The sequence below is a fragment of the Trichomycterus rosablanca genome, chromosome 15 (genome assembly GCF_030014385.1).
Source record: "Trichomycterus rosablanca isolate fTriRos1 chromosome 15, fTriRos1.hap1, whole genome shotgun sequence".
Classification (NCBI taxonomy): Eukaryota; Metazoa; Chordata; class Actinopteri; order Siluriformes; family Trichomycteridae; genus Trichomycterus; species Trichomycterus rosablanca.
The window spans coordinates 6,044,758-6,103,991 of NC_086002.1; the positions used below are offsets into that span (position 1 = coordinate 6,044,758).

At 38.7% G+C, this 59,234-nt stretch overlaps 6 protein-coding genes across 6 annotated transcripts in view; 1 reads left to right on the forward strand and 5 right to left on the reverse strand.

The window, feature by feature from the left end:
* Positions 1-5,014: 5,014 nt before the first annotated feature.
* irs2a (insulin receptor substrate 2a) lies at positions 5,015-23,099 on the reverse strand. Its single transcript, XM_063009343.1, has 2 exons — positions 19,798-23,099; positions 5,015-8,971 (listed from the first exon to the last, which is right to left on the reverse strand). Exons 1-2 carry the CDS (start codon positions 22,907-22,909, stop codon positions 8,967-8,969), a joined length of 3,117 nt encoding a protein of 1,038 aa, XP_062865413.1. The 5' UTR covers positions 22,910-23,099; the 3' UTR covers positions 5,015-8,966.
* Positions 23,100-26,247: 3,148 nt separating this feature from the next.
* Positions 26,248-31,993, reverse strand: LOC134329255 (ras-related protein Rab-20-like). Its single transcript, XM_063010462.1, has 2 exons — positions 31,630-31,993; positions 26,248-27,664 (listed from the first exon to the last, which is right to left on the reverse strand). The coding sequence occupies exons 1-2, from the start codon at positions 31,817-31,819 to the stop codon at positions 27,141-27,143; spliced, it is 714 nt and encodes a 237-aa protein (XP_062866532.1). The 5' UTR covers positions 31,820-31,993; the 3' UTR covers positions 26,248-27,140.
* A 1,140-nt stretch (positions 31,994-33,133) lies between these two features.
* Positions 33,134-42,713, reverse strand: cars2 (cysteinyl-tRNA synthetase 2, mitochondrial). The gene is made up of 15 exons (XM_063010520.1): positions 42,314-42,713; positions 42,176-42,226; positions 40,897-41,014; positions 40,727-40,798; positions 40,189-40,294; positions 39,854-39,934; positions 39,417-39,555; positions 38,500-38,633; positions 37,979-38,046; positions 37,630-37,696; positions 37,130-37,268; positions 36,811-36,934; positions 35,851-35,949; positions 34,845-35,069; positions 33,134-33,445 (listed from the first exon to the last, which is right to left on the reverse strand). The coding sequence occupies exons 1-15, from the start codon at positions 42,526-42,528 to the stop codon at positions 33,377-33,379; spliced, it is 1,707 nt and encodes a 568-aa protein (XP_062866590.1). The 5' UTR covers positions 42,529-42,713; the 3' UTR covers positions 33,134-33,376.
* A 3,942-nt stretch (positions 42,714-46,655) lies between these two features.
* Positions 46,656-50,001, forward strand: LOC134329298 (inhibitor of growth protein 1-like). The gene is made up of 2 exons (XM_063010510.1): positions 46,656-46,913; positions 49,246-50,001. The coding sequence occupies exons 1-2, from the start codon at positions 46,778-46,780 to the stop codon at positions 49,956-49,958; spliced, it is 849 nt and encodes a 282-aa protein (XP_062866580.1). The 5' UTR covers positions 46,656-46,777; the 3' UTR covers positions 49,959-50,001.
* Positions 50,002-52,813: 2,812 nt separating this feature from the next.
* LOC134328305 (ubiquitin-conjugating enzyme E2 A-like) lies at positions 52,814-56,597 on the reverse strand. Its single transcript, XM_063009398.1, has 6 exons — positions 56,446-56,597; positions 56,038-56,118; positions 54,702-54,727; positions 54,166-54,255; positions 53,879-53,967; positions 52,814-53,440 (listed from the first exon to the last, which is right to left on the reverse strand). Exons 1-6 carry the CDS (start codon positions 56,487-56,489, stop codon positions 53,312-53,314), a joined length of 459 nt encoding a protein of 152 aa, XP_062865468.1. The 5' UTR covers positions 56,490-56,597; the 3' UTR covers positions 52,814-53,311.
* Positions 56,598-59,039: 2,442 nt separating this feature from the next.
* Positions 59,040-59,234, reverse strand: part of ankrd10a (ankyrin repeat domain 10a) — a 17,026-nt gene continuing 16,831 nt past the window's right edge. The window contains exon 6 of the mRNA XM_063010619.1: positions 59,040-59,234. This exon is cut by the window's right edge and continues 735 nt beyond it. The gene's annotated coding sequence lies outside the window, so the exon portion shown is untranslated.

Genomic DNA, 59,234 nt, shown 5'->3' on the forward strand with positions numbered 1-59,234 from the left:
AGTTCAGTTACACATATGATTATTATGTTTCATTGGGGAGAAAGAAAAACTGTTTCTGGAGCAGTGCCATTGGTACCTTCTATAAAGTGTTTTATCTGCAGTGGGGCACCTACTGGGTTCTGCTGAGACTCCAGGCGGGTCTGGGAAATGCCCGAGCGATTATGTAATGTATACACAGACCACCAAAGAGAAGGGGAGAGGGTTAGAGCATGTAAGCTGGTTACCAAACAAGGTAGAATGATACAGATCCTAAAACACATAGTTAAACATCACATTTTAAACCATCTGAATTTAAATCCAGATGATTTGCTCTTTTTCTCTATAACAGTCACCACTTTAGGAAAGCATTCTACCAGACTGTGGGAATTTGCTGTCATTAAAAGAAATAAGTAAAGTCATTCACTGCTGTAGTTATAGTTAGGTTTGTGTTTGGCTGCTTGGCACCACAAGATCTCTCCAGCAAATGTCCTTTGACACATTTGGCCAGTTTGATGATAAATACAAGCAAATCATTTTTAAAGATTGTATTACTCTAGTCAATATAAGGTGAACTACATCACTAGCTATTGATTTATGTATTAGCTGCCATGTTCTTCTGCAAACTTGTGGAGGTGTAAAAGCCCCTTTGGGGTATGTCTATAACAGGACTAGTAGGAGGAATGTAAACAAGCCGGCCCAGCTCTGTGTTTTTCAGATTCCTCAGATTTATTTCCTGTTTTTGTAACATTGTTGTAATAATTCAAGTAAAGTTACATTTATCTGTACAGCACTTTTTACCATGGACATAACCTCAAATGAACTTCACATATTCCAGAATCAAAAACTTCTAATGAAAGGCGCCCAGGTGGTGCAGCGGGATATTCTGCTAGCACACCAGCAGCGAGTTTCTGAACTCCTCGGTTCGAAACTCTGTGTTGCCACCAGTCGGCTGGGCGCCATCTGCCTGCAGCAGATACTAATTGGCCACCGTGTCTGCAGGGTGGGGGCCGGACTATGTGTGGGTGGGTGGGTCTTCATACACTGTGTAAGGACCCTTATTGGCGGAAGAGACGCCTGTGCAGAATGCAGGGGCGAGAAGAGGAGGGCTGTACAAGTGTCAGAAGAGGCGTGTACACCGACATGCTCTCCTTGAATGCAATCTGCTATCTCTCAGCAGCAGAAGACAAATTGAGTGCGCTAAATTGGGAGGAAAATGGGGAGAAAATGCACTTTAAAAAAACTCCTAAGAAGAAACCTTAGGTGTCCTAAAAGACATTTGCATTAATTCAATTTAGATTAAATAAACAGATAAAATTGAAATGAAATACATTTATCAATGAACAATTTTGCTGCATGTTTTCCATATATTCCACCTTATCTACAAAAACAGTGCATCTTGGCATGGTCATTGTGTTTGAATAGCTTTCACAGAGGTTTAGCCATGTCACACACACACACACAGACTTCCGTGTATTTATATAGGTGGTAATCTACTTATCAGTCTGTACTCTAGAACATCTTATAAATGTCACATTATCAAAACATCATCAGTGGGTGTGTGTCATAGGGTACTGTTAGTCCTGTACGATTGCTTTGCATGTCTGGCCTGTTATGTCACCTTGAAAGCATTAAATGGATCTAAGTCTCACCAGATGCTGCACATACTATTATGGGTCCCCCACTGTACTTAAGTGTCAGACCTTGTGGGTTGAATGCAACATTTGCCTACATTTAAAACCTTAACTTCATCCAGATGTAGCAAATGTGGTACAAATTGAGTCCTCAGACCTTTTTTTTTTTTTTTTTTTTTTTTTCACACTGCTGATGGGTCTGTGTGTGCCAAAATATGCTTTTCATGTGTTGACCTTTGATATGAAAGGTTTCAACATGGCAGCATGCACGCCATGAATTATAACTTTGTAAACCTTATAACATGCAGTTCTTGTTTAGTCTTGGTAACAGTCTGTGCCTTTAAATATGTTACTCTGGTTTTGTAGGCTGGCCACCTTTAGGAAGATTTATAACTGTTCCACGTTTTCTCCATTTGGAAATAATGACTTTAGTGTTCCACGGCCCTAAAATGGCTTTACAACCGTTTCCAGTCGATTATTTTTTTATTGTGCCATTGTGTTCTGTTAGCTGAGACCTTTTAGCCCACTTCACAATGCTGGAAAGATTCTATTTAAGTGATGTTTGGATTCAGAAGGACTGGCAGTAACCATGCATGTGTATGTGTCAGTTAAATTTGGTCAACTTACAAACTGAGTAACTGAGGGCATAAATAACTTTTTGTTTAAAGGATGTTTTTGTTTACCCAGGTTGTCTTCTGTCTTATATTAAGTGGAGTTAAAGATCTGAAACAACTATACAAGTAGAAATATGACAACTATGTAAAAAAGGGCGGGGGAATATTTTTGCATGGTACTGTAAAAGTTCTGCAGGCTTCAGGGGCTGGCAGAAGAATCAGTGTTAAATCTGAAGTTATGCTGCTGTGGATTATTGTATAATAATTGGACAATAATGTTGCTCTTTGGTTGAGTGATCTTGAATCCATGTTAAAATAGTATCAGGGTATTTTTTTACAGTTTATTTGATTGTTTAGGTAGAAATTGCACATTTAAAACCCTCCAGCCACAAAGCAAAAGATTACTATGACTTACTGTTTTTTTCTGTGACATATTTTTGTGTCACACTGCTGCAGAGAACCACAGAAGCCAATGCTAGTACCACATAGCTCTTGCAACCCGGGTTCCTCTGGTTCATCTGTGGGGAGTTAAAACGTTAGCTTTCATGCAGGCACGTTTTGTTTCCACCCACATGCCAAAGACGGTAGGCAAACTGTTCTGTCAAAAATGGACCCTAAGTGTAAATAATGTTTTTGTTGTGTGCTGCAATGGGCTGGTACCATTCACTTCTCTGTTTTCTGATTTCTTCTGTTAGTATTATTTGTCAAACTTAGTAGTTTTATTTTATTAATCAAAAAGTAAAACAACATTAAAGAAAGATTTTTCTTTAAGAATTTATTTTTAATAATAAGTTAAAGTAACTGTCCTCTAATTAAATACCAGGTTGCACTAACTTTAACAGAAACGGCTGCAACTAAACCCATTCTATAATTTGATATGTACATTCCTGTCATGATTCAGATCTCAGCATAAGCAAAAGCACGACAAACATAAACACTGCCACCACCCTGTTTGACTGTTGTCTTACTATGAGTCTTATTATGAGTTTTTTTAATTCTTTTTACATCAGACACAATGTGACCCTTGTTTTCATTTAATTGAGTAGTGTGCTCAGTTTCTCCAGCGTTTGAATCCCCAGAGGTGCTGTTGGTCGGTCGGGCATCTACATATAGATATGATCAGTTATGTCTTGAGGCCCTGTGATGGATTGCTGGCTTGTCAGGAGTGTGTTACTGCATTGCGCCTGGTAATTCCTGGAAAATGGACCCACCGCAAAAAAATTTATTCATTTATTGAGTAACCAATTATTGACAGAGCAATTAATGTAATATTTAAGGTAACGTGAGTTTGTTTACTGTCCCTCCGAATTCCAGTCAAGTACCTTAACCACTAGGCTACAACTACACCCACAACACTAACACCCTGTTACTCAGTTTTCATTGTAGTTGTTTTAGCTGACTCTAAATTCATCAAGGAGCCACATTTAACAATGAGAGCCAGAAGGGCGTCATTTGCACTTTGTTAGCTTCCTGCTGACTTCTTCTCAAAGGGCAGCTGGAGCCCAGGTTGATTTCAGCCAGTCTTCTCAAGCAACATCCTGCTCATTCTCGCTGAGCCTGGAAAACTGTTCCGCTTCTGCTCTTTTTTTTATCTGTCTGTCCTACCGGAAGTAATTAGCTTGTTTTGTTTATGAATGAAATGCATTGTACTTCCTCTATTCCCTCCAGAGCTATAGTCATGGAAATATCCGGTACCGAGTGTTATTTTAGTTGATGTGTTTTTAATGAGCTTTGACAGTACACTGTTTGGCTAAATGATTGATTTGGTAAACTTTTACTTAAATTTATGTGTTTAAGTTTGTTGGACCAGTATACAAGTTAATGAAAACCATTTAAAGACATAACCCAATATTATATATACACCTCAGGTTCAAAACGATGGTACAGCTTGTAAAATGTTAATAAAAATGAAACTAGAACAGTACAAAACATAATGTAGTACTTTATGAACTATTTTTCTTTTACATACATTCCAAAATTTGATGCCTGCAACATATTCCCGAAAAAGTTGGAACAGAAGCATCTTAATGACTGTATTACATTTCCTTAAAAAACACATTAACATAAATCGTTTGGTTACCAAACAAAAATCCAATTGTAAAAAAAAGATTGTGTAGCCATTCTTCAGTCAGGCAAATGTCCAGGGCATGTGTTGTCACATTTTTGCTCTTCATAATGTGGAACACATTTGTCAGGTTTAGACAGCAGTCAAGAAGGTTTGATTAAGTATGTTGCTTTAAAATGTGAATATATTATTAGCATTAATGGTGCCCTCACAGATTTGCAAGTTACTCATGCCTTGAGGGCTAATACACATCTATACCATGGTTTTTAAACCTTACACTAATAACTGTCTTGATGGTCCTTTTCTTCTTTAGCCCTTAACAAAGTCCTTGATTTACGTGAACAATCTGAAGAGTCAGCTCATCAAACCATTGTTCTTCTGTCCATTTCAGGTGAGTTTGAGCCCAGAAAACAAAGCATTTATGGATGTTGCCTGTCAATGTGCACTGTAGTCTTATTTTTGTAATTTGTACCAGCCATGAACATCTAATTCCCATTTTACAAGCAGATGTTTCTCCACATGTGAAAGCTGTTGTTGTTTTTTGTGTTTCACAATAATGACACAGTGTCCATTTTATTGAACTAATCAGTTTTTACTAATCATTTCAGAAATCCTCAATTTCTTATTATTAAATGTGTTTACAGTTCAAAAAGTTTGTCTTACAAAACAATAAGGCCCGTGATAGGTAAAGTAAATGGTTCATAAACAGGACACGATTTTAGGTCTAATTTTAAAAGATAATATTTATTTAATTATTGCATGTGCCTATTCTTTATCAACATAAATAAAATGTTTATTTAACTAAGATCTCTTAATAGCAATAAAGCATCACAATGAACAGCAGACTGAAATGAAATTTGTACAATGGAAGACAGCAGGTTCAGTCTCTCACACACACATATACACTACATGGACAAAGGTATTGGGACAACCGTTCTAATTAATGAATTTATGTGTTTCAGCCAGAACAGTTGCTAACAGGTGTAATAAATCAGTGATATTAAGGAAATGCTATGCTTCCAACATTGCATCAACAGTTTGGGGAAGCCACATTCCTGTTCTAGCATGACTACACAAAACAAGCTCAATTTAAAGAAGCTCCAGTGTCCTGCACAGAGCTCTGACTAAACAGCTTTGGAATGAACTGGAACATCAGTTGAAGCTTTCTTGAACAAAATCAGTGCCCAGCCAAGTTTTGTGAGAAGCTTTTTCAGTAGATTGACTGATGTTATAGCTGAAAAGATCACAAAGAGATCACTTTATTTTAATAGCATTTGTTTTTGAAATGGGATGTCCAACAAGCTCATGGTCAGGTATCCAAATACTTTTGGCCATGTAGTGTACATATGTATGCACTCACCCAGCACATAATTAGGTACACCTATCTGACAAGTACATTCACTGATGGACTTTGTGGGTATTCAGTTATTGACTGTAGCCCATCTGTTGCTCTGTAGTCTTTGTCACACCTGTTTATCACTATTATTATTCAAAAGGGGTACCCATAAGACCCCGATCAACTAAACTTTGGGTGGTGGATCATTCTTAGCGCTGTGATGACATTAGCCTGGTAATAACACGGCATGGCAACCCATCCGTGTCCTGGGATCAGAAAAGAGTAAAGGAAAATTAACACACATCAGTGTATGTGTTCCTAATAAAAAAAAGCTAGTAAGTTTAAACAGTACTTAAAGATCCCAACAACACTGCTGCACCTGATAAACTAATACCAGAACAACTTACATCATCATGTCATTATTATGTTGGTGCCATTGCAGTTTAAAAACGGTCCACCACCCAAAGATTATTTGTTTAGTGAAGGTCTCTATGATGTTCACTTTTGATTGACAAATGGGGTTCAGAGGGTGACAAAGTGAACAGAGAGACAGATGGGCTACAGTCATATGTATTGTATAGCTTAAAAAAAAATCAATGAATGAACAGACATAACAGGTGTGCTGAATAAAGTGGTCAATAAGTGTGTGTGTGTGTGTGTGTATGTTTGATACTATATATTATTTTCCAACACTGTTCAATGTAAGTTCCATTAAGTTGGCAGAAAGAATGTAAAAATATCATAAAATCAATCTCAGTGTAAAATCAACAACAAATACTTTAATAATCTTTACACATTTGGTTTCTCCTTGTAAACTAACTCGTCTCTTGTGTGTAAATATTGCATACAGAGGGTAAATGGATGGTACCTAAAAGCAGGATCGGCCCTCAAATCAAGTAATTAAGTGCCTCTCAGGAATTTTCTTGTATGGTGAGATATTTATGTTAGAAGTTAACTAGAGTATTTGTACTTAAATTTGTGTATTTGCTTAATTGGATAGTGGGGCGTTTGGGTGACGCTGTGGAATGTTATGCTAGCCCACCACAGCTGAGATCTGAATTTGAATCTCAGAGCTGCAACACAGATATAATTGCCATAAGTTATTCCTGCCTTGCTCCCAGGGTAAAACTGGACCCATTACAACCCAGACCAGAATAAAGCGATGAATTTTGCTTTACTATTTAAGGTCCTTATTAATTTCAGATGGAAGTTTCACTGATCAAAATGCTTCACTGATATAGCACAGCTATATGTTTTACAGCTATAATTCTGTTTTAATTGTGGGTTGTTTGTCATACCCTAGGTTGGTTACGAGCTCTACATTCATTTGTGTTACAATCTAGAGTTGCATGCAATTACAGTATCGGCTGTTAATGACTGGCAGCTCGCTGTGAAGCATAAATTCACCATGGGCTTCACTTAAAGGAAAATAGTTACGTTTGGTAATTCCATAGCAGTAAGCTTTAAACAAATGATTAAATTACATTATTTGACTTTGATATATGTTTATGGGAAAAGGCATATTATTTTACATATTAAGCAGTGGACTGTAATTTATCTAGTCGTACTCGTACCATACATCCCGACTGCTTATTCACTGTAAAAACATGCAGCCCCTAGTTTATTGCTTCCTCACCGACACCAACACGAGCGTCAAGTTCTTTCCCTGAACAATACACAGTGACGTCACTGTTGGCACTGACAGCTCTATTTTTTCTCACACATGCGTTTCCTGGTTTAGTAAATAGTATTTTCTGCTACAACACAATCCCCCTAATCCCCCCTAAAGTTTTAAGCCCCAGTCACACCAGAACCTTGCAAAATGGATGAAGTCAGACTGAGAAGGTTAACCACAAATGTTCTGTTACAGAAGCAAAGTTAATAATTAGCTGTGACTTCAGCTAAGGCTAACTGGAATTTTATCGGCTCATTTACAGAGTTAGCAAGCTGAGCTAACTTGAGAGCCTTAAAGCTTTAAAATGAATAAATAAATAAATAAAAAACACAGATGTATCACAGTTACAGCGTCTTATTTAGCGGCTTAAATGACTCATAAACACGTCACTGCATTTACTGACAAAATGTTTAGACAGGTTGGGTGATATTGTGTCTAATACCAAATATTAAACTGCTACGTTTGGGCTTGCTTTGTTTGTTGCAACCTGACACACTGTTTTTTTTTTAGAGGTCAACAAAGGAAAGCAATGAAATTGGTCAGTGATATGAATTTGTTGGTCGGACTCCAACAATGTTAAACTCTACACAAATTCTTCTGTTAGTTCGTACAGTGGAAACACTGATCGCTGCGATTCGTACAAAAAGCTGGTGTGACTGCAGCTTAAATCAAACCAAACAGCCGTTTTTACCACAACTGATATCACTAGTGAAGACATGATCAAGAAAAAAAGAAGTGGAGGTATTCAGTGTGGTGGCTGTTCCACTGTGAACATTTAGAGTAAAATCCCTTTACCGCGCTACTTGTGAACAGTATAAGACAACATATATAACTATAAATATATAATTGGTCATAAAAATAATACTCATGTTTTAATCTGCAGGGGTAAGCATTCGTCATTATGTGCATTAACCATGTGGTTAGACTTGCATATTTTCATATTACACATCGAGTGGCCTCTCATATAGAAACTCATTAGTAAAGGGTAAATTATGTATTCGTTAAAAAAATAGAATATATAATAATTTCAGTTTTTTAGGATTTCTTAGGTCCAAATTAGTGTTTCAGTAAATTCTCAGTAAAACAGTAAGGCTTTGGACTGGTAATGCAGGGACACTACATTATGTCGGAATTTCGTACACCTACATATGACTCTTCCTGAGGTAGGACATGTAGTGGGTTCTTGGGTTATTTTTATTCAGGAAAATATCATTAATGTGCATTGTAAATATTTTACTAGGCATAAATAAATAAATCATTAAATATATACCTTTGCCGAGGTTTGTGTCTGTTGTAAATATATATATATTACACATTCTGAACATAGGGTGATAAGGGGTGACTATTCCATTCACTAGGCCAAGGCCAACCAAGAATAATTCATTTATGTGTTACCAACAATAAAAATATTCTATACAATATACACAACACAACTTTGTGACCGTTGTCACCTAGCAGCAAAGTGCAGTTCCTGAAGAACAGAGCAGAACATGGAATCCCTGTTTGTCCATATTTGCCCAAATGTCCAGAATTAAAGTGTCCAGCTTAGACAGGATCACCCTTAGGAACATCGGGTGAGGTTTATAAAGTTCGACAGCAGCATAGATCAGCTGTGGCCGTGGTTGCAGCCTCTTCTGATCTGAGTTTCCATGAATATCTGTGATGCTTAATCTGAGAAGAAAAGAAAAACACAGTTAAATGTTGTATCTTAGTCTTTCACAAACCATAACATAAACCAAGTCTTTACCTAATAATATTTAACATCAGGGTATGCTCAACATGACAGGCTAAAGCAGCATGTTTTGGGAATCATTGTGGTTAAGTCTTATGCAAAAGGTTGGACACTACTGGTCAAATTAAAAATAAAAAAAGAATAAGGTGGAGCCGCGGTAAATTACTCTAACCCACTACAGTAGATTTAGTGGTGGATTTACATCCTGTCTTGCATTGTGCCCAGTGATTCTGAGGAAGCTGGGCCTGCCACGATCCTGACCAGTATAATGCAGTGGTAAATCATAAAAATGAAATGAAATGTGGCATGTGCAAAATACAGTACTCTTCACTTCCTACTTTATGGGGGCAAATAAATTAAAACCACATAAATTTTTGTTAAAATATGCCACTTATTTACACATCAATGACACATTGAGTTTAACCTTGTCCAAAGTCTTATCTTCATAGCCACAGCCTTGCCAAGAAGGAGCGAGCTACTAAGCTGTTTGAAGATCTCTTCCTGTTTAAGCAGATAGAAGCCTGGCCTTGCATTTACTTATCTTTGTTGTCTTTGACTTTAAGTCCTATAGAAAGCACTCCTGTGTCTGTGTGGGTTTCCTCCGGGAGCTCCGGTTTCCTCCCACAGTCCAAAAACATGCAGTCAGGTTAATTGGAGACACTGAATTGCCCTATAGGTGAATGGGTGTGTGTATGTATGTGTGTGTGTATGTGTGTCTGCCCTGCGATGGACTGGCGCCTCGTCCAGGGTGTTACTGTGTGCCTTGCGCCCATTGTAAAGCTGGGATAGGCTCCCCCCCCCCCCCCCCCCCCCGCGACCCTGATTGGATAAGCGGTTAAGAAAATGAGAGAGAGTGAGTGAGAGAGAAAGCATTTCTTTCACAGCACTGTAAATGATTTCATATGGATAAAAACATGCTAGTAATTACTTTAAAACCTCTAGTTTAACTCCTATTTCCAGACTCAAACTTCTATTCTAAGGATCTGTATCATAGGATAGCTTTAATTGGAAAATGGGCTAATGTTATTAAAGAGCTATGGGAGTGATCTCAGGTGCTACAGGTCTGACTATCTGTACGCTAGTGTTTGTTTTTGCCCACTTCGGGCCTCAGGCTGCTAACCTCAAGCGCAAACACTAGCTTCTCTAATGCTAGTTTCTCATATACAGATGGTATAACGAAGATTAACCGTTTATGCACAGTCACGTTTAAAACCCACTGGGATAAAAATGGAGTAGTGAGAGGAGCTCACATCAACCTGGTCTGATAGTGCAAACTACAGACAGAGTAATCCCAGTTATAATCCCTCTGGAATTACAGTCACTGACTGAGAAAATGTCCAACTCTTGCTGAGCCATCAAGGGCCTGAGTAAAGGACAGCAATCATTATCTAATTATATGTAAATATAAGAGTAAATTATTGGCCGGGCATTTAAATTAATTGTTATTCCACTGCCAGGACTTGACTAGAGACGTAATTCTTTAGATGGTTCGCAACAGTGCCCATCTCAAAGGCTGCAAAAATGCATGAATGTACAGTGATATTAGGTATATGTGTTGGTATATAAGTACAAAACGGCGTGACACACCTTCATGCATTGTTGGCCGCAGGCTAAAAAACCCTTCAGCAAAGAAAGGAGAGCAAATTGACTTTAAGGATGCAGCTACATGCAAGCTATGCAAGAAGTATACAACTGAGTTGCAGAGGATAATCCATCATCCCTACCTATGCAATTTGTTCGTAACTTTGCTTTTTTCTATTTTCAGTCTTATTTATGTCTAAGATGTTTAGAACCGTTAGAACCGTTTCTCATCGCACCACTTTTTCATGTTTTCTGCCTCTAATTTGGGCTTCTGCACATCATAAAAAGCTGATCCAGCATATATTAGAGACCATTTCGGTTTATGTGTCCTCAAAGAGTAGCCTAGGCATTAATCCACAGTCCTAGGAGATAAAACACTATTGTAATGCTGTTCATTCTGAAGTGGCTCAATGGCCTTGAAGCTGGCACATGAAGCTGGTTTAAGCCCCATAGGGCACATACTCCTTCAAAAACTGCTGAGGGTTTAGAAGAGAAAAAAACAGGCCAGGAAGGATCCACAAATCTTTAGTTAACCCTCTACTCTGTTACATTATTTCTCAGACTTGTTCAGCTCACTGATAAAACTCAGCAGGAAAATGAACTATCTGAAAACCAGACCCACTGCAACCCTGATCTGGATAAGGAAGTGGTAAAACATGAAAAACGATTGAAATGAGAAAAAAAAAATCACATTTTAATTGAGTTTATATTTAATTTTTTTTGTGTTATAAATAGGGACAAGGGCAACAAGACAAGTGAAAGGAGAAGTGTCACTTATTTTTGGCTGTTCCCAAATTTTATGAGTCTGCATACCTGATCTGGCCCAGTTTTGCGATGGATGCCCTTCCTGACAAAACCCTCGTTTTTTTATCTGGGCTTGGGACCAGAACTGAGAGCACACTGCCACATGCACCTCCAAATGCCGAGGCTGTTTGGCCATCCCCTCCTCAAACATAGCATAATGGCTGTGTATTTACTGATCTATATTACATTTTAATTGGATTTGAATATTTGGAAGCACAAAAAATTAAACTGTTGATTCATTGTGTACAAGCCAAGTGCATCATAAGCTTATAAATCAGAATCTGGTCTAATGCACTGACCTTCCACCACTGAGATTAAAGTATTAAACTCAGCTGTGCTAGTGACCGGTACACATGCCTTAAACATTGCTGCTCACAACTGAAAAAATGGCAGGCCCTCCGTGCTTACTTGCTTGGATTGTATTCTTTTTCAAATGTAGGTCTGTTTGGTTAAAGGTGTCTCATAAATCTACAATCACATCCTGTCGTTAGACAAGTTAGAACCTTACAGAATGAACCAGGTCACTTTTACACAGCATAAAGACACATTATAGACACTTGGAGGGCAAGTTCCTCTGTAATTACCAGGCTTTTTCTAAGCTTCTACTCCTCTTCCCGCAGCCAGCCTACACAGCCACATGTTTATTCTCAATAAAGATTCACCTCTCTCAGGCTATAATTACCCTAAGTACATACAGCGCGTTCCTCCACTGATCACGATACACTGCAAGCCCATGTTCTTTACCTTAGTAAGAGGTTACTTCCATAAAATACTGATATATTTAAAACCGCAGACCAACAGGGATTAGTCAGAGTGTGAACTATTAGACACCAAGCATTCCAGAAATTAGAAATGAAAACTTTGTACTGATATGCCTAGACAATATCTACCATATTGACAGCAAGCAAGCCACATTAAAACATCAAAAGTATTATGATACATTTTATTAGTATTCCATCTGAGGGCAGCACAATAGCTTAATGGGTAGCACTGCCACCTCATAGCGCCAAGAAATAAACCAGTACTGCAAGATCACAACCAACATGGGTGTCCAGAAAACCAAATTTCTTTAGTATATTTTGTTATATTATGTAGTGCAATTTTTGTATTTTGGCTGCTCCTGTATTTAGGGGTCGCCACAGCAGATGTGGTCCACATACCAGGCTTGGCACGTTTTTTACTGCACTGACAAGTGTTCCTCCCCAATAGCTAGACTGTTTTACCCACAAGTAACTCCTGGAGTTTAACAGTAAAGTCCTAAAGGCAAATTTCGTGCATTAGGATTGGATTCAGGATGTATCCAGTGTGCATAACATGCCCCAAAACAATGCATTCTAAATAGTGCAGGTCTGGTAGCTAACACTGTCTTACTAGATTCTGAAAACCAAGACAGCAATTAGGAGATGTATTGCTTGTCCAAGTGTTTGCTTGTCGATAGTTATTACTGTCGCCTCACAGTAAGAAGGTCCTGGGTTTGATTCCCAGGTGGAGTAGTCCGGGTCCTCCCAGTGTGGATTTTCCATTAAATCATGTGTAACCTGTAAATACCTGTCATGTCATGAATGTAACCAAAGTGTAAAACAAGACGTTTAAATCCTAATAAATAAATAAACATTCAGTCTGATCTTTAACATTAAGAAATAAATAATACATTTAAAGTAGCACTAGCAGGAAAAGATTATGCAGTTATGCAGTGAGCATCTGCACAGCATAACCACTGCAACTGCCACGTATCTGCTCATTTAAGCCTTTCTGGGTAGCAATGTTATAAAACTACTAGCTGGAGAGTGCAGGGTCACCCGGCTCAGTCAGACATCATAACATGCCATGGGCTTAATAAAGAGTCTAAATGTCTAAAGTCTGCTTTATGTTAGCAACAAGCTTCAAAGATGTTAGATCCACTTGAGGACAGGTTTGTTGTAGACCTGCAGGAGCTTCAGTGGGTATGTGTGTAAACACCTCTTATCCGCCTCACAGCAAGCTGCTGAACAATGTCTAATCCCTCTGCCTCCTTTGAGCGTAATCCCCTTCTCCTGTCCCAAGCTAAATGTGGGTAATGTTGACGCTGTAGCCGTTTTCTTAGGCGGGAACATCCCGGCTTAGTTTATTCAAGGAAGGGGAAATCTGAATGGCCACTGACTTTTTAAGGATATTTAAATACGGCTAATAACAGGATTTAGTGTTACACTACTGGATGTTTAGGGTAATGTTTTTAGGTTTCAGGTTGGGAGACTAATAGGGAAATCGTTGCTACCACGAAAGCCTGTTTACGCAGTAAGAACACATACTAAACAGGGATTTTCTTTTAAAATCAAACCTGCATCAATGCACAGACATTTTAGCGACTGAACTGAATATTTGAAGGTAGTGATTGTTTGTTTGTTTATTAGGATTTTAACATCATGTTTAACAATTCACCTCACTTGCATGTCTTTGGACTGTGGGAGGAAACCGGAGCACCCAGAGGAAACCCTCGTGGACACGGGGAGAACATGCAAACTCCACACAGAAAGGACCTGGACCGCCCCACTTGGGGATCAAACCCAGGACGTTCTTGCTGTGAGACGACAGTGCTACCCACTTAGCCACTGTTTGAATGTAGTGACGTGTTTGGTGGAAATATTTTAAAAACCTACAAAACAACATTTCTGAACGTGCCCCAACCCCTCTCACTCATGCTGATTATTCTCAGGGCTGCACACCAATCCATACGCCACACTCGACATAGTCATCAAAATGAAAATAATGATGATAAGTTTTAATTATGCAAAAATATAAATGATAATCTAGAAAAGACACGAAACAGTCTTCCAGGAAGTGGACATAAATAACTGTCTCTAATATCAGTATTACAGAGTTACTAAAAGAGAAACTTGTGCACATCAGCATTAACTGATAAGCTGTTTAAAAAAAATCACCAGCATCATCAGTGCTGGCACAGAGTCAAAAGAAAAGGGGTTTTTAGACACCCCAATTCCCTGCAGCCTGACAATTAACTCTAACACAGCTAAGCTAGCCCTCCCTCCCTGTATCCCGTTCAGTGCAGTCAGTCAGTCCACAGACAAACAGCACTAATGGAAATGAATGGCATTAGGAAGCCAACGGGGGCGGAAGTACACGTGGGAGGAAAGAAAGTGAGTGAGAGCAGAGCAGCAAAACAACAGGTCAAAATGGGTTTAGCACTTTAGCAAGGGAGGGTATTATACGTGTTTTCCAGAAACTGGAAAAAAATAAGCAAATGTGTACTACAGAAAGGATGATACTACTACACTGAGCATGCTCGTAGGTCCTGCAGGCTCCTCACCTCACAGCAGGGGTGAGTTAGTGCTACGCGTAAAGATGACCACTTTTATCGAAACAGACCCAGTGCCTACGTAGGTGCTTATGTTGATATATATGTTGCCCTGCACCTGCAAGAATTAAAAATAAACCCAATACACAGGATGCTCAGGCAAGGTAGAACAACACTGTGGCTAAAAAGCCACAAACAGGATTAAGGAAAAATACAAGTGGTGGCCACAATAACAGAAATCAACAAAATAACAAATAAAAGACAAAAACATCTGCAGCCCGCAATAGAGAAAGTGAATAGAAAAGGAATAGCGATGATAACTGGATGTCACAATATGGCAAGCTGCTCAGATCACCAGTGAGAACCCAGTTCTTAGAATGAGTAAAGAAAGGAAACCCAGACCAAGTCATGGACTGCAATGAATGAGCAGGACCACCGCTACAACAACCAGCACCGTTCACGCCCAGCATTGTTATAATCTGTCATGCTGCCTCTGGGACAGTTTACTTATCCAGGGCTATTTGCTTGTGACAGCAAAAGGTGCAATGACACCAGCTAAGTTTTTGGTTTACTGTTTATGGTTTCAGTTATTCAACCTAACAGTGTTGTCTTTTAAGATTTAATTAATGTAAATGCATAAACTGTTCTCTGCTTGAGTTATGGGGATACATATTTATACAGAATATTATTTAATTATTTAATACATTAGGGTTATGGTAAAGGCAGATATTGAACTGGCACATGTGCAATACCCCACCGCCTACCCTCTCCTTATCTTAATAGTTTTCTCTCTGGCTTTTCAATCTCCCTAATTCTTCCACCGATTATTATTCCCTTTCTCCTAAGCCCTCCGGGTCTCTCTTTCTAAGGGACGAGCACTACTGGCCCCTGTCCTGGGGCCGAAGCAGATGGTGTGCTGTCATTAGTGCATTGTCTGTGCCGCTGCCATGTCTAATATTGGACCCACAGTGAGTGGAGCAGCAGGTGCACTCACGCGCACAATCCGTCCTGCCTGGCCATCTGCCATACACACATACAGACACAACCTCAAGGAGGCCTAAGATCCCTCAAAGACACAAAAACAGAGAAAATTAGAGGGCGAAAGACTTTGACTTCCTTTTCACCTCGCTGAATCTGATAAAGCTTATATCTAGAGATCTGTTTCACCTCTCAGCCGTAAACAAGGCTCCGACTTTACTGATTCACGTGGCAGTAGCATGCATATCACACAGAGCCAGATGAAGGGTGAAAGGCTGTTCACTTCATTTCAAGTGACCTCTGTGCTGTTTGGGCTGAAGGGAAGCGCAAACAAGTTTGGCAACCCATACAAATGCACAGCACTAGTCACTTAACGATAACAAACTGGCCGTATCTAATTCATTACACATAGTTAATCAATTATTTCATTCTGATTAACTCTCATTCTGAACGGGTGCTGATTAGTTTATTACTTCCTCTCTAATATCTAGCATTTGTTTACAGACAGTTCTTTGTAATTTCACATAATAATGTAGTCAGACAGACAATAAATCTAAACTGTTTAGGCTTCTTCCAAAATAAAACTTTGTCTTTTAAAACTGTGTCCTCTACACCCTTCAAAATATCTCTCTAGCCCCCTTATCTGCATCAGAGGCTTATTAGAAAACCCTTACAAGCACTAGAGTTAAACAGTAAGCACTTTGATCTGAGGAAAATGCTGGGCCACCATCAGTTTGTTGTTCAGCTGGGACCTGTGCAGCCGCTGGCATTTTGCCCTTTCTTTTCTTTCCCTGTGTACTTTTTACCCTTGGTATAAACTGGAGTAAACAAGCCAGCATGTCTGAAACTAGAAATCTATTCTATCCATTTTAATGCTTGTCAGTAGCACACTGTTTGTGTGGGTGCAGGAGCGCAGGAGATTTTGCCAGTGAAAGGTGTATAAATAAAATATGGGGAAAAAGAAAAATAAGTGGAGTATGATTACACGTACAAACCCAAATCAGAAAAAGTTGGGACAGTATGCAAAATGCAAATAAAAATAAAAAGTGTTTCTTACATTGACTTTTATTTAATTACAGGCAGTATTACCTTACTATATTTCATGTTTTGTCTGATCAACTTTTATTTTATTTGTTAATATATATCCATTCATGCATTTCAGGCCTGAAACACATTCCAAAAAAGCTGGATGATAAAGCATTTACCACTTTGCAATGGTGCCATCCCATCTCACAACACTTGAAGTGTTTCAGGTGTTATTTTGTCCCATTCTTCCTGCAAACACATCTTAAGGTTAAGTATGGGGCTGTTGTTGTTGCATTTTATTGTTTCTGAATTCTCCAGGTATGCCAGTCCAGTACCTGTACCCTCTTTGTAACGTGTACTGTCCTTACATGCTATTAATGACATGTGGTTTGGGATGCAGTCTAACTTTTATCCACTTCGGTTATTTTTAGGACGACCACACTTAAAGAAAAAGTAGACATGCACTTAATACCTTAGTTACCCAAATATATTTTTAGAAATACAATATTCACTTTACTTCAGTAGAATGTCTGAAGGTTATGTATAAATGACCATTAAAAGAATAAAATACCTGATAAAATCTGAAAAGGACTACATTAGTGTGAATGTATGTAAAAATACTAAAACCAACCATTTCTTGTTCTTCAAACACCCGTCTACATTGAGAATTCCAAATGTAAACCCTCAAAGCACTGACCAACAAAGACTCACACTTGATTTCACCCCTTTGCCCCCTCTCTTGGAAAACGGCTTTCTCAGCATTACCTGCATTCCTAACCCCAGTGAAAAACACACTAAAACTTACTCAGCTAACAAACCCTCACTTTCATTGGCCACTGCTCAACCAACATTGGACATTTGGACCCAAGGGAGGATGGAAACAATTTGAAGTACGTGCCACAGCGCATACAACACAGTGCTGAGCCACATGTGAAAACAGCGTTTATGGTGAAATGCCTCAGGCACAGAGATTAGCCATTACAGCATGTTTTTAACATGCAGTAGAGCGGTGCATTGCACACACCCAGCGATAAAAAGGCAAATGACTGAGGATGTCAGAGAAGTCTCGGCATAAAAGACATACCGGTTACTATTAAATAGTAAAAGTGAAAGTGAGCTACATGTAAACATGTTTTGTACAGCGGCTTCATTAATCCAACCACATCAGACAATGGAAATAAGATGAGAGAGAATGCATGAACATTGTTGACCAGGCACAGCTGACCACCAATTTTGATCAATTTCAAGATCACAAGAAAAAAATATCCAAGCAATTCATAAACCACAGGCACTAATCTACAGTAAGGCAAAATATATGTACGGGTGCTAACATTAAATAATTAACTATGTATCAGTACTGGAGCTGATACCAATGCAAAATGCCAGTATTGACACAAAATAGGATCTGACAATAGTTTCTAATATGATGTTTTATTCTAATAAACTGTATTAAAGCTGTGAAAATTTAGAAACAGTACTGAATGATATTCAGGAGTTTTAAAATCAGATTTGTAGTAAAAGAGAAGCACTTTTTTAAACAGCTTGACCAGTCAGTCCACCTCAGAGAACCAAAACAATGAGTAAATGGAGCCTCAAAACAAACCCTGGGTTCCCTCGTCATCTAAAAATAGTGCTTATTGATAGTTTACCAACCATTTACTTCTACAAGCATTAAGCCCACAAACTGGGATTGTAATTGTTTGGTACATTTTATAAAAGCTGTAAAAGTAGAATACGCGCATGCGCGCTCACACACACACACACACACACGTACACGTGCACACGAACACAGGCGCTCTGCACGTTCCGCACGTTTCAGATTCCTCTGAACCCCTCAAAATAAAAAAACACAAACAGCGTCCTGACCCGCACCGAGCAAGTAAACACACCCGACACAGGTTATTCTGCATGTATAAAGCATTGCATAACGCAGATTAATCGCTTTTAGGTGCAGGCTATTAGTTTGCACGTCTCAGACTATCACTGTCGTCAATAATGTGTGCACAAAATAAATGCAAAAGATGCATGTGACCACATTGTTAACTACATTGTTTAACTTTTTTTACTGACAGCTGGTACAAAGATGCAATTAAGCAACTGATATAATTTGTAATTTGTTTTTATAATAATTCACAATAATATCTATTACAAATATAAAATTAAAATATAAATAAGATATCAATAAGATAGCCTTTATTTGTCATATATACATATACAGGTGTACAGTACAACAAAATAATTTCTTCGCATATCCCAGCTTGTTTGGAAGCTGGGGTCAGAGTGCAGGGTCAGCCATCGTACGGCGCCCCTGGAGCAGACAGGGTTAAGGGCCTTGCTCAAGGACCCAACAGTGGCTGCATAGCAGAGCCTGGATCTGAACCACCAATCTTCCGGTTGATAGCCCAAAGCTCTACCTACTAGGCTACCACTGTCCCTATAATTGCACACAATTGTTTAATTGCCTTTTCTCTTCAATTTATGGCAGTCAAAATAATAGATACAAATGGTAAAACAGATATATTTGAGATTTAACCCAATGTAGGCATTAAGTTATTGTTAAATAGCTATGAAAACAATATGCATTTAAATTACATAATTTTTACACCTACAAAGTGCTATGTGATGTTTTGAGAAAAAAATAAAAAAACACTTCATTTTAAGTCTTAAAAGCATATTTGTTGATGATTATTTATCAGTATTTATTAAGTTGGGTACCGAATTTACATGAAGGGGTGAATTGCACATGCTGATGTTTACAATGTTTTCTATGTTTACAGGTATGAATGTGTGTGTTAAGGAGAGAGTGAGCTGTGTGAATAAGATTCCTTGTATGTGTGAGCATACTTGGCCAATAAAGCCTGATTCTGATTCTGCATAATTTTGAAGGCAAACTAGAAGGAATGTAAATATAACAATACAGATTCCCTAGCTCAAATCAGTCTTTGCAGTTTAAATATATTTCATAGTATAAATAAAGTAAATCTACTATTTAATGTTTAAGATGTATACTTCAGGCCAGTACAACATGCTGCAGCTGCACTGCCAGTAGCATTAACCATAGCAAAACACATCAACAGAACTCACCTTTTACAGTGGTTGCTGTCTCCTTGAAGCCCAAGGAAACATAGGGGCTGTCATGAAATCCATTCATTCCCCCTTTGCAGCTGCTCTTGAAGCCCATCATAGTCTCACAGTTTGCCAATTCTTGATTTAAGGCAATAAAATTCAGACCGTGCTGGAATCCCGCGGAGGTCTCTTTACACATGGGGCTGCCGTATTCCTCATCAGAACACTCACTGCTCCGCACTGAAACATTTTCAACAGAAGCAGAGCTTTGCAGCTTGGACTTGGGGGCGAATGATGGAAACACAGGCATAACAGTGGTGGTGGATGAGAATGTTTCAGAACTGTGACGTCTTCGGCCGTGCAGATCGGCTCGGATCACCTTCGCCCCTCCATCAGGGTTAAATTTGGTGCTTGGTAACAGGAATGCCTCCATCCCAGGCATGCCCTTGTCACCTAGAGTAAGTCTTTGCATCACGGTAGATGGGCAAATCGTACCACTTTTAACATTCTCTGGAATACATTTGGGTGAGATGTGTGTGTCTTCAAACTTTCCCTCAGCATAATCATCTTTATCTGTGCGAGGTGGGCATGGAGAGCCCAGCTGCTCACCTGGGTAATACGTTGCCTCCTCAGATGAGCAGTTGGTAGGTTCAGGGATGACATGTAGAAGACTAGTAAGGGTGTCTCCAGATTTGGGGGAATGCAAATTCAGATCAAGGTTCATGTAGTCACTGAGAGGAGATCTTCTCCTGTTGTCAAGGCTGGAAGATGTACCTTGGCTCTCCAGGGGCAATGAGTACCGTGCAGTGTCACCAAAGTCTATGTTAATGTACTCCCCTGGGCTTTTAGGCTCACAAGAAAAGGGATGTTCATTCATTTTAGGAAGCATTCTCAGCGTGTCCAGAGATAATCTGTTAGGTCTGTTGATTCGTGTCCTGTGCAGTAGGGCATCAGTGCGACTGTGCCTGAGGGGGGGTATGGTAGCGTGAGTAGGATTTAATGTAGACATTGCACAGTAGTTTGACTCCTCTGCTAGTTTATAACTTTGTGAAGACATTAAAACATACTGGTCCTCCTCTCTTCTAGGACATTCAATCTTGTTTGATTGTGAGCTTAGAGAGGGAGAAGGATGCTGTGCTGGCTCACACCCTCCAGGGAAGTCATCTGGCGGAGTTGCTGAGATGTATGGATCAACAGGTGACATGTTTACATATTCGCCATTTGTCACTCTACCATCTGTGCTCTCTAGTGAGGACTTGGAGCCAGACCACATCCTCATGTAGCCACTGTCCTCCAATGAACCAATGCTGGGAGAGTTGGTGGTGCCTCGCCTTACTGTACCCTGAGAGGGGGACCTGGAGTTTAGAATTTGTTTGGGAGCTGAAACACACTTTGGGCTCATGGGCACATAAGGATCATTTTTGCTGCCTTGTGGTGCGACACCTTGTGTCATGGTCATGTAGCCTTCACTGTCTCGGTTGCCGTTTGAGCTCCTACTGGAGCCAATTTCAATGTCCCCATAATCTTCAGGGTATGAAACCTTTGGAGAAGCAGAGTGTCCATTAGCATACACTGCCCTCATCAGCATATATTCATCAAGTGAAGCAGACGAGTGCTGTGAAAGTGCCCTTGGTTGCTGAGGTGTTGTAAGAGAATATGTTCTCTTCCTGTATGATTTATCTTGGTCCAGTCTCTCCCTGCTGGATACCTTTAAGGAGTGGCTGGATGGATTGTCCATCATCATGTACCCATGGAGGTCAGTGCTGTCACGGGAAGGAGGCGTTCCAGAAAAGGATGATGGAGTATTGCTTCGGTTAAATGGGTTAAACTTTGCATCCCCTGGACTAGATCCGTAGTCATCACACAACAGGAAACCAGTGTCACTGGGTGACCCTGAGACAGAACCATTGCAACTGGAAGGTTTGTGTACAGTTGAAGTGGTGATGGATCCATTCATGCTAGTTGAAGAGAGGCTCAGTGGGCTTACAGCAGAGTGAGGTGATTGAGACACAGGCACGGACATAGATCTGCTGTGATTCAGGAGCAATGGCTCAAATGTTCGGCATCCTAATGAAACAGTGTTGGACCTGCTCATGTGGCTCCAAGCAATAGGGCTTCCGTTTTCCGATACTGCCTGAGCCATGGTCCCTTCGCCCTCACTGGCTGTTCGCATCCGACAGGAAGAAAACTTGTTGATGGGTGACGAGGCTGCCATGCTGTCTGTCCTTGACCTCCTCACCAACCCTGTCTGACTGGGTGGCAAGTTGTTCAAGTTTCGTCGAGTGGGCACAGATATGGGGTTGGACCCCGAGGACTGGCTTTTGCTGCGGAGTCTGCTGCAGGGTCTGAACTCAGACAGCTCTTTCATCGCTTTCATAGCCTCTAAAATCGTCTCGTGGATACTCTGTGCCACCACGGAGTCGTCCGCCTGCATCCAGAGCTCACCTGGACCTGTAGATGCAGATCTGCCCACTTCGATAAAGAAGAAGCTGTCGGAATGGCCACAGCGTCTTATGTTCATGAGCTGCAGGCTGACAGATGGGACCTCGGAGTTAAGTTTCACGAAGCTAATTGACCTGCTTGATAAGCACAACCTGTAAACACCAGTAATGTTTCTGGTCTGGCCAAGTCCTTTGGATTTTAGATTGACCTGCCATACTTCTTTGTAGGTGGCACTGACTGGGGTGATCAAGCCATAGTTCGCCTCGTCGAAGCCAACGAAACTGGACGCAGAGTTGGTCAGGGTGCTGTCATAGACTTTTGCTTCGCTCATGAGGTCAGTGAGGACCTCGTACCAGCTCTCTTGCTCCTGCTCGTTTTCAGCAGCTACTGTAAAATACTCGTCCTTGGTGTAGAGAGCGATTAAGTACCTGTGTTTGGCGTCGGCGCGCTTGTTTATGCTCAGACAGAAGTCCAGAGAAATGACTCTCTTGGCGGCTGATTTGTTTTTCCATTTCTTTTCGCTCTCATAATATTCCAGACGCGCAGGCAAGCCGTCGCTTTGCTCCTTCAGAACAAAAAACCTCCTGTGTCCGTGTTTCTGTTTCTTCAGGTAGCCACTTTTCCTGACGCTTGCGCGCATGTTTACGTTTGATAACGAAGTCCCTCCGGTCAGTGGCGGACTCGCCATCCTCTCGCTTTATAAATATCCCCCCAGTCACTGTATTATTCTTGCTTTTTTTCAGCACCAAGAAGAAAGACAAACTAACTAAAGTGAAACAAAACGCGGGCTGCTCAGACTGGCGCTCCTCTGCTGTGCGCTTCTGAATAACACTGAACTGAACTCGAGGAGAAAAACAACGCGTGACGTTTCCACGCATCCAGCTTCGGTCGGGGAGGAAAACACACAGTCATATAAGGCGGTGCGACCGTTCAGGGGCGTGCCTGTCAATCTCACCGACACAGACGCTCATTGGTCTAATTGGTCCACGGTACTCCAGGCACTTTTGGATGGACCAATCAGCGAGGGCGGATTTGGCGAATCGTGCGCAGACACGGCGGACCCGCCTCCCTGTATAATTTGAATAAAATGCCAAGACGCAGTTCAGTCAGTGCGCGTAATCACTCAGGAGGATGTTTCCCCTTCTTCACATCAACTAAACCGTAACCAAATATTTAGTCCAAAATAAGTCTGTCAGTACAGACTGTTCTCTCTCTCTCTCTCTCTCTCTCTCTCTCTCTCTCTTTAAACTAATACTAGGTTTTTAAGTTGTTATTAGCAACAGTGTTAACAACAGAGATCAATCTGCGCAGCATAAACGCATACAGTGGTTTAATTTGGTTAATGGCGTTTTTGTGTACTGTGTATTTTTTCCAGACAAAAACAACAAACTCAACAATACTACTACTTCTATTACTTATAATAACAATCATAATAATTATAATGATGTTGATGATATTGATGGTCATGATGATAATGATTATTATTGTTATTATAACGCTCATGACAACAATAATAATAAAATAAAAATAAAAAGCATAATAAAAATTATAATAATAGTGCAACTATATTTTGTATATTGTTATAATATAATATTGTATGAATAATATCTATAATAGTAATCCTTTTTTAATAATAATTGTATTAATAATAATACTTGCAATAATTTCATTGTATTTTTATGTTTTACCCTTTACCTTCATCCTGGTCAGAGTTGTGATGGGTCCAGTTTTCCCTGTATCACTGGGTGCAGACCCAGGACAGGGTGCCAATTTATTGCAGGTTAAAGTACAAAATAAACATGAAGGTACAACATTTAATACTTTACTTTCATTTGTAAGAATGTGAATAGCCTAATAGACTAATACACTATATGGTCAAAGTATGTGTACTCCTCCTAACTATTGAGTTCATGTGTTTCAGATGCACCTACTGGTAACAGATATGTAGTGAGGCTTAATATTATAAACTATAAATATTTCTCAGCAAAGGATCTATAATAAAGACCATTTGGCTTTTTTAAGCTACCACCTTTGCTGCATGTCTGCCTCTGCCAAGGACATAATCAAGGCTAAATTATAACTCCCACATCTTTGCCTTGGTCATTACACACTCACCACGAGAAGTCAAACAATAATACAGGAATGCATATAGTCAAATAAATTACCAGAATGCTCCTGGGTGCTGATGGGTTTTTGAACTGTCATTTAACAAACAGGACATTTTTAATGTTAAATTAATTCCCAAACAATATCTATCTATCTATCTATACTATACTATTTATAACTAGCGAGAGCCAAATATGGGGGTGTTTACATGGCACTTCATTAAGGCATAAATGGTTGAAATGCAACCAATCACACATCAATAAATCTGACATGATTCAGACATCATGGTTCCCAATTTACAAAGGGCAAGTGTGAAATGCTTTATCTAATGTATGTAATTCACTAAAACACATTAATGAAGGATAAAATAATCAGTGTATTTTACATGAATGTCTCCAGCTTCCCAACCTATAAACAGTATAGATACATTTTACAGTATAAGATTTTTAATTTAAATCTTTCACTCATCAAGATACAATTTATTTGTTTTAATGAAAATTATTAAGTAATTTTTTGAGCAATGTATATACTGGTGAGTCAAAACATTAAGGACCCCCCCCCCCCTCCCCTCCCCTCCAAAATAAATGTACATAGCAGTGCCTACTTTCTTTTTTCATCCACCCGAGCGTCACACAACGTTAATATTCTTCTTTTTTTTTATTATCTTACCCCATCTACTGGTTAGATGAAAAGGTTACATGCTTTTGGCCATGCATGCTAATTCTTCATTAGGTTTGGATATGTTGTTCTCTCAGCCAATTTACTGGTTTCCAGAAAAATGGGAAAATTTTGTAAAATGCAGTAAAAAGGAGAATCTGTCATTTGTTCATTCTCTTGAAACTTGATCTAACTGACTAAAAGTACAAATAAAATATTATTAATGTTTTCACTGATCAGCTTAGTTGTAATTATACAACTCCCTGTTATTTTCTCTTTTCTTGTACCTATGATTGAGCTCTAAATTTTGCACTCTATTATTACTGCTTTTTAGATCTTTATTTTAAAATCTGTATTTTTAAATTTCACCAAATACTTTATATTTTCTTTTAGTTTTTCATGTTCTTAAGTTTTTATTCTGTATGTAAAGCACTTTATCTCTCTGGTTTCAATTTCATGTTCTTTTAATTGTAACTATACTTGCAAAAAGCCTTTCTGAGGTTCTAGATCTCAGGAATGTTTTAATGCTTTGATTTTTTTTATGTGAAGCACTTTAAATTGCCACTGTGTATGAAAGGTGCTAAACAAATAAACTTGCCTTGCCTTGAGTGACTAACTTTAATAATTGTCTTTGACAGTCCTGTGTAAACTAAGATTTACTTACCAGTGAATAATCCTAATGGAAACATTATTACACTCTGTAACAACAACTGTTACCTGACAATTTAAAAATCTGTGAAAAAATGTAGGTGTGACATTGTTAACATTTGAGTAATGGGAAAAAAGGAGCCCGGGAGTGTTTAGACTGGTTTATAGCAACACACTAAGAATTCGTTTCTTAGGTTGTTTAAACCTGCTAAACAGCAGCCAACTTTCGTTTTATTTGTAAAATACTTTAATTGCCGTTTCAACAATGGTGGTAGTTTGGACACCCCTGATCTACAGTCTATCAGAAGGCTGCAATTTGTATGTTTGTGCTTTTTACTATATAAGTGTTTCATAGTATATAAGCATGTATGGCTTTATATTAAGAATTATTACATTTATCATCGTTATTTTCATTCTACACACACACTGCCCTACTGATATATACTTAATCGTTTAATTAGTTTCATTGTTACACTGTTTAAAAATGACAACAGTGAAACACTAATAAGACCCTAATCTAAATGTGTGTAATGAAACTGGGTTGGTTTAATTCTTCCAATAAAAATGAGTTTAAAAAGTTCACCATACTAATATTTTAAGATTTATTTAGATTGGTACATAATAAATAATTTTAATGATACAATTGCAATTATAAGCACTTACAAGAATAAACACATTTGTTTGACATCTACATGACACACTACACACATAGAATAGCAAAAAGAAAATGTCCCAGACCACATACTTGGTATGCCTACCATGACGTTCTGATGTAATCCCAAAATGGCCACTAAATACAACTGTCCAAAACTGTATGCTACATGCTAATAAGAACGTTGATGATAAAACTATTGGATGTGTGCTACCTTGAGATGTCTGGTATGGTAATACGATGTGTATAAGTAACATGTATTGTACCACTTGAATTTCAGGGTAGTGCTTTGGGTTTAATCTTGCTTGAACCCAAACCCCACACACACAACCCCAAATACCAAATCTATCTATCCCCAGACCGAGCACTAAAGGTCTTCATCTCAACATCACTTGGCAATCTATATAATCCATGGTGCTTTTACCTTAACAAAACACCAGCATTAAATTTGCCAAGTTTACATGTGTAATTTTGTAATATGGGTTTTGGGGCACATCTTTACATTACAGATCGTCACAAAACCACTTTTAGTAGACGTTTTCGCTTTAGTTTCCCTGTAGTGAATACCATGTTTCATCCAAAAAATGCACAGTAGTTACGTAGGCAATCGGGCAAATGACTCCAGTACAGGAGTACAGTGTATAAAAATATTTTTATTGGTAATTTTGTAAGTTTCAAAAAATATTTTTTGTAAAACACTTTTGGCCCTGGATCATTGTAAGAGGGTCAATCTTAAATGTCTAGAAGCATAAACCTAATGCAACTAGACTTGCAGACGTATCCACACTGTTGCAGCCTCTTAAATAAGTAATGGTTTATATTGACAGGATTCAGTAAATTTAGCTTAACAGGTTTCTTACATACAGCATTCACTTTTCTTCTTTCCCACATCCTGATAGTCCTCCAAGCAAACAGTAGGTGACTCAGTCTGTGTTTGCTTATTAATGATAGTTGGCAGCAGCCGTTCAAACAATGTCTCAAACAGAGCATCCACATTGTAGCCCGTTTTGGCACTTGTCTCGAAGCACATATCCTCAGCACATGGAAAAGCAAGAGTATCCAAAGCCTTGTAGCGCACAATGCGGTTGTAAAACGCCACTGCATCCTCCCGTGACACCTGTTTGCGCATAGTGGGTGTGTGTGGTGGGGTAGGGCCCGCAGGGCTGTCCTTGGGGGGTGTGACCAGGGCACACGGGTCAGTCAGGTCAGCCTTGTTGCCCACAATGGCAAAAATGCATTCTCTGTTGGCTGAGTCGGTAAGTGTCAAAAACCGCTCCTCGAGCTGCAACAGGCTCTGCCAGCTGGTCACATCATACGTGAGGACGATGGCTGCTGCACCACGGCAGTACATCGAGCCTAAGCCATGAAACTGTTCTCGACCTGAAAGGAGAAACTAATATTAATCGATTTGTTTAACAAGCAATTTTTTGGTCAGGGAGAAAGCACCAAAGTACCTATGGTAAACCTGGACAAATATAGGGTCACCTTTTGAGGATGGGCGCAGGTCCTTTCTCCGCAACACATCACACGATGTGATTTAGTGCAGTTTTATTTGAGGGTTCTGTGGTGTAATTATGAAATGATTCTATATAAGATGGGTTTTTTTTTAATAATACTATGGGTAACAATATATTTGATCAATAATTTCTATAGTATGTTTTGTTTGCCACATTGTTGTGCTGGCTTTCTATCATATTTACAACTTAATTACAGAAGAAACAATCCTAATCAGAATAAATGTATTTTTATTTATATTAAAATTACATTTGTATAATACTGTAAATAGTCTATTTTAAATAGTTTTTTATTAAATCAAATATGTTTTTTAAGGTTTGAACTACCACTGGGTATTTAAAAGTTCCCAAATCCTTTTGATAGTCCCATAATTGCATAATTTGCCAAGTCATGCTGTTCGGTTAGATGAAAACACTTGTGATGAAAGACAGGATTTTCTCTGTTCTTCTTTTAAAGTCTGTGTATCAAAATGGCACAAAAAGGCCCAAGCCAGTCATGTGCAAAAGACTACAGATGTAAGCTTAAGTTCAGTGCTGGATTTTCCCTTTTAAAATTCCATTGCAACAACACATCACTACACTATTGCTACAACTAAGGCATTCCATTGCTACAGTACTTGCTCGACTGTGTCAGAGCATATTTGCATATGTGATGGTAAATATCACAACAATATTCACAAGAATCACATATTGCATCCATGAGATATATCAAAGTATAAAAATTAAAGAAAAATTAACTTCTTCCAAAAAAGAAACCATTCCCAACTTTAAACTTTTCTAGAAATGGGATTTGTATTTGTAAATGTGACATTCAACAAAATAAGATGACCACTTAGGTAAACACACTGTGTGTATGTAAACAGAAGCATGTTGAAATTATTGGCCATGGCAATCCACTAACATTACTGATTAAAACTGACTAACCAAAAGGCAGAGACTTAATTTTTCACCCCTCACATTTCTGCAAATATTTCATTATATCTTTTCATGGGACAACACTATAGACATGAAACTTGGATATAACTTAGAGTAGTCAGTGCACAGCTTGTATAGCAGTGTAGATTTACTGTCTTCTGAAAATAACTCAACACACAGCCATTAATGTCTAAATAGCTGGCAACATAAGTGAGTACACCCCACAGTGAACATGTCCAAATTGTGCCCAAATGTGTCGTTGTCCCTCCCTGGTGTCATGTGTCAAGGTCCCAGGTGTAAATGGGGAGCAGGGCTGTTAAATTTGGTGTTTTGGGTACAATTCTCTCATACTGGCCACTGGATATTCAACATGGCACCTCATGGCAAAGAACTCTCTGAGGATGTGAGAAATAGAATTGTTGCTCTCCACAAAGATGGCCTGGGCTATAAGAAGATTGCTAACACCCTGAAACTGAGCTACAGCATGGTGGCCAAGGTCATACAGCGGTTTTCCAGGACAGGTTCCACTCGGAACAGGCTTCGCCAGGGTCGACCAAAGAAGTTGAGTCCACGTGTTCGGCGTCATATCCAGAGGTTGGCTTTAAAAAATAGACACGAGTGCTACCAGCATTGCTGCAGAGGTTGAAGACGTGGGAGGTCAGCCTGTCAGTGCTCAGACCATACGCCGCACACTGCATCAACTCGGACTGCATGGTCGTCATCCCAGAAGGAAGCTGACGCACAAGAAAGCCAGCAAACAGTTTGCTGAAGACAAGCAGTCCAAGAACATGGATTACTGGAATGCCCTGTGGTCTGACGAGACCAAGATAAACTTGTTTGGCTCAGATGGTGTCCAGCATGTGTGGCGGCGCCCTGGTGAGAAGTACCAAGACAACTGTATCTTGCCTACAGTCGAGCATGGTGGTGGTAGCATCATGGTCTTGGGCTGCATGAGTGTTGCTGGCACTGGGGAGCTGCAGTTCATTGAGGGAAACATGAATTCCAACATGTACTGTGACATTCTGAAACAGAGCATGATCCCCTCCCTTCGAAAACTCATGGCAGTTTTCCAACAGGATAACGACCCCAAACACACCTCCAAGATGACAACTGCCTTGCTGAGGAAGCTGAAGGTAAAGGTGATGGACTAAACCCAATTGAGCACCTGTGGCACATCCTCAAGTGGAAGGTGGAGGAGTTCAAGGTGTCTAACATCCACCAGCTCCGTGATGTCATCATGGAGGAGTGGAAGAGGATTCCAGTAGCAACCTGTGCAGCTCTGGTGAATTCCATGCCCAGGAGGGTTAAGGCAGTGCTGGATAATAATGGTGGTCACACAAAATATTGACACTTTGGGCACAATTTGGACATGTTCACTGTGGGGTGTACTCACTTATGTTGCAGCTATTTAGACATTAATGGCTGTGTGTTGAGTTATTTTTAGAAGACAGTAAATCAACACTGCTATACAAGTTGTACACTGACTACTCTAAGTTATATCCAAGTTTTATTTCTATAGTGTTGTCCCATGAAAAGATATAATAAAATATTTGCAGAAATGTGAGGGGTGTACTCACTTTTGTGATACACTGTATACATATACACACACACCAAGCATAACAATTATGACCACATTATGATCCCCCTTTTGCTGCCAAAACAGCCCTGACCCGTCAAGACATGGAGTCTGACACCTTTCTATCAGAACCAGCATTAACTTCTTCAGCAATCTGAGCTACAGTAGCTCGTCTGTTGGATCGGACCACACGGGCCAGCCTTTGCTCCCCACATGCATCAATGAGCCTTGGCCGCCCATGACCCTGTCGCCGGTTTACCACGGTTTATCACAATTTGGCCCTTGTCATACTTGCTCAAATCCTCACGCTCGCCCATTTCTCCTGTTTCTAATATCAACTTTGAGGATAAAATTTTCACTTGCTGCCTAATATAACCCACCCACTAACAGGTGCTGTGATGATATATACACACCAATCAGGCATAACATTAAAACCACCTCACTGTCCATTTTATCAGCTACACTTACCATATAGAAGCACTTTGTAGTTCTACAATTACTGACTGTAGTCCATCTGTTTCTCTACATACTTTTAAGACTGCTTTCACCCTGTTCTTCAATGGTCAGAGACCCACACAGAGCAGGTATTATTTAGGTGGTGGCTCATTCTCAGCACTGCAGTGACACTGACATGTGTATATATATATACAACCAGAAGAAGACTTTTAACAAATGGTTATTTTAGTTATGGTCAGACTAAAATAGAGTATAATACACAGTAGACTATTCCAGATTTATATAAATTAATTCTGGTTTAAATGCCATATACAACCAGCAGAACACTTTTGTGTTTACTTGCAACAAATGGTTATTTGAGTTATGGTCAGACTGGAATATAGTATAATACCCTGTAGACTATTCCAGATACAAAGGTTAAAATGCATTTTAATTAATAATTCTTTAAAAAAAAAAAAAAGAAAGAAAGAGGTGGTTGGTGTTATGATGGCTCTGTGTTTTATTAGAACAAATGCTGAGTGTATTTTGAGATTTTTAAAAACTTTCCCTCAGGTAAGAAACGTGACTAAAGGTTGGGTATTAAACCGCGTACTGAAGTACTTGATAGTATTTTAAATTAGTGCACAGAGCTTACTTGCTGTGATTACTAACTATGTACACTGTTTAGTAAGGTAGTACGCGGATTGGAACACGGCCTACTGTATTTCTACAGGTGCTTAATTTCAAACAAATCAAGTGCAGGTCAGTCTGTCCTGAAGAACTTTCTGGAAATGTGCCACATCAAACTATTTATCATTACTGTATAGTTAACATGCCTATTTTGTGACCAAACAAACAGCTATATTCCGACATCATTCTCAAATGTTTACAACCCTCAAACCCACCTGCTGTGTCCCAAATGGATATGTTGTAGGGTCCCCACTGCTTCAGAAAGAAAGCTCCTCCGACTGTGCTCAGCGTGTCTTTAAAACTTCTCTCCGTGTATCTGTGGAGGAGAGACGTTTTCCCAACGTTCATGTCTCCCAAAATGACCACTTTAGTATCAGGTTTTCTAATTTTCCTCGGTCCGGGCATTTCAGCTGTGTTCTTCAGGTAATGTTGCTAGTCGGCTGAGTTTATTACATGTAGTTCATGGTGGCCTCCAGATCTGGCGTGTATGGAGCAAAACGAGATAAGGGTCATGAGATCTACTGCAGCCTTTATACTGCAGCTGGACTGATAATAACAATCAAAGCCGCTTCAGTGAGAATAAATCCATTTTTTCCTCATGAACTTAAAGGAGTTTGTCGCCTGAAGAAATGACGACAAAGGAAATTGGAAACAAACCGCAAACTCGCTGACAAACTGCACTTTTTTTACAGTATTGCGCAATCTAACACGTGTGTGTGTGTGTGAGGTCACGTAGAGCTACAATACACCATACACTGATGTTAAACATTTTACATTCATGTACATACCATATTAAAAGTTACTTTAAAGATGTGATCTGTATTGCACTGATGGACGGGGATATATGTATTTTAATCAGCTTCATTTGCACAAACCCTAATTAAATACTACAAACAGATCATTTTATTGCCCAACTGTGCAGTGAAACTGAGCATTTTATTTATTTATTAGGATTTTAACGTCATGTTTTACACACTTTGGTTACATTCATGACAGAAACGTTAGTTACTCATTACACAAGATTCATCAGTTCAAGGTTTAATATCAAACACAGTCATGGACAATTTTGTATCTTCAATTCACCTCACTTGTGTCTTTGGACTGTCGGAGGAAACCGGAGCTCCAGGAGGAAACCCACACAGACACGGGGGTAACATGCAAACTCCACACAGAAAGGATCCGGACCGCACCACCTGGGGATCAAACCCAGGACCTTCTTGCTGTGAGGCGACGGAGCATTTTAAATACCATCAATAGTTATTAAAATTTAATCACAACTAAATATCCTTGGTTGTTATACATGTTTGTTAACCTTTAAAGTTTGCAAGTTTAATTTAGCTTGCTGGTTAATGGTTTTATTGAGGGTGAATTTCATCATCTTTTATTGGTCAGGGTTGCGGTGGGTTTAGTTAGTCTAAGTACAAGGCAGAAATACGACCCAGACAGGGCGCCAATCCACCGCTGAGCTTTGACCACATAGTCGGTCACATCTCTGTAGGTGCAGCGGATAGCACCTGCTAAGATACACACCCAGATCACTGGTGGTGGAGTAAAATATCACTTTGCCACCCAAGTGCCTGGAGGTGAATTTGCAGTTTCTTGTGCCATTGGTGCACATTGGGTTGCAATATATTTCATGATATTTTATTATTTTTTAATTAATTGCAGAAGTCTGGTGGCCTGATTTATACTAAATATGAGACAAGAAAAAAACTCAAGTTACAAAAAAAGAAAACATTTATTGTGGGTAAATCGCATCAGCATGGACGATGGTGGAAGTCACTGTGGCATCAGGCTAGGTTTCATTCACGTCATATTTACAGTGTCAGTCCTCATTAAATGCTCTTTAATTATTTGTGTAAAAGTCTAGGAAACAGAAAAAGGTGATCCAGATTGTCCTAAAACTAGTATTTCGGGGGAATGCAGAGTACCAGAGTGGTTCACACAGTGCTAAGGTGCACTTTAACTTTCTTTGTTTCTGTTCTCCTTATTCTGCTGTGAAATTTCCCATGTTGAGTTGGTGCCTCTGTCCTGAAACCAAAAACACAATGTATTACAATCTTAATATGTCTTTTATACATTTACACTTTATACAGTTACACAAAAGTGTTTAAAGACACTTTTAATAAACACAGCAGATTATAAAGCAAAGTCTGTTACCAGGTTTGGGGTTAATTTTCTTAATGTAAATTCTTTAACATATTTTGTATTAGTTTACAAATCATTGAGGGTTTTTCCCCAGGCTTCTCCATCCTCCTCAGGTAAATCCTTGTTGATTCTGTACTTCAAGTATCTTAAGAGTTATTTACCCTGTTTCCAGGTTTTATGCTCTTCAAGCAAAAGAAAAAAGTAAAAAAAAAAATCCATGCTTTTTATTTTTATTTTGTACTTGCAGTAGATCTCATGGCTACAGAAGATCTCATTGCTGCAGTAGATCTCATGACACTTTTCAGCTGTTTTTTGTAAATTTTGTAATAATTACACTCCAGCATACTTATTTTCATGAGCAATGATTTAGAGTTGTGCTTCAAGTTTTAAGCAGATCTACTGTGGAGTTATAACCATTATAAGAAGAAATACACATCTGCCAGCTGTTTAGAAATGAGGATATTTAATGAGCATTTTTAAAATTTATTGAATACTGTGAAGGGCAAAGCTTTGTAAAAGGTTTTTATTAGGACTTTAGGTATGCATATTAATAAGGTGAAGTAGTAATAAGCCCTTTTACACATGCACATTTACTTGAGTTTTAACCAGCAATTTGCCAGTTCGGCATGTGAAAAAGCACCTCAAGGTCTGGTACAGTTGAATATAAAATACCTTGTTGGTTTATGTGTAAACGAAGCTAGATTTCCAGGTAGAAAAATTACTGAGGTGAGACACCAGAAAAACACATTAAATTAACTATTAACAGGAGAGACATCGAGAACATGCAGTAAAATTAACTATTCTGATAGGTGAGTGAACTATGAGATGCTCTGTTATTTCTACCTTCCTGATGTCATTTCATTAATTTGTGTATAGTCGAAAGCTTTGCTGTATTTGATGAAGCACATGTTAACATCTGCATTAATATCTTTTATTCTCTCATGCCACCAACAAGCTCATGGTCAGGTGTCCAAATACTTTTGTCCATATAGTGTATATAATTAATAATGAATAACATAATAATAATTGATATTTAAATAATATGAATGCATGAAAAAGGAAATATCAATAGCTTTGCTCTCAATTCCAAAAAATTTAAATGACCTTTTAAACAAACAGAATAATAATAACAACAATAATAACATAAATAATAATAGTGAATCTTGCCTTAAAGCAAGAACAAACATGCAATATATGTTATACATGTGAAAGTCAAAGACCTTTTAAGCTGATGACCACAAAAAAATAAAAATTCTTGCAAATGCTCTAATTGAGTTCTTACCTTAATGTGTACTCCAAGGGGTACAAGATCTTTCCGTAGTGTATCACAGGCCTTTAGTAAGGGCACTCTGTCTGCCTTGGGTTTCTTTCTCTGAAGCACATTGCTAGTGTCCTGGGTGGCTTCATCCTCCACAGAGAGAGCAAAGTTTCGAACCTCGCTACGGAAGTGCACCAGCTGCTCCACCACGTTGTGTAAAATAGTGGACGATTCAGCACTGGATGACTCCTAATATAGAATCATATTACATATAACTTTTACTCAAAGTTCAAAGCTTCATAAGAGAAAACTTAAAGAAAACTGACAGATGTTGGAAAAAAAACCCTGTATGTCACGAAAAAGGTTTGATTGTTTAATGAACTGAAAAAGTCTGCTTACTGGTAATGTAGAGCTTATCAATGAAGAGTCATAATAAAGAATATAAAGAATAACTTTAGCGTTCTCTAATGTAGCCCCCTGTGCTATTCGGTTGTAAACAAATGCCAATAAGACCCATTATTTTTTTCTTTTACTTTTGTATAAAATACTTAAAGTATTTACACATTTATTAACACAGGACATAAATACAGAATTGAAATTTTTGTATTGTTATTCAAATGGCATTTGGGTGGCACAGCAATCTAGATCCGGGTAACCAATTCCTTTTTTATTAAATCCAGGTTTAAATCTCAGTGGTGCTATCAGACGGCCAGGCGTATACAGAGATATGATTGGGGTCTTGTAAGTGCCTGAAACCTAGCAATGGATTGGCACGTTGTCCTATCTGTGCCCAGTGTTTCCCAGTGGAACCGGACCCCACTGAGACCCTGACCAGGATACAGTGGTTGATGAAATGAAAAAAAAATTTTTATTGAAGCAGTAATGTGTACACTTACAATATTAATAAACACTAAAAAAAGGAATACATAATTAATTAAATAACTAATAAATAATACCTTTCCATCTAACATGGAATATGTAGGTCAAATATTAAAGCACAGAATGACCACAATCAGCAATGACCACTTACCTTTCTGTTCAGCAGATCAACTCCGAAAACATCCATAACATATCTGATGTAAGAGAGCATAGCTCCAAACACAGCTGGACTTCTAGAGCTCCCATCAGGCTTCAAAGAGACGTCAAAGTATATTACGGATTACACCACTCAAATGGAAAATACTTATTTCTAACTGGCTGGCAGACAAAGTCTTATGACAGGACATGTCAAACATAGATTCAGTCAAAGACCTGATGGAATGTGACCATGCTAACAAGCATTACTAACTTACAGTGGATTTAAAAAGTTGTAAGCTCTTTGTGCACCATGGCTTTTGTTGTAAGATGCAATTAAATAAGCCTGGGCTGTGGGGTAGGATGGCAAGAAAAACATCCTGTCTGCCCAAAGCATGTGGAAAAATGTGTTATGGTCTGATGAGACCAAGGTTTAACTTTTTGGCCATAAATCCAAAAGGCATCACCAAAAGAACACCATACCCACAGTGAAGCATGGTGGTGGCAGCATTATGCTTTGGGTCTGTTTTACCTCTGCTAAATAATAATAAACAGAGAATAATAAACAGTTCCAAATAACAGTCAATTTTACCACAGAACCTTCAGGCTTCTGCTGAAAAGCTGAAGATGGAGAGGAATTTCATCTTTCAGCATGACAATGACCCAAAGCTTACCTTCAAATCAACAAAAATGGTTTACTAAAAGAAGATCAAAGTTTTGGAATGACTCAGTCAGAGCTTAGACCTGAATCCAACTGAAAATCTGTGGAGTGACCTGAAGAGGGCTGTGCACAAGAAATTATCCTTATGTGACAAACAGGAGCGACGTTAACACATGAAGCCCAAACCTGCTTTTTTTCTAACCACATAATTTCAGCAAATGCGTTTTATTATATTCTTAAATTTTTAAATGGCTTATAACAACAAGAGCAACATATCAATGACTGCCCACCATACCATGTGTACTATGTGCTCACCTTGGTAACAGGCTGAAGCTGACAGTTGCTATGGTGAATGAGGCTCATGATGGCATCCATCGCTTTTGGTGTGTCAAAGTCATCTGCGAGTGCAGTTCGCACGGTGGCCTGAGTATCTGATAACCTGAACACAACACAGCAGGGTAATTGGACACTCCATGTTGACCAAAAGAAAACATGAATTTAAGAAAAGTGGAAGTGGGAGAAAAAAAATTACAATGGGATGTAACTAGTTTGGGTGAAAAAGGGAAAAATTAATTAACAAAAAATGAAAAACGATTCATGGTTAGTTTTTGTAGTACACATTAAAGTCTCCTACCTCTCCCATAAACTGCTCTCATGTATGCTTTGGCACTGTAGATGTCCCTGCATGTAGGCCTGAGCATTGTGGATAAAGGCTGAGATGATGGACAGGGTGGAACAAGCCTCGTTCATGCTGGCATCACTGTAGTCGATTGCTGGGAGGAAGAGTTACATTGCTTATGGGAACACTGACCTTCCCATATATTTAGCTCAAATTGATTGAAAATGATTTAAGCCCATTAGTGAATATATTCCTGACCGCTACATTCCAAAGATGTTAGTAAATAGGTGTTACCAGGCACATTTTTGGAGGGTGGTCCTAATGTTTTGGCTTATAAATGTATGTGTCAGTCTACACTGACTTGACCCAGGGCTGCTTTCAAAACAACACAGACTTGGATAAACAGCCAGGTAAATGTCAATGTGTAAAAGAAAGAAAAAAGTGCAGAATGACCCTGTGGGTCATTGAATGTTTACAGCACAGGCTGATCAACTACAAAATACATTGAGGCTTACCTGATCTGTACTTGCTCAACAGGCAAAACAGCCTAAACTCATTGGCATTGTAGGACCTCAAGAAATCCTGCACAAATAAACCAGAGAATGTCAGAAAAAATACAATATGACTTTAAATAAGTTATTGCCATTTAATTTTTGGCTGTGTACAATGATATTGATTTCTAGAGACTGCTTGAGATTAACAGACTAATATTTATACTGTTAAATGACTTGAACTGAAATCAGTAACAAGTCACAAGTAAGACTGACTGTGGTTTTCTTCTTGAATATTTTTATTAAATGTTTATACATACACTAATGTACATTAGCAACAGGACATATTTAACACTGTAATATTTAGATGTACCTTTATTGTTATATAATTCTTTAGGGATTTCGACATCTTCTCTGCACTGCCTTTCAAGTGAAGATGCCCTGGGTAAAAAAAGAAAAAAGCACAAAAAATTATTTTATTTTTAACCACCAAAGAAATAAGTTTATATACAGTAGATATAAGTTTGTATAGTTTATATAATTATATACTTATCTGTGTAAAAGGTAAAAAGTAAAGGAGATTGTAAAACTCCTTTAAAAGTGTTGGAAAACAGCAGGTTACTGAATGAAGCAGTTTCAGAAAAATGTGAGGTTTTTTTTACAAAAAATAAGTAAGATAAGATATTCTTGATTTGTTTGACATTGCCTGCATATTGCACAAAAGTACACAGTGTGGTTTTGATGGCTTTATTATATTTTAAAATGCAGGAAAAACAAAGCCAGATCATTATAATAACATAATGGTTATGTTCTTTTATCCTTTAGAAAGTTTAATCTCAGTAGCTCAGTAAACATCATTTAAATGAAAAGGGATTTAGATGCCACAGGACTTACCTGAGTGTAGGAAGTAGTTTCCCCACTGGTCACACTCATGGTAGGCCTCGCACTGAGCAATTTCATTTTCATGGTGAGGAAAGGCCAGGTCAATTCCTCCTGAGTGGATGTCCAATTGACTTCCAAACACAGAGCTTTAAAAAAAGAAGTCATGGGTTGAAACAGCATGAAAAATGTTCCAGTACAATAAACTAGATGTACACCCACACCTTTCTCCCAGATTTCACCCAGATTTCACCCAATCTGATCATTCTCCTTGCCACTTGTACCAGCTCCAGGCAGGCCGGGAAGAGAACTGAACTCCGTTAAAACCCTACCAATAGTGCAGGCACTTCAACCAGACAGAAGAGGGCGCAATTACACCGCAGCAATGATAACCAAAAGACCTCCCATTTAAACTAATCATTTTTAGTATATAAAATTTTTAAGTTGGAAATGATTATTAATCAGTCATATATTGTAAACCTCTTAATGACTGGTCTACTAATAACTAATGTGCAGCCTTTGACCTTTAAAATAATATTTTATTGTGTGAATGACCTGTTACCATTAGACTGAATATGAGCTAATGACGGATTGGTGTGGTAAAAAACTGAATTAAAGCAATTAAAGTATTTGAACAGAGCTAGATGGATGAAAATCTCACAAAAGAGCTCTTCTGCATACAGTGTTCCAGGTTAAGCCTTACATTCAAATATGTTAACTAATAAAATACATAAAATTGTACAACCCTTTGACTTACCCCATTGATGAGTTTTAGCCACACAGCACAGGTAATAAAGAAAAAAACACTGCAGCAGATCAGATGTCCAAGTCTAAGTGCCCTTATAATATGTTGATCCACAGACAAGCAGTAGCATTTGAGAATTACAGAAGATTAGCATTTAAATTCAGCAGGAAATAATAGAGCTGATTACCTGGCAATGGTGGAGCACTCAATGTGCCAGCCTGGTCTTCCTCTTCCCCATGGAGATTCCCAGTACGGCTCCTGTGGCTTAAAAGCTTTCCATAGGGCAAAGTCTCGTGGATCCCTTTTATCTTTACTGCCTAAAAAATCTAATATTTCATAATGTGAGACGTACATCATGTTTACAAAAGTGCTTAATTGGAACATGGTGAAGACAGAAGATTATAACAGATAGACCATTATATCATACCCACTAACAGTACACGTTTCTGATTAACTGGTAAATATTTTCTTAACACAATGACCCATTTACATAGACACAGTCAACATTTTTAATCACAGTACACATAACTTACTGTGCAACCATATTGGGAAACAAACTACTACATAAAACTAATACTGCATAAATATAATTTGCAAAGGTAATCCATAGTTAATGGAAGCTACCTGTTTCTCCAGCAGCATTTACCAAGTTCACAAGCTTTCCATAACGACTGCCGATGGAGTGAGTATCAAAGAAGACATCCCCTGTGTTAAAAGAGCATCCATGAGGGTCCATGAATAGTAAACAAATGGAACCTGAGTTCACCAGATACATGAACCAAATACAATAAAGCAAAACAAAGTGGAGAACAAAGTTGGAAAAATCAGATTTGGGTTTTTTTTAGACAACAAGGTTCTCTTTATGTCTGGCGTAAGGGAAATACCGGGTTTTTAAAGTACAAACATTGCATCAAGACTGCAGAAGGTCAGTGAATCTGAAACACAAAAGACAAACTAACCTTGAGAGGTGACATAAGCACGGCCATTTCTGATGATGCCTTCAATAAAAGCTATAATCTGAGGTAGGTTTTCTGTAACTCTCATATACACAGCTGGTGGAAGAACCTAAAAACAATCATATAGTGATGCCATCAGGGAATGCCTTATATATATATGCCTTTAGAAGACGCCTTTTAAGCCTTTAAATTGAGACTAAAGTAGAGGGGTTTCTGTTTTAACATAACATGTTGACATGTCTTTACTGTGCATAAAGAAATATCAATTATAAGGAATTATAAGGAATCCAACATTGCTGCTAACAAGCATTGGCTTTTTTAGCATGGCATCCTCTAAGCTCATAGTGACGTGCTTAAATGGGGTGTCACCTGTGTTTCATAAGCTTTTGGTGTTTTTTTATTACATTTAACCATCTGGACAAATTTCCTCTCAGAAAAAATATAAAAGTTTTGAGTTTTCTTTCCAGCCTTGGCCAAGAGACCACTCGATGGAACTGGATGGCATGTTTGTGCGTTTATTTTTGGATTAAAATATAGGCACCTTCAGACACAGCATGTCTCTCTTAAACTCCTCTTCATACATTCTGGCGAGCACAAATGGTGAGAGGTTTTCCTATTGAAAAACAAAAAAAAATTATAATTATGTACTTTAGTTCAACTTACATGACATTGACTATGACAAAATGATGCTGACATTCACACTGCACGTACCTCAAGGCCTCTCTGTATGATCTTATCATCGATGTCAGTGATAACCATGACATGAGTGACACTTATTCCAAAAAGTCTGGTTAAAATTCGCTGCAAAATGTCAAATCTGACATAGGAGCTTTTTTGAGGGGAAAGGGAAAACAAAGAGGGGAGAAAAGAATTAAACAGTTAAACAGGCAGACCAAAACTGAGACAACACTGAGAAATACCTGCAGTAAAATGTGGTTAACATGTCCTTATAGTCTGCACAGGATGAATGAATGATCTCGTCTTAAGGATAAAATGTTTTGAAAAATAAGCTGATCTGTTTACACCACTGCTGTTCTTTTTGTGTGGAATGTATATTTACAATATATATATACCGAAGCACTCTTGTATATGTAGTGTATATGTACTGATTGCAAAAAATAAAAACACAATACTCATAAATTTCTTTTTATACGCTACACTACTTAATGTGCTACTTAATAAATTCACTAAATCCTCTGTCCGTCACAAAGCCTCAAACACATATGCATTTATTTATTTCAATCATCGCTTTAGCCTGCCACCTCAGTTTGTTCTTGTTTCTGTATACAATGTTTTTTTTCATCCTTAACTAATTCTTCATGGTCAGCTCACCAAACATAATATGTGAAGTGTCAATGTATACTTGCATACTTTTTGACCAGTGGGGTCATACTATAAATCAGGGTGTTTTTTTTCAAACCCCGGGTCGCGACCATCGGGCGGGTCGCAAGCCAAAAAATGTGTCGCAGAGAAAAATAATAATAATAAATGAATTTTAACACGCACATAAACACGAAATGAACTTGTTCACGCACGCCTCGATGCGGAGGCTTTATGTTACATCTTGTAAACCACAGTGGGACCAGATTGCCACCATTTTTATTAATTAAGTATGTTTGGTTTCGATGCATTGTGTGTGTTGCCTGGGCCACATTAAAAATCATGGACATGTGATGTGGGTGGCTTAAAAAAAAGTTTAAAAATCCCTGCTATAAACCACAACAGGATAAACCAGGTTCTGCAAAGTGCACAGTACATAGTGGTGATGTAAAACGCATCTTTAAAGAGGGAGGCTTCTCATTTATTAGTCTAAGCTTTGTTATTAAAACATGCAGCTAAACATGAACACGCTTTTACATTGTTAACAAGCTGGGTGAAGGAAGCAGTTTATAACACATTTTATTAAAGGAATGGCTTAAAAAATAAACACATGTATAATGAACGAGATAAAATACACTATGTGTGTTCATATAACCAGGAGCATACTTACCATGCATGACCGAGATGGGCATGATCATACACTGTGGGTCCACAACTGTACCTAAACAAAACACCAGGTTAAAGCATATGACTCAAATCAAACTGTAAAACCAGCTTACTTTCTGTACACCAGGGTAATCTGTCTTACCAGGTTGCTTCTCCCTTCTTTGCTAAAATTAAAGGTTCCTTCTGTTTGGTGAGACTGTTGAAAGTCTTAATGCCAGTGTCATAACCAGTTGGTCTGATCCATTTGGTCCTTGTTTCAGTGCACACTGTCCGGTTTGTTACTGCTGAAATTAACTTCAGTCTTATTTTCTGTGTGCAGTTCAGGACTGCATGTCTGATCAGACTCCCACAGAGCATCGCTGTCACCTAACTGCACTGGGGTTCAAAACTAACATTTGCACTTCTAAATGACACCGTCGAACCTGCACTTTTTGTTTATTTTAATACATTAAATCTTCGGCGTCCATAAACGGGAAAATATACTACATACAATTAACTAAATGACACTGACAGCCTGCGCTGACAGTAAGTGAGCAGCAGGTCCACTAGCACTCAGCTTGACAGTAAATTCAAGATGGTTGCTTACAGTGAAGCACGGACTGGCTGCGTCTCAAATCGCACCTCACTCCCTACAAAGTGCACTAAATAGGCTACGAGGTGATAGGTGAAATTGGAATGCGGTTTCAAATACACCACTCACTACCGTTCATGAGCATTGGGTACTTTTTTGTACAAACTAAAATGTTTGCTATTATGGAAACTCCACTTCTAATTCACAAACACCAACAGCAGCATTATTTGACAGATTCTGTTTGACTTATTGGGAAAAAGTTCCCAGCATTGAAAAATATTATGGAAAGTTGGGGCTGTTATAAATGCAAAGCAGAGACCAGTTTTATTTTATTGCTCATTGTTTTTGGAATGGTATGTCCAAAAGGTTCATGATCAGGTATCCACATGCTTTTGGCCATATACTGATTTTTTTTTTTTTTTTTTATGTAATTGTCTTAAAAGTAACAATGCATTCTTGTTCATTGTAATTTCTAAAACATAAAAATATTTTAAATATGTTTTAAAAGTACATATTATTATTATTATTATTATTATTATTATTATTGTTATTATTTAGGGCAGCAAGGTGGGGCAGCTGGTAGAATGGGTGTCACCCAGTAACATCCTGTGTCCAGTCCAAGTTTGTTTTGCCTTGGTCCAACACCTACTAGTGAAAATGTTAGTGAATATATAGTTATGAATATATAAATAAATAAAAGGCATGTATTGTTGATGTATTTTAAACAGTGGATGTGAAATACGTGGATATATAGCACTTTGTAAAAAAAAAAAAAAGTTTACCTATTAATCAAATGTTTTAATTTCAATATTTAAATTGCCATGTCCTCTGTACTTTTCATGTACATACTGTAACCTGAGATTTAAAAAGTACTTTTTTATTGGGGGTTTCAGGGTTTTTTATTAGAGGTGCTTCAGTTGCACGTATACTGAGCAGCAGCAAATCAGACCAGTGTTCAGAGTTGTGTGTTTCGAAGCTGAATCGTTTGATTGAATCGGTTCATTAAAAGCTTCAAAATAAAACCAATGGTTTCCGTTTAACTACTGTTTGGAATTTAATCCCTCGAAGAATAAATGATAATAACAATAATGCTTTATAAATACGCTCGAACTGTCTAAAATCAGACCGTGTTCCTTACTTATTCAGCAATATAGATTCTTTACCGTCCTTGTTTTCCTTCTATGAGGCATCATCTATAATATTTAGGGCATTTCTGACATTTAGCGGTGCGGTTGGTTAAAGTCCAAACGATGCATTATATAACACCAATTCTAGATTTAGTCGTTTGTGTGAAATGGGAGTAAGTTGCCATTTTGCGGTGTGTGTGTTTTGGAAAAGCAGGGCACTGGCTATGACGTAAATGTCCCGCCTACACAAATGCTATTGGTTGACTACAGTTAACCCAACATGGCCAAAACGTTTCAGTTCCATTCAGAGTTAACCTTGTGTGTTGTGGATTATAGAACAGAAAACACAAGTCTGACGAGAAAAGGGAACAAAATTGCACCTGTCTTATTTTCTCCTGCAGGGGGGAAAACTCCCCACACAGACATGATTAAATTATCTTTTACATTTGACACAATATATTCTGATTATCAATGGAGATTTAAATAAAAAAAAAGACATGATGTAAATATACCATTTACTTCCCCAAAACCAACTACAAAGTGTGCAACACAGTAACAAACAACCAACATTTTCTAGCCCCTACTATTTTCCAAACAGTCCAAGATTTCCATGTAACAAAACATTTCAATTGCCATCTCTTTTGGTCCTTTATCTGACGTGCAACCCCACATCATATCCAAAGTGGGAAATTGTGATTGTTTTCTTAAGGCAATTATCTTCATAGGTTAAATAAGACAGCACCAGACAAAAGTCCCAGCAACATCTTCTTGGCCAATGCAGAATCAGGATTAATCACTGAATGCCATTGCTTTTCTTTACCCCACTGTAACCTTGTTTTCTTCTGTCAAGAGTTAGTGCTGATTTTCTATATGTAAATCCAATGTCATTCAGCTAATTTCGTACAGGTCTGTTTTGTTTTGTTGTGCATTTTTTATTTCAAGGTATTGTGCTTTAAGTTTTTCATACTAACGCTTAAACATATTTCTTGGTCTACCCGTATGTTTTCCTTTTATCACCTTTCATCACAACTATCTTTAGGCACAGACCATGTTGAAGTTCCTTCTTTAAAGAGTTGTATGAACCTTTCTATTGTTTCAATTGACCACTCTCCTGTTGGAGCCATGTTTTTTTTTTCAACTAAAAACGTCCAGCAGCTTGTAAAAGTCTGTAACTACTTCCTTTTTAACTGCAGACTGATTTTATGAAGCTTGAATGTTCAGCTATTCAACAAAAAATGTTTTGAGTTACACCAATTATTTATTTAAGTGTAGTGAATTATATAGTGTTGTTGGTAACATTGCTGCTACACAGTTACTACTTGCTGGGGCTATTTGTTTGTCCCACATCATTTGCTTCAGTCGCTTCACACTTTTAGATTCAGTCAGCGATTCTTGACTCACTCGAAATCCAAAACAGAAAAAGTAGTTTAAATAACTGACAGTTTAGATTTACAACATGCTCATTGAAAACAAAACCTCCAGAATGTTTCAGACATGACACCATGAAGTTATAGCATCACCATGTAGAAGGAAAGATAGTCTAAACATAACATTTTAAACTATAACTTTTCTTTAAAAGCTGATATGAAGTAGACACAGTTATGCTGTAACCAACCTGAATGTAACATATTTGCAATAATAGGTAAGTAATAAGTAGATGTGTGGTGTTGGTGCCAATCTATTCACAACTTTAATACGTTGTGTAAAAGCTGGGTTATAATTATTTACTACGTGGTCCAGAAGGTCCAGCAGTACACAGAATTTGATGTCACCCAAATACTAGCTTAAATCCTTAAATATGTCCAAGATTATGTCTATCGATTACTAAAGATGACAATCACACAATTAAGCAATAATAATGTATGTATATATTATATATTATCCACCATACTTATATACTCTCTTCTATTTATTATCATTCATTTAGCCACTGTAGTTAACTGATTTAGCCACTGTAGTCACCTTGTAATTATATAGTAGTCTATACACTGTACAACCATTATCTGTTTACTGTTTTTAATATATGCACCTTCATTTTTACTTATCTGGTCACTACTGCACTTTTTACTGTATTATATGTAAATATTCTCTATCTTGCACTTCTGGTTAGATGCTACTGCATTTCCTTGGCTCTGTACTTGTACTCTGCACAATGACAATAAAGTTGAATCTAATCTAATCTATGATTCTGTATAATTTCAGGCAAATACGATAGTAAACAGTGTAAATGTCAACATTTTTGGCATTTAGCAGACGCTTCTATTCAAAGCGACTTACAGTATCGTGACAGTATATTGTCTTAGCAATTTAAGGTTAAGGGTCTTGCTCAAGGGCCCAACAGTGGCAACCTGGCATTGCTGAGTCTTGAACCACCGACCTTTTGATTGCTAGTCCAGTACCTTAACCGCTACACTACAACTGCAACCTCATCTTATCTGTACTCGCAAATAAACCATGTCTGAGTAAGGCAACAATTACACTTTGGTGACTGTAAATTGCAAATTCACAGCTGTGTAAAAGCAGCACACATACAAACGTACTCGGTACTGTTGATCATGAGGACTCAACATGACTGCTCGTCCTTTCTGATGGGTTGGCGCATGCGCAGCAAGAACCAGTCTGTTCCCCCAAGTGTTTGAAACTAGCCGGAGGATCTCCACGCTGGAGCAAGTAATGCGACACGGACATTATCACTACAGAAGACAGTGCTTTTAATATTTTACCTCGGCATTCTGCTTCATTACACAGATTGCTTGGATCTTTTCATAGAACAGATTTGATTTGTATATGAAGTTTCTGGTGGATGCTTGAAGGGCGGTTGTTTGCGGTACTGTAAGGATAACCTGGGACATATTCATATATGCGTTTTGTTTAGTCGTTAATCTAAAGTAAACCGACTGATTTGAAGATGTTAAACACTGCCAACTGGGACCCGGTACATGTTTCTAACTATGTAGTGGAATATATGGACTTGGTCGATTCGCTGCCGTTCGACCTACAAAGAAACGTGTCTCTAATGAGAGAGATCGACTCCAAATATCAAGGTAATGTCGTGTTTGTTTTACATGGATTGCACTGCTTTGTGTTTGAACTGGAGTGCGGAGTGAACACAATAGCTTCCTACAGTTTTGATTGTCCATTACAGGCGTCTGCAACACATCTGTATTGACTTATTGATTTTTCCCCCTGGATTCTGTGCTGTCGTTGTAGGAAATGTTTCATTCGGGTTTCATTCAACAAAGACAGGTTCGATAATTAGTGCAAATGGACATTTTACTAGCCAGATTTGCGAGAACAGTGATTCTAGTTCGCTTGATCGGTTCTATAATGTGCTAATCGACACCATATAAGCTTTGTTTGGGCTTTTTCAGTTTCTCAGTTGTGATCTTTGTCGTCGTCGTGTTTACTCTGGGCGAGCCAAGTACTTTCAGCAGTCCCTAAACCAAGTCAAAGCTGAGCTTTAATAATAAATAGTATGTTTTGTACCGTGTGTGATTCACAGCCTGTTTAACATTAGCTGCATGTTACGTTTGTTACTGTTTGTGGTGTTTGCATCGACGCTTCCAGAATTAAAATAACCGAATCATTTCAAATATCATCTGGATTGTATAAATCACCTTAAATATAACTTATCCAAATATAACAAATTACTTCATGAATAACCGCTACTACCAACGGTTTTTTTTTTGCCGGTCTACAAAATCTCACTTGTCAGTTCGTTTCTCACTGATGCGTTTCAACGGTCAGGGAATGTACGCTGCTCTTTTATACTCGCATCCTTCAGACTCCGCCCATACGGCTTTCTGATTGGCTGACAATCCTCATAGAATAATTTTACGTCCTGCATAGAAGAGCAGCAATTGGCTCATCAGCTGTCTGTACGCCGGTTGCCCCTCCCATTCCCGGCGGAGTCAGACGAGTTCAAGAACAGCGACTGGGCTCGTATACAAGGCGGGTCTGTGATTGGCTGTATGGAATCACGTGAGGATTTTTTTTTTTTTACAGTGAACTACACCTCGGTTCGTTTCAGTGAGTCATATTATTTGACTCCGTTAGGAATCGACTCTTTATTCTAGGGATTTAAAACCCTCCTAAAGTTTGCGTTATTATAATCCATGATTGATTGTTGCTGTCAATAACTGTGAAATGTAAATATAACTATTTCATTAGCAATACAATATAATATAGAGATATGGTCTTTTTCAATGGGCAATTGAATGGTTGAGAGTTCAACTCCCAGCTCTGCCATGCAGCCACTGTTGGGCCCTTGAGCAGGGCCCTTAACCGTCTCTGTTCCAGGGGTGCTCTACAATGGCTGACCCTGCGCTCTAACCCCAGCTTCCAAACAAGCTGGGATATGCGAAGAAAGAATTTCGTTGTACTGTACACGTGTATATGTATATATGACAAATAAAGGCATTCTATTCTTCTATTCTAATAAAATAGAAGATTAAATGTAAATCAGCTAGACACATATAGTTCCTATAATTGAGGTTAAACGTTTACATATCCCATAAAAGGCGTCATTGGCAGTCCTGGATTTTCAATTATTTATGCAACTTTTTCGGTTGAAACACCCTTATACTTTTTGGTTTAAAAACCTCTTTCATAAAGTTTATTGTGGGTTTCTAAAACTATGCCAAACTGCTGGTTTAAATATATACCTAGAGTACAATATTTGGTTATTGACTCTTCAGACCCTGTATTAAGAGCACCATACTATTAGCGTGTAATGCCCTAATGCCTTTTACATTCAGATCAAGCTTAATCCTTTGTGACATTGATTCCACAAGATGTTGCAATCAGTGCTTTGAGATTTTGGTCCAAGCTGACAATTGCTGCAGATTTGTTTATTCATATCCTGTTTTATTACATCCTAAAATTATTTATTAAATTCCTGACTGGACAGTGTTTGAAATACATAAAGCAATTCCAAGTGTTACTGTAATGCAGGTTAAATCACTGCAATTTGATGTGTATAAAATAAATTGTGCTGTTAAAAACTCTTTTTAAGAATTTGAATGTGAATACCGATCTGTTTACTGCTTAATAATGGTCATGGTGGCAGGAACACATCCTCACATATTCACAAACAAAGGGCAGTTAAAAATGGCCAGATTACATTTAGTATGTCTCAAGGAGGGTTGGCAGAAAACTGGAATCATTTATCCACATATTTGATTTGACACAGTTTTTACACTAGATGCCCTCCCTGATACAACGCTCTTTTTATTGGGGCTTGGGCCAGCATTTGGGGCCAGCATTTATTGGGGCCTGGGGCCTTGTAATATTTTACAGTTAGTAAAACTTATTTGGCTTTAAAATTGTTTGAGTAACAAACAAACAAATAACCTGTGTTATGAATGTTCATTGCAGAAATCCTGCAAGAACTAGATGAAGCATACCAGAAGCACAGACAGGAGGAGGACCCGGTACAGCGCAGAAAACTTCTGCATTGCATCCAGCGTGCTCTGATCCGCAGCCAGGAACTTGGGGATGAAAAGATTCAGCTAGCCGGGCAGATGGTGGAGCTAGTGGAGAACCGCAGCCGGCAAGTGGACACTTACGCAGAGCTTCTAGAAGCCCAGATCGAACCTCCCAACATAACTTCTGTTACCCCTGTCCTTCTAAGCAAGCGGCGTGAGGAGGAGAAACGAAGAGAAGAGACGCCGAGTTCAGTGGAAAGAATAGCAGGAGCTAGCAAGCGTTCAAGGCGGCAGAAGAACAGCGGCAACGAAAACCGGGAGATGATTTCCAGCGACCGTGATGATGTGACTAGAGAAAAGAGAGCAAAGTCTTCAAAGAAGAAAAAGCGATCAAAAGCAAAGCAGGAAAGGGAGGCTTCACCGGCTGACCTACCCATTGATCCCAATGAGCCTACGTACTGTCTCTGTGAGCAGGTGTCGTACGGTGAGATGATCGGCTGTGACAATGACGAGTGCCCTATCGAATGGTTTCATTTCTCCTGTGTGGGCCTCAACCATAAACCCAAGGGGAAATGGTATTGCCCAAAGTGCAGGGGTGATACAGAGAAAACTATGGACAAAGCATTGGAGAAATCCAAAAAGGAAAGGGTGTACAACAGGTAGCTGATTACCTGTGGAACTTTTGAGTATTTCTATTTATTTTATGTACAGTGTATCACAAAAGTGAGTACACCCCTCACATTTCTGCAGATATTTAAGTATATCTTTTCATGGGACAACACTGAAAAAATGACACTTTGACACAATGAAAAGTAGTCTGTGTGCAGCTTATATAACAGTGTAAATTTATTCTTCCCTCAAAATAACTCAATATACAGCCATTAATGTCTAAACCACCGGCAACAAAAGTGAGTACACCCCTAAGAGACTACACCCCTAAATGTCCAAATTGAGCACTGCTTGTCATTTTCCCTCCAAAATGTCATGTGATTTGTTAGTGTTACTAGGTCTCAGGTGTGCATAGGGAGCAGGTGTGTTCAATTTAGTAGTACAGCTCTCACACTCTCTCATACTGGTCACTGAAAGTTCCAACATGGCACCTCATGGCAAAGAACTCTCTGAGGATCTTAAAAGACGAATTGTTGCGCTACATGAAGATGGCCAAGGCTACAAGAAGATTGCCAACACCCTGAAACTGAGCTGCAGCACAGTGGCCAAGATCATCCAGCGTTTTAAAAGAGCAGGGTCCACTCAGAACAGACCTCGCGTTGGTCGTCCAAAGAAGCTGAGTGCACGTGCTCAGCGTCACATCCAACTGCTGTCTTTGAAAGATAGGCGCAGGAGTGCTGTCAGCATTGCTGCAGAGATTGAAAAGGTGGGGGGTCAGCCTGTCAGTGCTCAGACCATACGCCGCACACTACATCAAATTGGTCTGCATGGCTGTCACCCCAGAAGGAAGCCTCTTCTGAAGTCTCTACACAAGAAAGCCCGCAAACAGTTTGCTGAAGACATGTCAACAAAGGACATGGATTACTGGAACCATGTCCTATGGTCTGATGAGACCAAGATTAATTTGTTTGGTTCAGATGGTCTCAAGCATGTGTGGCGGCAATCAGGTGAGGAGTACAAAGATAAGTGTGTCATGCCTACAGTCAAGCATGGTGGTGGGAATGCCATGGTCTGGGGCTGCATGAGTGCAGCAGGTGTTGGGGAGTTACATTTCATTGAGGGACACATGAACTCCAATATGTACTGTGAAATACTGAGCAGAGCATGATCCCCTCCCTCCGGAAACTGGGTCGCAGGGCAGTGTTCCAGCATGATAATGACCCCAAACACACCTCTAAGACGACCACTGCTTTATTGAAGAGGCTGAGGGTAAAGGTGATGGACTGGCCAAGCATGTCTCCAGACCTAAACCCAATAGAACATCTTTGGGGCATCCTCAAGCGGAAGGTGGAGGAGCGCAAAGTCTCGAATATCCGCCAGCTCTGTGATGTCGTCATGGAGGAGTGGAAAAGCATTCCAGTGGCAACCTGTGAAGCTCTGGTAAACTCCATGCCCAGGAGAGTTAAGGCAGTTCTGGGAAATAATGGTGGCCACACAAAATATTGACACTTCAGGAACTTTCACTAAGGGATGTACTCACTTTTGTTGCCGGTGGTTTAGACATTAATGGCTGTATATTGAGTTATTTTGAGGGAAGAATAAATTTACACTGTTATATAAGCTGCACACAGACTACTTTTCATTGTGTCAAAGTGTCATTTTGTCAGTGTTGTCCCATGAAAAGATATACTTAAATATCTGCAGAAATGTGAGGGGTGTACTCACTTTTGTGATACACTGTATTAGAATAACACTAGAATTTGTTTCTTTATCATATTGCCACCTCAGTTATGAAGTTTTAAACTAGGATATAGCACTATACTCAGGACTGTTGAGTTGACGGCTGCAAGAAGCAGTGATGCTCTCAAAGAAAGTATTTGATCTATATGTCTTATTAAATGTGCAGTAAGGGTGGCTGAAGTATTTGGAAAATGCACCCACAGCATGTAGTTGTCATTTGTTCAGTGTTTGAGTGCAGATGTTCTAACTGGTAATAAAGTAACTATATAATTCAACTGTATTCTTTAAGTGTTTGTTTAGAATGCCCTCTATTCCCAATTATGACTTTAGTTTTCAAATAGAGCTGTACTAATGGGATGACACACCATTCTTTTAAAAGATATTCCTTTAATTAGTTTTTTTAATGATGGTATGGGAGAGCACGTCAGTCCAAAACTTTAGATTTGGTGACTGAGGCCATACCATAAGACTTAATACATCATTTTCACTATCATTAAACCATTCGGTAAGGCTTTGTGCCCTGTGAGTGTAGAGCTTTGTATTATGGAAAAGACCTCTCCCATTAGGACAGGTACGTTCCTGTTATATTGATCAGGTAAGCAGCCAGAATTACATTGTAATGATTTGCTGCGATTTCCAAAGCTGGGGTATGTATACCCTAGGGATTCACCAGATAGTAATAGTGAAGCTTAGATGGAATGAAAATCTTTGGCAAGCTCTGACAAGTCAAGTGTATCACAAGTTCGAATCTCAGCTCTGCTACTGGCAGGCCGGGCGCCTATGCAAACAATGATTGGCTTGTTTAAGGGGAAGAGCTGTAGGGATGTTGCAGTTATGACCTCTGCTGGCTGACCAATAAGAGAATAATGGAGATCAGTCTGTGTGCAATATGGATCTCCATATGAACCCACCTATGAGCTGCTACTACACACGTGTCGAAGAGAGTGTGTGTGATAGGCACGGCCCACCTCGGTCAGCAGCAGTAAAGGAAGGCAAGCGGCAAAGAATTGCAACATACACAGTGGACTGGAGACGGAAATAACTAGATTGGTCAGATAAAGAAAATACATTTAAATAATAATAATTTGCTCAGGTGGGTGTTTTCAGTAACACAAAACTCTGGTTTTAAACAAACAGCCACACAAAAAAACAACTCGTCAGTCTGCAAGTACTGTACATGAACTTTAAAGTGTATTCTTACAATATGGTACATGAGAGGCAGGTTTACAACACATTATGGAATATAAAAATCACACTTCCTGGCATGTAACAGCACACCATACAGCATACAACAGTGGGACATTTCAGTTCCAAACAGGCACGGTCAAATGAAACAACGGCAGGCCAGTATCATGTCAGTCCACGCTATCTGACTCCACTTTTTTTTTTTTTTTTTTTAAAGGCTTTTGATTTGACCACTCCAGGTTCCCATGGCAACAGGCCAACGTTGTATTTGGTTACGTATCGAACAGTGAAACCAGATGGTCAACAGGACAGCGCAAGTCTTCAGACGTGGAGGAGGACGTGTGTGTGGGGTGGGGCAAGGGGGCAGATTAAAGTGCATTGGAACTGTAGATTAAATGGGAGAGAGAAGGAGAAAGCTAAAAGCTGGAACGAGATGCTTTGCAATTCACTCGGTTAAACTATAACCACGCAGAGTTTACAGGTCAACTGTCCCTCCAGCTCTGCTCGACGATGGCCGACACACGCTTCTCGTACTCGCGCTTGTTCTCCTGGTACAGCTGGGCTGCCTGGCTGTTGGCTGGACTGTTGGGGTTTGGTTCATCCAACAATGACTGCAAACAGAAGCAAGTAGAGATCGTAGACGTTAGTAATAATGTGTGTTTATATGCACACTAACAATGCAATCATGATCTGAACGTTTTTAGTGATCCGAGTATTCAAGTGGTCCTATAAGGAGCATACTCTCATCATCTAGATAATAATCTGATTATCTGACTATTGTGTATAGTTTTGGTATTTTTTACAGCCGTCCAAGTACTGAAAAATGTCAAGCTAGGGGGAAAAAACTAACAATTAAACACAATTAATTATAATGATAACTAATTACACTCTGCGTGGGTTTCCTCTGGGAGCTCCGGTTTCCTCTCACAGTACAAAAACATGCAAGTGATTACAAATTGGTAATTGGAATTGGTAATTATATTAACAATTATGGCTAATTATACAAACGTAAGTGTTTAAAAAAAGACAATCAGCTGATAATGATTTACCTGGATTGAGGTGAGAATTGATGAAACGTCATAAGTGGGACTCCAGCGATTTTGCAGAATATCGAGACATATACTTCCATCTGCGTATACTAAAGAGAGGAAACAGAACATAATCGGCACAGTTTAGGAACACTTCGTTCTTTTTAAAGGTTTATCTTGTATTTTAACTGTCTTTCTAAAAATAAACAACCCAAAAAGATGCAAGATGTAAGGCAAATGGGTTTAAAACTAGTCCAATATACAAATGTATGCATTTATACATTTATCATCTTTAATTGTTACTATACCATTAGGATGAAACATCTTTGAGGTGAATCGGACTGTGGGTGGTTTATTGGGGTATTCTTCAGTGAACTCTACAGTCAACTTAAATGTACCTGGAAAAACAAAGATCATGATCAATAAACCTTTGGCAGAAATGTCAGACACCTTATTAGGGAAGTGCAGATATTACATTTTCAAACTATTACAACGAAGCTTAGCAGTAACTGCCCATTTTAAATGAATGAAGGTAGTTTCCTGATTATTGTAGACATTTTAAAATCTTTAAACAAAATATTTAAAGCAATGAACCAAACAAACCAATTAGGAAATTAATTATAACCACAATTATAATGAATTTATAAGTTCCAAAACCCTGGGAAAAATAATACTAGATTCTAATATTTTAATTAGCCTCAATTAAATAAACCATGAATAAATAGAATAAATAGTAAAACATAAAAAATAAATAAAATGGTGGTTCCCAATAAATTAAACATACATTATACAGTACTAATTAATAAAACATTCATCCTGCATATTATTTTGAAAGGATAATTACCATCTTCAAACGGAGTTCCCTCTGGTCTGTAAAAAACAAAAAAACAATTCTAATTAGAATTGGCATTCACACAATCAGAATACAAGTCAATACAACAAGTCTGATAGAAGCATCTGACAAAACAACAAATGAGTCTGAGATCTGAGGTTCAGGTCTATCAGTAATAAAACAACTCATGCAAGAAGACACAGAAATCAAAACTGAAAGTGCGGTTCAGACTTTTATTCTATTAAGAGCTGGATGACATGTTCTTTGATTGGTGTCTCCATCCTCAGCACCCTTCTCCCCATAAAACTCTCATCCTTTCTCTACACATGCCCAAACCATCTCTATCGCACATACCTAACTTTGTCTCCAAACCACACAACCAGCACTAACCCTCTAATAAACTCCGTGTAAATATTTTCATACCACCGCCAATGCTAAAGTTACTTATGCAAATATTGATATTGGGATTTTTTTTACTATACTCTGCTGCTGGTCCTTTTCATTCCCAAGTGGTTTCCATCTTATCTAATATGTACATAGAACAAAACTCAAAAATAATTTCTGGTCTGCAGATGTACTGACTATTCACACTGACGTCTAATTTCAGTTTCACATATAAACACTGTCCAAAGAATTAATGGTACAGGCAAACAATCCAAATCCTTTTTCCTTTAATATGTGACAAATGAAATCTAACACTTCAATTCCAGGTCAGTGGTGGTTCTAGACCATGTGAGGTGGGGGGCCAGGCAGGGGCCAGAGGCTATGTTAGAGGGGCCAATTACTTTCTGCCCGAATGTGCATTGTGGGCATTAAGAGGAAACAGTCGATATTCAATAGATTTCAACATTTTATTTATGCAGTTTTCAGTCTACATTTTCTTGAGTTTGATGTAAACAGATCAACAAAGAAAGCCACAGTTCCAGGTCACTTTTTTTTTTGTATTTAGTCTTTAACAATATAACCTCGATTTAAACTACCAGACTGGAATTCAGTCAGTCTAAATTCTTGTCATAATTCCATGCAAAAGATTTTTTTAAATTAAATACAAATTTGGTAATAAAACTGCTCTATTTCAATACAATTATGATTTTTTTCTGGTATTGTATTAAAAGCAAAAAATGCAATTTATAGCAACACTAATAGGCAGTGGATTTCATAATGAACATTAGCAATCTATTCAGTCTATAATCGACTTTTTGGTGTTTACATTGTGATGACATTTACCTTGTAACAGATTTGTAAAATATAACCCAGTGCTAGATGTGAATGGGGAATCGGATTCGTTTCACTTTTCGGTGCAGTGTGAACGCAGCTCGGCTGGCCTGCCTGCTTGTTATTTGCTTACCCAAATATAACCGCGTTCCACACCATGATATTATTCTCTGAAGGAGCTCCGCTCACACCGGCTGGAGGATCCTCTTGGAGTCTGACAACAAATTAAAAGATCGATGATATTTAAGCGACATAAAACCCACGTTAGATTTGAACCAATTCGGATTTGTGAGCAGAATGACGTTTGACTTTAGACGTCAAACTTGCGTCGGACGGAAAGCCAAACGCAAACAAATCCTGGTTCACCAAATAGCAAATCTTGTCACCGAGAATATTGTTTAGTATAGAATATTCGTGTATTTCTTAATCGTAAAATGATCCCACTTGAGCGCGGTAAGCTTATTTTATAACCAATTCCAAACAAGGCAGTAAACAGCAGCAGCAGCAGCAGCAGCTTCCACCATCAGTCCGAAATACTTACCTCTTAAAATCCCTCATGAGCCTTCTTCTGGCTGGAGTCGACATCTTCAATGGTGGGCGACACTTCGAGGCGGGTTGTTATTATAAATTAAAACGAAAATACTATCAAATATCGACGGCTGTAGATTTAAAGCCCACCTCGGCCTGTGGACGGTTGCTACTGTTTAGAAATCTGCTCTGAGGATTTCAACGCGGAATTACAGACCGTACCATGTCTACACCAGGGGACGCGTCTATTTTGAATGTCTGTAATTCTACAGATATCATAAAATACTAAATAAATGCAGTAATATAATAATATGATAAAACTTTTATTTAACGTGCGCAGTGCAAATCACTGAATTTTACATTTACATTTAATAAAACGTCACGACACTGTAATAACGCCTCCCCTCTCCGGGTGAAAATGGTAGGTGCTTTAATGTGGGCGGAGCTTTCTTGACGCAGTAAAGGTCGACGTGTGTCCCCGGATACTTGAGCTCCAGTTCAGAAATAGAATTCATAATCAAATTTCAGCTTTTGTTTACTCACAGCCTGTTCGACTATATTTACAGAATGAAGTAACCCAACTAAATAGAATAACATTCATATTATTAGTTTAAAATCAACATTTATGTCTCCTTGTATTTGTTTACTCAAATGTTTTATCTTGTTGGTCTTTCAGCCTTATACATGAAAAGTTTTTGCAGCCTTATAAGTTACTGTCGAATTAATAAAAATAACTCACATTAACTCACACAAATGGAAGCTTTTTTGTGTGTTTATTCATTTTATGCATCCTGGTCAGGATCGTGGCGATTAGATGGCCACCCGGGGCGGCACGGTGGCTAAGTGGGTAGCACTGTTGCCTCACAGAAAGAAGGTCCTGGGTTCGATCCCCAGGTGGGGTGGTCCGGGTCCTTTCTGTGTGGTTTGCATGTTCTCTCCGTGTCTGCGTGGGTTTACTCCTGGTGCTCCGGTTTCCTCCCACAGTCCAAAGACGTGCAAGTGAGGTGAATTAGAGACACTAAATTGTCCATGACTGTGTTCGATATAACCTTGTGAACTGATGAATCTTGTGTAATGAGTAACTACCGTTCCTGTCATGAATGTAACCAAAGTGTAAAACATGACAGTAAAATCCTAATAAACAAACAAACATGGCCACCCAGAAACACTGGTTGCAAACCAGCAATAAACCCTGGACAGGACGACAACCCATCGTTTGTTTGTTAAGATTTTAACGTCATGTTTTACACTTTGGTTACATTAAGGACAGGAACGGTAGTTACTCATTACACAAGATTCATCAGTTCACAAGGTTATATCGAACACAGTCATGGACAATTTAGTGTCTCCAATTCACCTCACCTGCAGGTTTTTGGACTGTAGGAGGAAACCCGAGCACCCGGAGGAAACCCACGCAGACAAGGAGAGAACATGCAAACTCCACACAGAAAGGACATGGGCCGCCCCACCTGGGGATCGAACCATTTTTGCAAACTCAAAAACACCCAAAAGAAAGCCAATTGCCAGCTCTGCTGAGACTTAGGGACAGTGGTAGCCTAGTGTGTAGAGCTTTGGGCTATCAACTAAAGGTTGAGAGTTCGAATCCCAGCTCTGCCATGCAGCCACTGTTGGGCCCTTGAGCAAGGCCCTTAACTCTCTCTGCTCCAGGAGCGCCGTACAATGGCTGACCCTGCGCTCTGACCCCAGCTCCCAACAAGATATGCGAAGAAAGAATTTCATTGTACTGTACACCTGTATATATAGAAATGACAAATAAAGGTATTCTTCTCTTCTATACCTTCATAAGGCCTTATAAAATTGGTGTTACAAACTAGATCGGGTATACCAGTGATTATAACACTGGTTATATCAGTCACCATTTGTCATAAAAATTAACTGATGGACTTCATATTCAATTTTTATTAATTGGTAATAATCACACATTTATTCACATTAATCAGATTATTATCATGCATTTAATACTTTTCACCAACAGCTTCATCCTGGTTCTCAACCGTTGTGGTACCCAAAACATGTTTTACAATGTGTCAAAGCCAATACATAGCAGGGTAACAAACTCACAACCCCATACTGACATCTGGGGCAAATCAGAAAAGCCATGGCATTTGGGAGTGACATGTATTTGATCCAGGACCACAGGAACAATGTTGCTATTTGGTACCCAGCACTATGCTGCCACAAGCATAATAGATGATAAGATTCATTTTTGTTTGCATTGACCTCTTATTCATTTTAAGATTGTTTTATAACCTGTAATACAGGACCACTGATATATCTAAAATCCAAAATATGACATTACATTGTTTCTCACTCACACGAGAGGCAATTTAGAGAAGCCAGTACAGATTTTGAAGTTTGAACTGCCTATAATTAGTTTTATCAAATTAATTTAATACGCTTGTTAAAAATGGAGCAGAAAAAAATTAGCTTAATCATTAGAAGTTGTGTCCACATACTTGTGGCCATAGTGTAGATGGTACATTAAACTCTTCTTGTTTAACTGTCAAAATACTGTATAATAATGACCCACATGTGGAAAAGGAATAGAAAGTGGCAGAGATCTGAAAAAAAAGACAACAAGGCACACTGTTTTAAATTTTGTATTTTATATCTCAAGACAAGATCAAGACAATGTCAAAATGTTTCAATCTTTGAAAAAAAAAAACCCAGATATTCTTAAACTTAGGAGTAAATGTACATACACAATCCATTTAACTAAACAGCAAGAAGTCAACACAAAGAAGAACAATACTTTTTTTTGCAGTACAAAACATCTTAATG

What these genes read in the sequence shown, in the direction of transcription:
- cars2 (XM_063010520.1), bottom strand. Translation starts at nt 42,528, where the DNA reads ATGCTCTGTGGGAGTCTGATCAGACATGCAGTCCTGAACTGCACACAG. An exon ending in TCATACAGAGAGGCCTTGAG is followed by an intron (nt 40,799 to 40,896) that starts GTACGTGCAGTG and finishes GTTTTTCAATAG; the next exon opens with GAAAACCTCTCACCATTTGT. An exon ending in AGCTTCAGCCTGTTACCAAG is followed by an intron (nt 35,950 to 36,810) that starts GTGAGCACATAG and finishes GTCTCTTTGAAG; the next exon opens with CCTGATGGGAGCTCTAGAAG.
- LOC134329255 (XM_063010462.1), bottom strand. Translation starts at nt 31,819, where the DNA reads ATGCCCGGACCGAGGAAAATTAGAAAACCTGATACTAAAGTGGTCATT. An exon ending in ATCCATTTGGGACACAGCAG is followed by an intron (nt 27,665 to 31,629) that starts GTGGGTTTGAGG and finishes TTCTCCTTTCAG; the next exon opens with GTCGAGAACAGTTTCATGGC.
- LOC134328305 (XM_063009398.1), bottom strand. Translation starts at nt 56,489, where the DNA reads ATGTCGACTCCAGCCAGAAGAAGGCTCATGAGGGATTTTAAGAG. An exon ending in GGGAACTCCGTTTGAAGATG is followed by an intron (nt 54,256 to 54,701) that starts GTAATTATCCTT and finishes TTGTTTTTCCAG; the next exon opens with GTACATTTAAGTTGACTGTA. An exon ending in AAAGATGTTTCATCCTAATG is followed by an intron (nt 53,968 to 54,165) that starts GTATAGTAACAA and finishes TCCTCTCTTTAG; the next exon opens with TATACGCAGATGGAAGTATA.
- LOC134329298 (XM_063010510.1), top strand. Translation starts at nt 46,778, where the DNA reads ATGTTAAACACTGCCAACTGGGACCCGGTACATGTTTCTAACTATGTA. An exon ending in GATCGACTCCAAATATCAAG is followed by an intron (nt 46,914 to 49,245) that starts GTAATGTCGTGT and finishes TGTTCATTGCAG; the next exon opens with AAATCCTGCAAGAACTAGAT.
- irs2a (XM_063009343.1), bottom strand. Translation starts at nt 22,909, where the DNA reads ATGGCGAGTCCGCCACTGACCGGAGGGACTTCGTTATCAAACGTAAAC.